We start from the raw sequence: 61,052 nt of genomic DNA on the forward strand, positions 1-61,052 counted from the left end.
AGGGATGAGGGTTTGCTGTTCTTGGGCACAGGGATGATGGTGGATCTTTTGAAGCATGTGGGGATCACAGACTTCGCCAGGGACTTGTTGAAGATGTAAGTGAACACACCTGCTAGCTGGTCAGCACAGCAGACGGCCGGTGATGCCTTCTGGCCCCGCCGCTTTCCTTGTGTTCACTCTCCTCAGTGCCGCTCGGACGTCATGCTCCGCGATGCTGGTCACCGGTCTCTCGCTGATGACGTCACTGTCCTCGGTAGTCAGGCGGTAGATAGCATTAGCCGCCTGGCTAACCTCGAAACGGGCGTAGAACTGATTCAGCTCGTTGGTGAATGCAGAGTCGGCGTTGATCGACGCAGTGTCCCTGACTTTGTAGTCCGTAATGGTGCGTAGTCCGTGCCACATACTTCGTGTGTTGCCCTGGTGGAAGCGGGACTCCACACGTTCCCGGTACCGGCGTTTGGCATCTCTCACCGCGCACCACACGCCGTATAAGACCGCTTTGTAGGCGCTTATATCGCCAGTGGCAAGACCCGCGTTGTAGGAGGCGGTCCTGGCGTTTACTGCAGTGCGGATCGATCTGTCCATCCACAGTTTCTGGTTTGGGAATGTGGTGACTCTCGCAGTGGGGATAATCTCCTCCACTAGCATATTGACGAGGCATACTGCTACTTCCGTAAACTCGTTGATGTCGACTGTGCATGCTCTGAACATGTCCCGGTCGACGTCGTTGAGTGCGTCCTGTAGCTTAGCTTCTGATTGGGCAGTCCACCGTTTTACCTCCCTCGTGGTCACGTCCTCCCTCCGTATGCTTTGTTTATACTGGGGGATGAGAAAGATGGCGTTGTGGTCAGACTTCCCAAAAGCCGGGTGTGAGACAGCTTTGTAGCCCTGCTTGTATGGCGTGTAGCAGTGATCCAAAATTCGATCCCCTCTCGTTTGTACACGAGACATGCTGGTAAAAGTTTGGCATGACTTGTCTGAGGTTCGCTTTATTAAAGTCTCCTGCTACAATGAGGGCTGCGCCCGGGTCCTTGTTTTGAAGCGAGCTCAGCACATCATGTAATTCGGACAAAGCCATACCTGTGTCCCCTTGGGGTGGGATGTAGACCACCGTGGCGATGACCGAAGTGAACTCACGGGGCAGATAGAAGGGGTGGCACTTAATGCTCAGGAACTCCAGATGTGGCGAGCAGCCGCTGGAAAGAGTAGAAATGCTCCTGGCATCACACCACTTTCTGTTTACCATGAAACACACTCCTCCACCTTTGGTTTTGTTCGACTCTGCCGTTCTGTCCGCGCGGATGAGCGGCCTGTCTTTTGTTGTTCTCCGCACCGCGTAGAATCTCTGGTGGCCAGGAAGGGTCGGGTTTAAAAGTGTCCAAGATTAGATGTGCAACCTTGGCACCGATGTTTACAAGTGATCCGCTGTCGTAAACTATAAGACTAGAGGATTTCGGGATGTAAACCAGAGCAAAAAATAAGTAAAAAACAAGAAAAGTGGATATACAAATCATTCAATTATAAATATCAAAAATTAACAATAAATATAAAGTGTTTACAGTGTATTAGATGGAGGAGTTGTACAGGGAGATGGCCACAAGCGGGAATGATTTCCTGTGTCGTTCAGTGGTGCTTTTTGGTAATCTCAGTCTCTCACTGAACGTGCTCCTGTGAGTAGCTAGCACGTCCTGGAGTGGGTGGGAGATATTATCCAGCATTGTCTTTATCTTGGACAACATCCACCTTTCAGACACCACCCTAAGGGAGTCCAGTTCCATCCCCACAACATTACTGGCCTTGCGGATCAGTTTATTTAATCTGTTGGCAACCTGCTGCCCCAGCATACAACAGCATAGAGGATAGCACTGGTCACAACCAACTCGTAAAAAATTCTGAGCATTGTCCGACAGATTTTAAATAGTGATGGGATTTCCGACTCTTTTTAGAGAACCGGCTCTTTCGGCTCAGCTCACTAAAAGGAGTCGGCTCTTTCGGCTCCCAACAGGCTCTTCAGGTTGTTTTGTTGCTTTAATTAATTTATTATTAACAACAATATGGAATTATGCACAAAAGGAATTACTAATGTAAAAACAATGTGGTTTTATTTATATATGTTGATATATATATATATATATATATATATATATATATCAACATATATATATATATATATATATATATATATATATATATATATATATATATATATATATATATATATATAAACACCCAGCACGCCCCTGCGGGCGGTTTATCCTTCAAGCTCGGGTCCTCTACCAGAGGCCTGGGAGCTTGAGGGTCCTGCGCAGTATCTTAGCTGTTCCCAGGACTGCGCTCTTCTGGACAGAGATCTCCGATGTTTTTCCCGGGATCTGCTGGAGCCACTCGCCTAGCTTGGGAGTCACCGCACCTAGTGCTCCGATTACCACGGGGACCACCGTTACCTTCACCCTCCACATCCTCTCGAGCTCTTCTCTGAGCCCTTGGTATTTCTCCAGCTTCTCGTGTTCCTTCTTCCTGATATTGCTGTCATTCGGAACCGCTACATCGATCACTACGGCCGTCTTCTTCTGTTTGTCTACCACCACTATGTCCGGTTGGTTAGCCACCACCATTTTGTCCGTCTGTATCTGGAAGTCCCACAGGATCTTAGCTCGGTCATTCTCCACCACCCTTGGGGGCATCTCCCATTTTGACCTCGGGACTTCTAGGTTATACTCGGCACAGATGTTCCTGTACACTATGCCGGCCACTTGGTTATGGCGTTCCATGTATGCCTTGCCTGCTAGCATCTTGCACCCTGCTGTTATGTGCTGGATAGTCTCTGGGGCATCTTTACACAGCCTGCACCTGGGGTCTTGCCTGGTGTGATAGACCCCAGCCTCTATGGATCTTGTACTCAGAGCTTGTTCTATATATATATATATATATATATATATATATCAACATATATATATATTATGGAATGCCCTTTAGGAAAATATTATATATATATTCCAACCAAAGTCTGAATATATAGAATGATCTTTTGAATATATAGAATGAAGCTTGAATATATAGAATGAAACTTGAATATATAGAATGATCTTTTGAATATATAGAATGAAACTTGAATATATAGAATGATCTTTTGAATATATAGAATGAAACTTGAATATATAGAATGATCTTTTGAATATATAGAATGAAGCTTGAATATATAGAATGATCTTTTGAATATATAGAATGAAACTTGAATATATAGAATGATCTTTTGAAAATATAGAATGAAACTTGAATATATAGAATGAAACTTGAATATATAGAATGAAGCTTGAATATATAGAATGATCTTTTGAATATATAGAATGAAACTTGAATATATAGAATGATCTTTTGAAAATATAGAATGAAGCTTGAATATATAGAATGAAGCTTGAATATATAGAATGATCTTTTGAAAATATAGAATGAAGCTTGAATATATAGAATGAAACTTGAATATATAGAATGAAGCTTGAATATATAGAATGAAACTTGAATATATAGAATGATCTTCTGAATATATAGAATGAAGCTTGAATATATAGAATGATCTTTTGAATATATAGAATGAAGCTTGAATATATAGAATGATCTTTTGAATATATAGAATGAAGCTTGAATATATAGAATGATCTTTTGAATATATAGAATGAAGCTTGAATATATAGAATGAAACTTGAATATATAGAATGATCTTCTGAATATATAGAATGAAACTTGAATATATAGAATGAAACTTGAATATATAGAATGATCTTTTGAATATATAGAATGAAGCTTGAATATATATAGAATGATCTTTTGAATATATAGAATGAAACTTGAATATATAGAATGAAACTTGAATATATAGAATGATCTTCTGAATATATAGAATGAAACTTGAATATATAGAATGAAACTTGAATATATAGAATGAAACTTGAATATATAGAATGATCTTTTGAATATATAGAATGAAGCTTGAATATATAGAATGAAACTTGAATATATAGAATGTATGAACCTCTTTTTTAGAGATGATGTGTTTCTGAATTCTCTGCCTTTACAAAATGGCATCAGCTGAACTATTTCAGTACTTTTTAGAGCTTGACAACTGTTTTGCGACAGCTGTTCAAACTGCAAATGGTAGAAATAATTTGAATTTATACTACGTCACCTTGAAGAACACGTTTTCATTATTGCAACATTTCTAGTGCTCATGAATAATGTTCAACAAAATGTTTCTGGGAGAAGATTATGCACACTTCTTGAGGGAATTTATCAATCACTGATGGAGATGTCAACTGAGCTAACACTTCGAGCAGAAGCTGAAGCACATGTTATGGGCTCATTATATCATTCTACATCTCAAAGAGGAAGGTCAAGGTAAGTGATAAAAATGGAAACAAATTCATTCATAATGTGTATGGCACTTGAAAGAGTCAAGAGATGGCAAACAAGATAATGAATGCAAGAAATAAGAAAGAAGTTAACATATTTCTTCTTTTGTTTCTAACTCTTTTAGGTACAACATACCAGCTACTCAGCTGACTGACATGCGAGACTTGGGGTTTAGTTGGATGGCCATATCTCAAATGTTGTCAGTAAATGTTGGAACACTGTACAACCACAGGATACAACTAGTGGACTATGGAAATTTGCAATTTGAACAGCTGTCGCAAAACAGTTGTCAAGCTCTAAAAAGTACTGAAATAGTTCAGCTGATGCCATTTTGTAAAGGCAGAGAATTCAGAAACACATCATCTCTAAAAAAGAGGTTCATACATTCTATATATTCAAGTTTCATTCTATATATTCAAGTTTCATTCTATATATTCAAGTTTCATTCTATATATTCAAGCTTCATTCTATATATTCAAAAGATCATTCTATATATTCAAGCTTCATTCTATATATTCAGAAGATCATTCTATATATTCAAGTTTCATTCTATATATTCAAGTTTCATTCTATATATTCAAGTTTCATTCTATATATTCAAAAGATCATTCTATATATTCAAGTTTCATTCTATATATTCAAGTTTCATTCTATATATTCAAGTTTCATTCTATATATTCAAAAGATCATTCTATATATTCAAGTTTCATTCTATATATTCAAGTTTCATTCTATATATTCAAGTTTCATTCTATATATTCAAAAGATCATTCTATATATTCAAGTTTCATTCTATATATTCAAGTTTCATTCTATATTTTCAAAAGATCATTCTATATATTCAAGTTTCATTCTATATTTTCAAAAGATCATTCTATATATTCAAGTTTCATTCTATATATTCAAGTTTCATTCTATATATTCAAAAGATCATTCTATATATTCAAGTTTCATTCTATATATTCAAGTTTCATTCTATATATTCAAGTTTCATTCTATATATTCAAGTTTGATTCTATATATTCAGAAGATCATTCTATATATTCAAGTTTCATTCTATATATTCAAAAGATCATTCTATATATTCAAGTTTCATTCTATATATTCAGAAGATCATTCTATATATTCAAGTTTCATTCTGTATATTCAAGTTTCATTCTATATATTCAAAAGATCATTCTATATATTCAAGTTTCATTCTATATATTCAAGTTTCATTCTATATATTCAAGTTTCATTCTATATATTCAAGCTTCATTCTATATATTCAAAAGATCATTCTATATATTCAAGTTTCATTCTATATATTCAAGTTTCATTCGATATATTCAGAAGATCATTCTATATATTCAAGTTTCATTCTATATATTCAAGTTTCATTCTATATATTCAAAAGATCATTCTATATATTCAAGCTTCATTCTATATATTCAAAAGATCATTCTATATATTCAAGTTTCATTCTATATATTCAAGTTTCATTCTATATATTCAGAAGATCATTCTATATATTCAAGTTTCATTCTATATATTCAAGTTTCATTCTATATATTCAAAAGATCATTCTATATATTCAAGTTTCATTCTATATATTCAAAAGATCATTCTATATATTCAAGTTTCATTCTATATATTCAAAAGATCATTCTATATATTCAAGCTTCATTCTATATATTCAGAAGATCATTCTATATATTCAGACTTTGGTTGGAATATATATATATATAATATTTTCCTAAAGGGCATTCCATAATATATATATATATATATATATATATATATATATATATATAGAAAGGCTGCAACCACCAAGTACCTGCAGAGGGTCAGGCAAGTCCTGAGGAGTCAGCTGAATGGTAAGAACAAGATCCGGGCCATCAACACGTACGCCCTGCCCGTGATCAGGTACCCTGCTGGGGTAATAGGCTGGCCAAAGGAGGAGATAGAAGCCACTGACATAAAGACAAGAAAGCTCCTTACCATGCATGGAGGGTTTCACCCCAAGTCCAGCACCCTGAGGCTGTACGCTAAGCGGAAGGAAGGGGGCCGGGGACTGGTGAGTGTCAGCACCACAGTCCAGGATGAGACAACGAACATCCAAGAATACATTGGGAAGATGGCCCCAACTGACCGAGTGCTCAGTGAATACCTCAGGCAGCAGAAACCCAAGAAAGAGGAGGGAGACGAGGAACCATCATGGAAGGACAGGCCCCTGCACGGTATGTACCACCGGCAGATAGAGGAGGTGGCTGATATCCAGAAATCCTACCAGTGGCTGGACAAAGCTGGACTGAAAGACAGCACAGAGGCACTAATCATGGCAGCACAAGAACAAGCTCTGAGCACAAGATCCATAGAGGCTGGGGTCTATCACACCAGGCAAGACCCCAGGTGCAGGCTGTGTAAAGATGCCCCAGAGACAATCCAGCACATAACAGCAGGGTGCAAGATGCTAGCAGGCAAGGCATACATGGAACGCCATAACCAAGTGGCCGGCATAGTGTACAGGAACATCTGTGCCGAGTATAACCTGGAAGTCCCGAGGTCAAAATGGGAGATGCCCCCAAGGGTGGTGGAGAATGACCGAGCTAAGATCCTGTGGGACTTCCAGATACAGACGGACAAAATGGTGGTGGCTAACCAACCGGACATAGTGGTGGTAGACAAACAGAAGAAGACGGCCGTAGTGATCGATGTAGCGGTTCCGAATGACAGCAATATCAGGAAGAAGGAACACGAGAAGCTGGAGAAATACCAAGGGCTCAGAGAAGAGCTCGAGAGGATGTGGAGGGTGAAGGTAACGGTGGTCCCCGTGGTAATCGGAGCACTAGGTGCGGTGACTCCCAAGCTAGGCGAGTGGCTCCAGCAGATCCCGGGAACAACATCGGAGATCTCTGTCCAGAAGAGCGCAGTCCTGGGAACAGCTAAGATACTGCGCAGGACCCTCAAGCTCCCAGGCCTCTGGTAGAGGACCCGAGCTTGAAGGATAAACCGCCCACAGGGGCGTGCTGGGTGTTTTTTTTTTTTTTTTTATATATATATATATATATCAACATATATATATATATATATATATCAACATATATTTTAAAAAAGGGCGAGAGAGAGGGCGAGAGAAAGAAAAAAAAAAACTCACGGCTCGCGTCGTTCACTTCAAAGATCCGGCTCTAAGAGCCGTTTCGTTCGACACATCACTAATGTTGAAGGACCTCAGCCTCCTCAGAAAATAGAGACGATACTGACCTTTCCCATATGGAAAAGATATAAATCTTATAAAGTTTGTATCTGTCTTGTGTGAAACTTGTATGAAAAGCATACAAGAGTGAAAACAGATATAAGATCCCTTGAAAAATTATATAATGAAATGTGTATGTTTTGGATACTTACTAAAACTATATGTGAAAGTAATGAGAAAGTGGCCACTTTCATGAGTAAATCATATAAGTTTTTACTATTTCTTTTCCATATGGGTTCCTTTAAAGTGGAGTGGTGTTTTTAACCCATCCAGTTTGTCTGTGTATACTCCAAGATATTTATAGTCCTCCACAATTCCCTTGGTTTAGCTTTGCTTCTTTTCTTTTTTCTTTTTTTTTTCCTGTCCCGTTTGGCTCTTTTGCCATCAGAATTATTGTCTAAAGGCGAAGAAAGATGCCCAACGGATTTACTTTACCAAATTGACCATCCCAGCCTTGCCGAAATGGTCTATTTGATTCGCCTTTTATTGTTTATTTTATTTTTTATTTCACTTGCTAGATACGGGACAGACTTGAATGAGGAAAAGAAAAGGGAGAAAGGAAGAGTGGGAAAAAACAACGGAGAAGAGGGACGGGGATAACGGGCAAAAAAACAAAAACCAACTAAATAAGCAGACAAAAAAATACATATATCAATCACCTGGATCAACTGTTGAGAAAGAAAAAAGAAAACAAGCAGAAGAAAACGAGAGTAACATAATAAACAATATCACGATGATCTATGGGAATATAACAGTAAATACTAAATATTAAACATTATTGTGCAGCACGTAAGATCGACAGCCCACAGTGTGCTTTGAGGTAGGAGCCAAAAAGGGTGTAGTTTGTGTGTGTGAGCACCCGTGTGTACACCTGTGAGCATGAGCGCGCTTGTTTTTAAAAGGTTCCTTCATGTAATGATCTGCTAGAAGGTGTGGGGAGCCACAGCTCCGTCCTCCAGGGCATGAAGCAGGTATGGAGGAGATCAAAACTCCAGACATTCAGAGGCCCCCAGAACACAAGAGACCAAGGAAGACCAACAGAGGGGCAGCTGCCTTTTCCCTGCGGTGGGGAGAAGCAGACCGCCCCAACTCCGCAGCAGCAGGGAGGCCCCACATTCCAGACCCCATTCGGACGGTCAACAGTTTACAAACTTGCATTTCTGAGTGTGACATTCCTGACACCATTATTAGTCATCAGTCACTGGTGGAATACTACTCTTTATGTATGATTTTTATGTTGTTTTATTCTGATATTGAAATTTTAGAGATTTTTTTTAAAGCTGTATAGACCTGTTTATCCCGGAGGTTTTGTTTAACTCATGCAATCTGGTAACAAATATTGATGGCTTTCTCCTTTCACTGTGATTAAAAATGTATGAAAGGGGGATATTTTAATAACACTGTACAAAAATAAGTCTAAATTTAATAGTAATTTCATATTAATGTTTCTCTTATAATGTTTTCTCCACCCCTCACTCACACATGCACATCAGGCAACTCTCAAGAACCATAAGACAACTCTTTAGGGAAACAATACAATAACAAATGTTAATTTCCTCTCCCAGGGTTTGTCTTGTCTGGTGTTTATTCCCTTGTTTTTTTGTGCTCAGTGTTCCTGATGTAAGTAACTAATATCTATGGAGAAAAAGATTGTAGATAATGAACATTTTTAAAATGTCAATGTTTAAATTCACAGAGTACTGTTTCACATATATTGTTGGTCTAAATGTTATATATTTCTAAAAAATAAAAAATGGTTTTCACAGTAATGGTGTTTTAGATCATGAAACAATAAAACAAATAAATCAATCAATCATCATTTTGGGACATATGAAACCAAAGGGTCCTTCAATTGGCACACTGGCTCAAACAATACAAAAAAAACACAACACAAACTGTTACATATATTGATGCATGCTCAATCATCCAGGTAAGGAAATCCCAAAAAGTTGATTCTGTTCATCTGGACGTAACGTTTTCAGTGGGACAAACATTTCATCCACGAAGTCACTTGGATGAGTGACAAAATGTTGCTCCCACTGAGACATTCTGTCCAGATGAACAGAGTCAACTTTTTGAGATAACTGTCACATACTTCAAAAAACAGACTTAACCAAGAAGGATGTCAGTGGCAGTGTAAAGAAACATGTCAGCTCTAACTGAATATTTAATAAAATGAATGATACTGCAGATTTTGTATGCCTAACACAATGCTATTAATTAATTGAACAGAGAGGATAGGGATTAATCAGTTTCTGTATGACTATCGTCATTCTTTAAATCTTTCACATCATTGTGGAGGAATTTTGGCTCACTGTTCTTAACAGTGTTGCTTCAGTTCATTGAAGTTTGCAGGCATTTGTTTGCCTCGTCCAGGAGCCAGTCCTGGGGAGGGAGGGTGCCCAAAGAAGGGGCATGGGCCCACCCTTCTGTAGGTCCTACACCCACAGGAAGGGGTCCAGTGTAATGTCTGCTGGGCAGCAACCAAGGGTGGAGACCCTGGCAGACTGATACCCAGCTACCAAGGCTGAAGACTGGGACATGAAATGTCACCTTGCTGGTGGGGAAGGACCCTGAGCTGGTGTATAAGGTTGATAAGTAACATCTAGTTATAGTCAGCCTCACCTCAACGTACTGCTTGGGATTCAGAACCAGTTTACTGGAGAAGGGTTTGACTTTGTCAAAGTTGACGACTCATCCATCACTGGAGGTGAGGTCACTGAGGAAGTAAAACCACTCCTTAGTAGCAGAGCCCTTGGGGTGAATGAGGTTCACCCTGAGTTCCTGAAGGCTCTGGATGTTGGAGGACTGTCCTGGTTGGTACTCTTCTAAAGTGCTGCATGGAGATCTGGGGTGGTACGTCTGGAATGGCAGGCTGGGATAGTGGATCTTTAAGAAGGGGGACCAGAGGGTGTACTCAAACTACAGGGGGATCACACTTCTCAGCCTCTCTGAAATGTCTATGCCAGGGTGCTGCACAGGAGAGTGTGTTAGTTGAACCTCGGATACACGAGGAACAATGCTGTTTTCATCATGGTTGTGGAACACTGGACCAGCCCTTTATCCTCTTGAGGATATTTGAGGATGTGTGGAAGTTTGCCCAACCAGTCTACATGAGTTTTCTGGACTTGAATGAGGCATTCGGCCATGTTCTTCAGAGTATTTTGTGGGAGGAACTTCAGGAGTATGGGCTGTTTGGCCCGTTGCTAAGAGCCATTCGGTCTTTATACAGCCATTGCAAGTCGAAGTTGTCGCTGGTGGATGTTAGACTCCACCGGGGTTGTTTTTTGTCACAATTCTGTTCATAAATTTTATGGACAGAATTTCTAACCAAGCGGCGGAAGGCTTCCACTTGGGTGGTCTCAGAAACTTGTCTCTGCACTTTGCAGATGATGAGGTTCTGTTGGCTTCATCAGGTGGTGGCCTCCAGCTCACACTGGAGTACTTAGCAGCCAAGTGTGAAGCGTCAGGAAAGGGAATCAGCACCTCCAAGTTTAAGCCCATTGTCCACAGCTGAGAAGGGATGGAGTCGCCACCCCAGATAAGTGGAAGAAAATGGATGGATAGATATTTTGGGTATGCATCCCCCCTTTGGTCTCATCTCTACAAAGGACATTGTTTCAGAATTCTTGTGGTTTGTTTAGATGTAACCTCACAAACCTTTCTAAATGGCTTTCTAAATAAGCCATACCTCAGTCTTTTTGTAATTGTACTGTCATTACATTCAGCAGGTTTTTGCTTATATTTGCTTAGGTATTTTTTTTCTAATAACCTTTTTCATATATATAATAATTTTTTACATAGAACCTATATGTTCATACTTGTTCATGATCAATTAATGAGGTGCATTTAAATATTAGCACCTTGTTACTTAATTACTATAGAAGCAACCAGTGTGTACTTAGTTTTTCACACTACTTGCAGTCTTGTGATAAGATTTTTTTTACAGTGAGGACATGTATGCATTTTTACTATAATACTACAAAGGACAAAAAGTATTTTTTTAGATGAATCGAAAAATTCTTACAAAATAAATACAATTTTACAAATAGTCACAATAAACTGTTTGTAATCAGGAAACAAGAAATTCCTTAAATGTTTTAATAGTCCAAAAACAGTGGGGGTAGTACTGAGAAAACAGTTCAACACAGGACTGTACTGGAGAGTTAGGGATGAAGTCCATAGAGGGTGAAGCAGGTTTATGAACAGAGTCCAAGTAGAAGTCAAAACATTCACTTTCTTAAGTCCACTCATATGCCGATCAGGATAAGGTAGGTGTTCACTTTCTGTTTTCTCTCACTTGTTGTCATATCTCTTTTTATTTATTAAAATTTTGGTTCATCATTTTAATGGAGCTGGCATTAAATGTGTCATACATAACTCTTGATGGGTTTTTCCAAGTGAACAAATACAGATATCTTTATTTTATGATCATGTTTACTTTATACATTCTGATATTCTGCTGTAATTTCGCCATTGTATTCCTCATTGTGGTTGAGAAAAGTCTCCATGAGCCGATGTACATTTTTATTGCAGCTTTGCTATTGAACTCTGTTATGTTAAGCACTGTTATTTATCCAAAGCTTTTGACTGACTTTTTATCTAAAAGACAGATCATATCTTATTCTATCTGTCTCTTTCAGTTTTTTATGTTTTACTCTTTGGGTGGTTCAGAATTTTTACTCTTGTTTGCCATGGCCTATGACAGATATGTGTCTATATGCAAACCTCTGCAATATCCAATGATCATGACAAAAAATACTATCAGCATTTTTTTAACCTTAGCTTGGATTGTGCCCTCTTCTCAGGTTGCAGTGGTAGCTGTATTAATGGCCAATAAAAAGATCTGTAACTTTACTTTCACTGGAATTTTTTGCAACAATACAATTTACAAGCTTCTATGTGTGTATTCAAAAGCACAAACTGTATATGATATGGTTGTACTATCTAATGTTGCAATTCTCCCTGCGGTTTTCATATTCTTCACTTACACCAGGATCCTTGTGATATCCTATCAAAGCTGTAAAGAAGTCAGGAGAAAAGCTGCACAGACCTGTTTGCCCCACTTGATAGTTTTGATCAGCTATTTGTGTTTGTGTGCATTTGATGTCATTGTTTCTGGTCTGGAGTCTAATTTTCCAAAGATTGTTCAAGTTCAAGTTCAAGTTCAAGTTCAACTTTATTGTCACTTCAACCATATACAGTTTAAAAATACACAGTGAGGCGAAACAACGTTCCTCCAGGAACCAAGGTGCTACAAGACAAGTTAGTGCAAAAAAAAATAATAATATATAATATATCTAGTAATAATATTGTGCAAAAGAGCATTTACAGGTTGGTGTGTGCGATGGTTTGGTGGTGTAGGTCAGTGTGTTTGCGCTTGTGTTGGTTAGTCAGTCCAGTCTCAATGTTTTGAGGTATTTGAGTTAAGCTGAGTGATAATGTTAGTGTATGTGTGTGTGTGCGTGTTTATCAGTCAGTCCCTTTTTGCTGAGGAGACGGATGGCTTGTGGAAAAAAGCTGTTGCACAGTCTGGATGTGCGTGCCCGAATGCTTCGGTACCTTTTTCCAGATGGCAGGAGTGTAAAGAGTGTGTGAGAGGGGTGTGTCCGATCAGCCACAATGCTGGTGGCTTTGCGAATGCAGCGTGTGGTGTAGATGTCCTCAATAGAGGGTAGAGAGACCCCGATGATCTTCTCTGCTGTTCCCACTATCCGCTGTAGGGTCTTGCGGTCTGATATGGCACAGCTCCCAAACCAGACAGTGATGCAGCCGCTCAGGATGCTCTCAATAGTTCCTCTATAGAAGGTGGTCAGGATCGGTGGTGGAAGCCGGGCCTTTCTCAGTCTTCTCAGAAAGAAGAGACGTTGTTGGGCTTTCTTGTGCAGGGAGCTGGTGTTGAGGGACCAGCCGAGGTCCTTCTCCAGGTGTACGCCCAGGAATTTGGTGCTGTCAACGATCTCCACAGAGGAGCCGTTGATGCTCAGCGGTGAGTGGTCGCCTCGTGTCCTCCTAAAGTCAACAATTGTACACTCCATATTGACTTTGCAAATTGTAATGTATCCTCCCCTTTTCAATCCAATTATATATGGACTAAAAATGAAGGAGATTTCTAAACACCTCAAAAGGTTGTTCTGCGCTGTCAAAAAAAACTAATGTATCAAGACTGATATTATTACAAGACATATTTTATTCAGTCAGAAATCAAATATATATAACATTACTTTATAGAGTTACGTGTCATTTGTGCGCAAAACTGTGTGTATGAGACAGAGAACTGTCTTTGTAGCCTTCATTTTTAAATATTGCTATGAGTAGATTTGGTGTCCAACTTAGTGGTATTTTGGACTGCCATAAAGTTACAGTTTACAGGTGTTACAACTTGTTACAACTCATGTAATATTAGTAAAACTTTGCCTTGTTTAAATGCATGATTTATCATTGATAGGTAACCAGAGAAATATCACCAGTGAAATTAACATTCCATATATCCTCTGGTATGTCATGTGCTTTCATATATCACACCTAAATCAGGATTCCAAGCCATGGAAATAGGGCAGTCATGGCAGTATTCATCACAGCCTGAAAAGACTGGGCCAGCATTGGCTCCCTCTTCCTACTATCCTCCTCGCTAACATCCACTCCATATGCAGCAAATTATAATAGCGCTTGCCTTCTTGCCTTCACTGAAACAGTCTTATCTTCCCTGTGTGTTTCCAGTACTTTTCTTTGTGCTCATGTTTGTGCTGCCATTTGCTGCACCTTAACAAAGGTTTGTCATTTATTTCTTGAAATTGTCTCGGTAAGGTCCATCCTCAGTCACACATTAAGTGAATACTTTTAACATATTAACCCATAAAAATCATTGACTACAGGTGTTCCATTCATTTACATGGCCACAGGTGCCTAACATCAAGCACCTATACAGACTAGTGAAATTTGCACCAATTTTGGGTCAATCACTCCAGACCTCCAAACCTAAGATAACCTTTATTAGTCCCACACGTGGGAAATTTGTTATGTCACAGCAGAAAGTGGACAGTGCACAAAAGAAAATTGGTTCCTACTTTACCTCTAGCGGGCAGCAAAACTATTAAAATAAGTTTCTGCTGCTGTTATTCTGGTGATGTCTTATGATTGACTTATTTAACTTGTTCCTTTTGAATTTTTCTTATACAGCATGATGTTCACTTGATTTCTGCTTCAGTATAATGAAGAACAATCACAAGCATTTCATGAGATTAAAGAGTTTAATTGGGAAAGAAATCAAATTTATGCAGTGTGTACAGTGATGATTCTTCTTCATAACTTCTGAAATTCTCTGTGGCCAAATGATGATTGATGGCCATCTATTCCTGCCTTATCAGAGCTCCAAGGTGATCACAGTTTGTGGCTCTTTGTTTGTTCACTTGCATTATTAGGATTGACTGTCTCAACTGGATTAAGATTTGGGGGATTTCCTGACTGTAAAATGCTATTTTGTGATCATCTGCAAAACCAATCTAAGGAGCTTGGAAAACTGGACTTCTTTAAGTTCCTTGAAGACATTTTACTTCTTCAGTTCAGTGGAGAGTCCCAGATTTTGCTTAAAATCTTAAACTGGCTGTAGATGTGGAAGTTACTGTTTCTATCCAGGCTACTTCCAAAAACCAACAACAAAACAAAACAAAACTGAAACAAAAAGGAATGGCATTTTTTTAGAGTAGATTAAATAGTAGGTGAAAGAACATGAAGTTTTTTTCCTCATTAAATTGTTTATTTATGGATCACTGGGATGAACAGGCAACTCTCTTCCCCTGCTTTCCTGTCTCTCTTCACTGCACTAATTAAGCCAGTAAAATGCCAAAAATTGAAAAATCTTTTATTTATTACTTCAATACTTTGGGGTAATATGAATGCCTTGCCCCCTTTCACATTTTCTAAAATCATCCAGTAGGCCGGAATGGCGTCTTTGCCAGACCGATTCTGGGCCCCCAGCCTCATGTGTGATACCAATGTTGCATACGCTTGGATACATGCACACAACAAAAACTTAAACCTAAAAATGAAAACTGAAAAAAGACGTGAATATAGTGATAACTAGAGATTGGCAGTAACATGTTAAAGGTAACGCATTACTGTGATCTGATAAATTTTTTCAAGTAACAAGTTAAGTAAGGGATTACTTTTGCAATAAAAGGAATTAGATTACTGTTACTTGCGTTACTGCGTTACTAAACAGGGATTTTGTTTGTGAAAGTGTCTCATGACAATAACGTATGAGCCTGCGATGTCTGTGGCAGCAACAGACATGTGTAGATCAACAATGGATAATATGGAGTGGGGGAGAGAGTATGACCATGCAGTGTTTAAAACTTGGAATTACTGACATTACTTTGAGTATGATTCCCTAAAAAGTGACAAATACATTTGCGTCACGGGAATGTGAAATTCACAGAGAAACCACCGGATCCCCCATTGACATGACTGCTGCAGCACTGGGCAAACATCCATCCTGCTAAACAGGTGAAAATAGTTTTAAGAATGACAGGACTTAGTGCCACTGAATCTTAGATTTTTCTTATTTTTTGCTGTATTTTACTTTCAGGGGTGGATCAGGATTTTTGCACAATCCAGAAGATTTTGAGATTGACTACAGCAGAAATGCGGCATTTCTTATGATCATATAGAATCTTTTTTCTATATGAAGGAAGTTCTATTCAACGGTCTTGGTAAAATGTATGTGGAGGGGGGGGGAAACCCAGATCACTGTGCCAGCAGTATTGTATCAAAAACCCTTTTGCTGAAAAGTATACATACAATGACCTCTCATATGCCAGTGTGTATCAAATGCACCTGGGCAATAACTCTATAAGACCTGACTTCTTTATTGTAAAGTGTTTTTGCTATTGAGCCTTCGGAGTTTACAGATAAGCCTGACCTTTATGTTTTGCCTGAAGATACCTGTGCCTATAGATTTCTTCCCTGGCACTCCATTGCCCACCAGTTGGCTATATAGTCTTTTAAAACCTGATAGGAAGGCAAAGGAGTGCTACATCACTGACTCACTAGCTGCAGAGATCATTCAGCCATCCACATTCACTCGTGTGAAGGGTGAAGAACAAGTACCACGCTGTTGTCCTCCGCTTTTGAGTTATTGCAGGGGGGCACTGTTTTCCCTAACCTGGACCTGTGTAACCACCACCTAGTCAGGATATGCAAAGGAGACCACTTTGTGTATCTGAGGTATCAGACGAGTATCTCGCCTTGTCGTTCACAAATTCACTGATTCACCAATGCTCCTGCCGTATTCCAAGGACTGGAAAATGAAATTCTGAGAGATTTCATTATCCACTTTGTCTTCCTCTCTCTGGATGATATTCTTAATTTTCCTAAGAATCTCTCTGACCACATGAAGCATGTCGGTCTCATTAGTGATGTGTTGGTCACGAACGAAACGGCTCTTAGAGCCGGATCTTTGACGTGAAAGACGCGAGCCGGCTCCTTATTGGGAGCCGTGGTTTTTTCCTTCTTTCTCTCACCCTCTCTCTTGCACTTTTTTTTCCCGCTTCACTCCGCATGCGAGCCTTGTGCTTTGCGCCTGGAAAAGAGGGGAGGGGCGGTAGTTACACTTGCAGTAGCACAGGAACAGAGCGGGAGGGAGAGAGAGAGAAAGAGATCGAGGGACAACAACGTCACATTAGAAAGGTATAGTAATCATCCACAACTGTTTTCAGTTGCAGATGATAAAGGCCCATATGACAGAGAATATGCATCTTCTTTTTGTTTTCATATTTTCATTTATATTTAATTGTGTTGTGGTTTGCAGTGTTTTGTGTTGTTTCACTTTAAATTTGTTTAAAAGGAAAAAGCTGAAAATTTAAATAGTTAAAAGTTGAAATGTAAATAGTTGTTTTTCTATTATATGATTTATTTATTACATTTTATGTCGAGTGAAGTATATTTACGGTGGCCCCTAGAGACAAAACATGTACAAACTCCAAAACACCTACAAAACACAACAGAAGTGCTCCAGGATGCTGGGCGCAGTGTTGAGCCTTTGTTATCTTGTGGCTACACAAGCCAGGAAGTACTAACGACCGGATTTGGTGTGTGGTAGTAACAGGTAAATGAACATTTTTTTTAATTATCTGAATATATATGAGTGCTTGTGTATAAATACACAAACAATACACATATGCTTTCAATTTTGTAATTTAAGTGATCTAGGTAGCTGTTTTGGAAGTTCAGTTAACGCTAGAAATTTGTTTTGGAGTTTGTACGTGCTTTGTCTCTAGGGGCCCCCATATATATTTATATATAAACATATATAAATAAAACCATGAGTTTTTTTTACATTAGTAATTCCTTTTGTGCATAATTTTATATTGTTGTTAATAATAAATTAATTAAAGCAACAAAACAACCTGAAGAGCCGGTTGGGAGCCGAAAGAGCCGGTTCTCTAAAACGAGCCGGAAATCCCATCACTAGGTCTCATCCTGCAAAATCTCCTGGACAACCATTTCTTCGTCAAAGGTGAGAAATGCGAGTTTCACATACAAGTGTCATTTCTTGGAATCATAGTGGAGCAGGGGCAACTCTGGCCCAGAAAAAGGCTGTGGTGGAATGGCCCAAGCCCCAGACTCAGAAGGAGCTGCAACGGTTCCTAAGATTGGCCAATTTTTTATAGACGGTTTATTGGAGACTTCAATAAGGTTATAGCCCCTATGACTCAAATCAAGTTAAAACAAGAAATAAGAAATTCATAAGTTGAACTATCTCATATGGAAGAAAATGTTGAGGAATGAATGATGAATTTAAGCTATTTGACTTTGTAGAGCTGTTTTTCAAATATGAAGTTTGTATGACTTGGGCGTGGCTGGTGCATAGCTTGCATGATTTATATTAATAAAGAGCAGGGACTTTATACTTGGTTGAATTTAGAACTGTTAAAAATAATTAAATATAAGCAATTAACATTTAAAATTCTCACAAGAGCATTTTCAGCATCGTATCAAAGAAAAACAACACCTCGAGAACAAGCTAAAAGAAAAGCAAGACATTTATAAAGATTGTTTTTGTTTTGCCCATACTCATCGTTGATGATTTCAAATAGAACATATGAACCCTTCCATGGTCTTAGCGTTTCTCTGCTGCACGCAGAAGTCGTTCTGACCCACTGCCAGCCTGTGTTGTCTTGTGTGTGTGTGATTGTGTGTGTTTTCCACTCTTTCCATGTCAAACAGAACGGATTCAGGCGCAGACTCAGGCTCTTGAGGATAAGAGTGCACTTTTTGGTATTTTGTGCTTCTGGCGCACTGTAATTATGTTCTTATGTAATGGGGGAGTCAGATAAGCCAGGATAAGACAGTTTTTTGACAGTCTTGCCGTAATTAAAATTTTCATTAAACATATTTTTTGAAAGAAAAGTACCTGGTCTTGCTCGTGTTTACCTGTTGCTGGACTGACTCCTAAAGGTGGTACAGAAGAGTAAAACAGAGCCAGAATGCTGCCAATACAAAAGTAAAAAAAACTAGCTTCACTGGTGACGGGAAAGGTAAGTGACTCATGCTGCAGGTGACATCAGACGCAGGAGATGAGGCAGAAAGAAGAGCAAATGGTAGCTTAGAATTTAACAAAAGGTTTTTTTTCAAGGTCCCATTGTTCCAAATGTACCAATCAACTGTCATATAATTAACCATATCTTATCATAATTAACCTAATTAACCATAATTAACTCCCTGGAGGACAGATAATGATGAGATGAGATGAGATGAATTGCCCACAACTGAGACGGCAGACCTTGCTGACCATACATAAAATACACAAACATCACATTGGGGAGACAGGCCAGGTTAGGTAGCAAAGGAAAAAACAGTGAAATGTGTAACACAAAGGGATAATCCAGGAATGCACAGATATCATCACACCATAACACAATAAAACACCCAATAAGGACACATCTAAAACCTGCAGGACACCGGCCCTCAAGGCCTGGAGTACAACACCCTTGGTCTATCATGTCGACCATCCTTGTGGAAATTTGAACAGCTGTAGCCGGTTCTTGTTCTTCGATAAGCCAGGTCCAAGCCAGCTCCAATCATCCAGAACTCTGTTATCATGTTTCTGAATTGGTAGATGTCATTCAATGTCCTCAATTGAGAGTGTCGCCAGACACAGGACGCAACCAACCATCGAGTATTGGACAGTAAACGTCTCAGCAGGACAATCTGACTCTCCCAGGCCCAGGAGGGTTTCAATTTTGTTACGGGGCCAGTTGATCAAATCCACAACTTTTTCCGGTTTTACAGAACAAGACTGAGACTCTTTGAGGGTTAGAGTTAGAGGAGACTAGACACAGACATAGAAGCAGCAGCAGGGAAGACATGCACCCACCTCCTCCGAGAGCCAAAGAAGAGTGGGGAGAGTTTAAACGCTCTCCAAGATTACATCGACCAGTGCTCCGAGCGTGGGTGTAGTTATGAAGAAGGTCAAGAGCGCATCTTCCCCGGCAAAAAATGAGACCCCGTTATCAAAAAGGAGTCGCCCGGCAGACTCCCCCGGCACAACATTGCCTGCCGGCAACACATTACTGACTTCCTGGAGTCAATTGGAATACGACTGTCCAGCTTCGATACGAGAAAATTAATTCCCGGAATGCGCCATAGTTTTGGAATGTTGGGAATTCCGGAATGCGCCATGGTTCCGGAATGTTCGGAATTCCGGAATGCGCCATAGTTCCGGAATGTTCGGAATTCCGGAATGCGCCAAAGTTCCGGAATGTTCGGAATTCCGGAATGCGCCAAAGTTCCGGAATGTTCGGAATTCCGGAATGCGCAAAAGTTCCGGAATGTTCGGAATTCCGGAATGCGCCAAAGTTCCGGAATGTTCGGAATTCCGGAATGCGCCAAAGTTCCGGAATGTTCGGAATTCCGGAATGCGCCAAAGTTCCGGAATGTTCGGAATTCCGGAATGCGCCAAAGTTCCGGAATGTTCGGAATTCCGGAATGTTCGGAATTCCGGAATGCGCCAAAGTTCCGGAATGTTCGGAATTCCGGAATGCGCCACAGTTCCGGAATTTTCGGAATTCCGGAATGTTCGGAATTCCGGAATGCGCCAAAGTTCCAGAATGTTTGGAATTCCGGAATGCACCAAAGTTCCGGAGTCGCCCGCCCAGACTCCCCCGGCACAACATTGCCTGCCGGCAACACATTACTGACTTCCTGGAGTCAATTGGAATACGACTGTCCAGCTTCGATACGAAAAAATTAATTCCCGGAATGCGCCATAGTTTTGGAATGTTGGGAATTCCGGAATGCGCCATGGTTCCGGAATGTTCGGAATTCCGGAATGCGCCATAGTTCCGGAATGTTCGGAATTCCGGAATGTTCGGAATTCCGGAATGCGCCATAGTTCCGGAATGTTCGGAATTCCGGAATGTTCGGAATTCCGGAATGCGCCAAAGTTCCGGAATGTTCGGAATTCCGGAATGCGCCATGGTTCCGGAATGTTCGGAGTTCCGGAATGCGCCAAAGTTCCGGAATGTTCGGAATTCCGGAATGCGCCAAAGTTCCGGAATGTTCGGAATTCCGGAATGTTCGGAATTCCGGAATGCGCCAAAGTTCCGGAATGTTTGGAATTCCGGAATGCACCAAAGTTCCGGAATGTTCGGAATTCCGGAATGTTCGGAATTCCGGAATGCGCCAAAGTTCCGGAATGTTCGGAATTCCGGAATGCGCCAAAGTTCCGGAATGTTCGGAATTCCGGAATGCGCCAAAGTTCCGGAATGTTCGGAATTCCGGAATGCGCCAAAGTTCCGGAATGTTCGGAATTCCGGAATGCGCCAAAGTTCCGGAATGTTCGGAATTCCGGAATGTTCGGAATTCCGGAATGCGCCAAAGTTCCGGAATGTTCGGAATTCCGGAATGCGCTAAAGTTCCGGAATGTTCGGAATTCCGGAATGTTCGGAATTCCGGAATGTTCGGAATTCCGGAATGCGCCAAAGTTCCGGAATGTTCGGAATTCCGGAATGCGCAAAAGTTCCGGAATGTTCGGAATTCCGGAATGCGCCAAAGTTCCGGAATGTTCGGAATTCCGGAATGCGCCAAAGTTCCGGAATGTTCGGAATTCCGGAATGCGCCAAAGTTCCGGAATGTTTGGAATTCCGGAATGCACCAAAGTTCCGGAATGTTCGGAATTCCGGAATGCGCAAAAGTTCCGGAATGTTCGGAATTCCGGAATGCGCCAAAGTTCCGGAATGTTCGGAATTCCGGAATGTTCGGAATTCCGGAATGCGCCAAAGTTCCGGAATGTTCGGAATTCCGGAATGCGCCAAAGTTCCGGAATGTTCGGAATTCCGGAATGCGCCAAAGTTCCGGAATGTTCGGAATTCCGGAATGCGCAAAAGTTCCGGAATGTTCGGAATTCCGGAATGCGCCAAAGTTCCGGAATGTTCGGAATTCCGGAATGTTCGGAATTCCGGAATGCACCAAAGTTCCGGAATGCGTCAAAGTTCCGGAATGTTTGGAATTCCGGAATGCACCAAAGTTCCGGAATGTTCGGAATTCCGGAATGTTCAGCATTCCGGAATGCGCCAAAGTTCCTGAATGTTTGGAATTCCGGAATGCGCCAAAGTTCCGGAATGTTCGGAATTCCGGAATGTTCGGAATTCCGGAATGCGCCAAAGTTCCGGAATGTTCGGAATTCCGGAATGCGCCAAAGTTCCGGAATGTTTGGAATTCCGGAATGCGCCAAAGTTCCGGAATGCACCAAGTGTCCTCGGAATGCGAGGACAAAGAGAATTTAATAGCAGCCTCTGATACCAAGGCCAATCCGAGTGCTGACAAAAATGTGCAAAATAATCATGCAAGTTGATGGTCTAGTCTGGAAACGGGATCAAATAACAAAGGAGACTGAAGAGCTGCACTCACAGGTCAGTGACACTGTGTATAGCTGTCTTTGTTTAAAAAAAATATCAGTAAAAGTTGATCTGTCTGCCTCCCTGTACTACTGCTTGAAGGGTAAGGTGTGAGACAGAGGTCTGGGGGAGTCCAAAATTCCAACTTCTCTCCACCTGCAACTAAGTAAGGCATCATGGCTAATTAATTGGACAAACGATTCTCTGTGCTTCTGAATCCCCTGACTCTCCTCTCCTTTTGTTACAGTGCCCATGACCTGCCACAGTTTCCCCCATCAAGTTCCCGCACTCTGCCTTCATACACAGCAAATTCAAAAGTGTTAAATGTTTTGGTGTTAATAGTCTTCTTGCAAAAGTAGAGTTAATTTTACTCTAAGCAGAGTCACATTCTTTTAATGTAACTCTGAGGTGTAAAATGATAGTAGTTAAAATCGAGTGTTAAAAATGAGTGTTTCTCTGTCAAATCTGGAGGTGTTACAATGGAAACATTAACTCTTGACCTCTTAACTCTGAACTCCTAGAGGGGCTATGACACCAATAGAGTGAATTCACAGACTCCGCCCCCAGCACGGCTCCAATCGAAGCTGAAGTGAAGCCGTTTCAGAACATTTTGCTCTACATATTTGAGTTGTTTGCCATGCTTGGTAAGTCATTTTTTCAAAGATTGTTTCAATTATTATTATGAGCTTTTACTTCTGTGGCTCTTTGGAGTTGAGACAAAGCTGTGTGAAAGGCATTAGCTATGTTGCTCGGTGATAGCATAATATTCTGTTTTAGCTAGCTGAAAGGTATTGTTTGCGGGCAAATAGCACAGCCTTGAAAAAAAGCTTGCATGTGAATTTTCAATCAAACGTTTGGTCAAATACACCTAAAACAATGTCTAGAATGTGAAATGTTGGTATAATGGTGCTACTTGAAGCCTGAAAACGATCGCCCATAAAAAAAAAACGAGCAAACAGCAGTAGCTGACGTCCTGACTGGGTTCTACGTTAGCATAGATCCCTCCAGAGTTTTGTGCACACGGTTTAGGTAAAAATTAAAAAGGTTGAGGTTTTACATTTAGTTCAGTATTACCTGTTGCCTGTGTCTTTGTCTTTTGGGAAAATACTTTACACAAGTAATGGCTCAAAGAGGATTCCTTTTTTTTTTACTGTGCTGCAATTGTTTACTGGATTATTTGTGCCATTAATTAGTGTCAACTAATTTTTATTCGAACTCCGCACAGGATATGCTTGTGAAGATGGAATATGGGGGAGAGCAGAAGTGCGTTGAAGTTCCACAAAGGGATGAATGAAGGACATGCATATTGTATTGAAGAAATAAGTGATGAGAACGCTGTTATTTGCATTTACCATGTCAGACCTTTTGATAAACAAAATTCTAATGAAAGTGAGAACATGTATACTGTTACATCTTTCAGAAAATGTTTTGAAATTGTGGTGCACAGTTCAGAATAAATGTTTTTCAAAAACCATTGCATCTTTTTAGTAAATGTTTATTTCCAAAAGAAATTTCTAGAAGTTCAGAACAGTAAAATTCCCGCTTTTTAGAATGAATTAGAAGATAACTCACGTAGTTAAACTAAAATACTCTTTGAGGGTTAATATATAAACTCTTAACACCAAGTGTTAAATGATCAACTCCAGACAGATTTGGTGTTTAACACTAAATCAGAGTTAACGTACCAACTCTCCAAAAAGAGTTAAATTAACACTCTCTGGTGTGGACCCATATAGACACTTTAATAGTGTTGAAATCAAATCCGACAGTGTTAATTTGGACATGCTGGATTTGCTGTGTAGTGTCCCCTCACAGTTCATGTTATTTGCCACTTCCCTCTTAGCTCTGAATCCCCTAGTTCATAGTTCCTGCTCTGTTTTCAGCCTCTCATAGTTCATGCTCTTAGCTCCTGCTCAGCTTTTATTGATATGGTAAAAATGGTAAATGGCCTGTATTTATATAGCGCTTTACTAGTCCCTAAGGACCCCAAAGCGCTTTACATATCCAGTCATCCACCCATTCACACACACATTCACACACTGGTGATGGCAAGCTACATTGTAGCCACAGCCACCCTGGGGCGCACTGACAGAGGCGAGGCTGCCGGACACTGGCGCCACCGGGCCCTCTGACCACCACCAGTAGGCAACGGGTGAAGTGTCTTGCCCAAGGACACAACGACCAAGACTGTCCAAGCCGGGGCTCGAACCGGCAACCTTCCGATTACAAGGCGAACGCCCAACTCTTGAGCCACGATATGGACTCTCCTACAGTCCCTCTTCCCCTCCTTCTCATTTGGTACCACCACCTGGACCTTTTGGAGGAGGACAAGTGAATCTTCAATTCAGAAGCATCCAGAGGAGGAAGCAGGGGCAGTCATTTCTGGCACATGTATCACTCTTTAGAGAAAAAAAGCTATCCATAACGCAAAATTTAGAGTAATTTTTTTTGCTCACAGGTGTACACACGGGTGATCACACCCACAAACTACACCCTTTTTGGCTCCTACCTCAAAGCACACTGTGTTCTGTTGATCTTATGTGCTGCACAATAATGTTTAATATTTAGTATTTACTGTCATATTCCCATATATCATTGTGATGTTGTTTATTCTATTACTCTTGTTCTCTTCTGCTTGTTTTCTTTTTTCTTTCTCAGCAGGTGATCCAGGTGATTGATATATGCCTTTTTTTTCTTTTTTTTCTGCTCATTCTGTTGGTTTTTGTTTTTTGCCCTTCTCCCCTGTCCCTCTTCTCAGCTGTTTCTCTTTCCCTCTTTCTTTCTCCCCTTCTTTCCCCCAGTCAAGTCTGTCCCGTATTCAGTAAGTGAAAATAAAATAAACAATAAAAGGTGAATCAAATGGACCATTACGGCAAGGCTGGGATGGTCAATTTGGTAAAGTAAATCCGTTGGGCATCTTTGTTTGCCTTTAGACAACAATTCTGATGGCAAAAGAGCCAAACGGGACAGGCAAAAAAAAAAAAAAAAAAAAAAAAGAGTAATTTTTTTTTCGAGTTAGCTCTGCCAATCAGGAACCCATCTGAATGATTTAATTTCCTTGTTACCTGGAAGGAGATGGTGCCAATGCATGCGCACTCAAAATCGGACCGTGAGGTAGCAAACGTGAACAAATTTGCGCCAGGTTATTCAGTTTTCAATGCCTTCTAGCAAATGATGAATGCATAAAAGGCATTAACTGTGGTTATGTCGGGTTTCTAGAGACGACCTGTGACACACACATGTAATGGAGCTGTCAATAAATTATGACAGCTATCCTGACTTCAGGTCTTAGAGGAACAGTGAGTTGGAATCCAATGTGTGGGTCATGGACATTACCGAATGCTGTGATTCACAGACAGTGGCTCAGGAGCCACACGTGTCTCACAACACATTATATCTGAGTCAAAGGTTTCAGGTGTTTAAAAACTGGGTCCCAAGGAAAAGATATTGGTGAAATATGACTTTAATCCAATTTGGGGTACTTTTTTGTCTTCGTGTGTTTTCTTATTTACAACTAATATTAATATTAGGGGGCAAGGAGTGACAAAATTAAATACATAAATGAATTAAATACACCATTAAATAATTAAATGTGTCAGTTATTTAAAATTGGAATTAGTGAACTAAATAAAGATTTAAATATTTCTGTTCAAACATTTAATAAATTACTTATTTTAAATTTTATTTGATTAATGACATCAAACCCAGGGGGTTAACACTGTTCCAGTCAAAACCATTGCTTTGGCCTAGTGTACACCAATTTCATTTACCGAGGTTATATCTATTGTGTCTTTATTTCCTGATGTCCGTATGTGTCATACTTGTTTCAGTCACCAATTCTTTTTTTGCCTGTTCCATTTAGTTCTTTAGCTGTCAGAATTACTTTGCCATATGGATCATCACTGCCTTGCCGTATTGGTCCATTTGATCGTCCTTTGTTGTTATTGTTTATTTTATTTTATTTTCAGTTGTTACAGACGGGACAGACATGACTGAGGGATAGGAAAGGGAGAAAGAAAGATGAAGGAAAAGAAAAACAGAAGGGAAGAGGGACAGTGAGAAAGGGTCAGTCACCAATTCTGAATCATAACTAACATTAAAAACATGTTTAAGAAGGAAAGAGAGCAAATAAATCTGATTAACATCTGATCTTTGTGTTTTTTGTTCAATATCAGCATGACCTGTGTATACATACACAAACTTTATTAAAAGAGATAACATGACGTGTTTCCATCATGTAGTAATTGTTAGGTTTAAATGTACCAGAACAGTTAGACACTATGAAACACATACAGACTTCAAAATGTTTGATTAATATTTTTATTGTGAATATTAATCAAGATTAAAGTTACAGTGTGCAAAATCTCAACACTAGATGTCAGTACATAGCAGACTGCATTCAACCTATTTCTGTTTTCGTACCCCTCCCAGTTCAAATACACAATCCCAACTAAGGTGGTTTCCATTTATCTGTAGTGAGTGTGTGCTGTCAGTCCGCTGTTTAGCTCAGCAGTAGCAATATGTATCGACATCTATGGAGGAAAACGCAAAACTTTGTGGTTGAGTCCAATATGAGTCGATGAGTCACTGAAGCTCATTTCTGTCTGAAAATTATACTGCAGTGTTGTTCAAGATATCCTGAACTTCTCTGTCAATAAGTGCTGCCCTTGTTAGTGACACTTTGAAGTGGAGCTAACTTTGTTAAATTCAGACTCTTAGCGAATAAACTCTCATACAATGTGAGAGTGTAATCAAATTGTTTATTGGAGGGAAAATGTGATTTTTAGGACACTTGAGTCTAACATTAGGTAATAAAGCATTAGCTTATTGCTGCTGTGTTTTAGCCAGCTCAGTGTCAGCTGTCTGTAGGTAGTAGGGTCGCATGTTTAATCTGCTAACAATAAGTAATTGTGATGAAAACAGGAAAAAATGAACATGTTTTACACATTTCATGTGTTAGAGCTCTGACTTCAGTTCAGTAGATTAAGCTGAGGAGAAAGAGGATGACATTTTATCCAGTTATCGCCTTCCCTCGCATTTTTGCTTCTTTAGTGAAGTAAACCAGATGATAAAACATGGGTATTGTTAAGGGTTCAAATATTAAGGAGGGATACAGGAGGTAATCCAATAACAACAATGATCTGGCCGGGTGGAGTCAAACGATGATTTTAATGAACACACGCAGCGTGGTGAGATGTACACTGCAAAACATCAGCTGTAGATCTCCACCCAAAAGACACTTCAGATTGCTTTTGATTCATCAGGGTTAACGCCCCCTCATGCGTCATCAGATACAATACATGCTTACATCAAATGAAAACCACAATGACTTTTAACACAGTTTGAAAAGAACATCGCCTCGTCTCCCTGCCAGTTGTCTTTCTGTCGCTGCCGGACGCACGCTTATCGTCTGAAACATAAGGCCCACATCCTGCAAGAACCTCTACTAAAAGCTTAATCAAAGAATATAAAAGTATAAAAGACAATTTGAATAACCTGGTTATTCAAATAGCATCATTCAATCAGCTCCTCAAAGTAACTTTCACTTTCACAAGCACGCTCTGCAAAAGCCTGCGCTTCCTGTCTACTTTGGCACAGAGTGTACTCAGAGTTAGGCCTTTCTTTTATCAGAATCAGCACATACACATTTAAGATTATAACAAGCATTCAAAAGCATTTAAGATTATTGATTTAACTCAACAGTTTAAAGTGGTTATAACTGCACCTGTAATAAAGGCTAATTGGGTACCAATATGTTTAAACATCTGAATACAATATCAATACTGTAAACTGTATTATTAATGCAATGGTAATGATGATGATTATTAACAATAGCAGCAAAATAATTCCCCTGATCTCCACAGTATGAACCTTCCTGTCTTAAGTCTGTAAGTGCAGACACAAATTAAAATTTCTCTAGGCTAAATTATTACTATTTTATTATTTAAAATTTCGCTAACTTTCAGGGATTTCTCAGTTGAACAAACATGTTTTATAACTCATAAGATATTTCCCCCCCCCCAAATCTAATTTGCAGGGAATTATTTCTATGTTTTTGGAAACGGCATAGGAATACTGGACTGATACCGTTTTTAACCAAACACGTACATTTGGACAGTTGTGGGTCCAATGTACCAAGCAAACTACCCACTAGCCAGTAAGCATTCACCTAGCGGCTCTAATCTGTCTCTCTTAATTCCAACCTGAGCCAACAGAATTATTTAGAGAATGAATTGGTGGGTTTAAATACTTGGATAACACGCGGACCAAATAGACCTTTTTCTTTTTATTCTTGTACTGAAAATCTTGAGAGATGGTTTTTAAATGGCATTTAACTTTAGTAAGAGACGTACAGTATAATATTACTCAGTGATATAAGATTTAAGACAGAACACACATAATACCTTAAAGGAGTGAGGCTCTAAGCGGTGAGGCCATTCAATTTCTCTTGGTGAATGACTGTAGAAATCTGTACAGCATATTTTACGTTGATATTTCTCTTCCTGGATTGTAAAGCATGGTAATTTTTGTGTTCAATAAACTTTCAGTCCAATGACCGGCTACGTGGGTTTTATTAATAAACTGAATGACAGATAGCAGTTGGGTTCATCAGAGTTCAAATCTGTCACATTTTACAGTAGAATATCCAGGCGATAGATGGGTCATTCCATGAAAACCAACCAACTGCACCAGTTTAATGTTTCTGATGGAGAGGAACAGAAACAACCATTAGTTTGATCTGTTATCTGATTATTCTGTGGGGGAAAAAAAAAAACTTTTGAGTCCAACTTTTAAAGGATTTCATCACCATGTGAGATAAGCCAGAACAAGTTATACCAAATAGGAAATTTGTTAGTTTTTTTTAAACCTAGTGTTTGATATTCCCACTATAGCCTTAATTCCTTCTCTGTCAAAAATAATTTTCCAGTAATCTACAATCCTGTTTAATTCTGTGGCTGTTAGGTGGAGACACTGGTTGGTTTTACATATCAGTTTCAGTTCCAAACTTTTAGGAGCATTAAACTTTCTGTTGTTTGGTTTAATATAATGAATAAATGTAATTTTATTAAGCATGACAGACACCGACATCTTCAGGGATACAGACAGTTTTTATTCTGAGACAAAAGTCTTGATTTGTCTTACAAAGCAGCCCTTTTCCTAAAAAATAAAATAAATATAACAAAGATCATTTTAGTAACACAAAGTGTCTCACTGAAAAGATCGGCTGTTTTCTCAACAGCCTCATTTCTGCATAAAATTAACTGGAAACAGAAGCATCACATTTCTGCGTGTTTCACCAACACTGACGTGGGATCTGATTTTTTTCTTCCCCCCTCAACTTAGTGCAAGTTCAGTCATCACATTGAACAGTAATTTCAAACAAGTAAAAGTAAATCACAAACTCTTACAGTTCAGTCAGTTTTAGCTGAAATTCACTTTTAACATGATCAAAGTAAACTGAGGTCAGGTCTGCACAGGACTAACACCAACGACACAAACTCTACAGCGCATGACTCGAAACACTTACATCATATAAATCATGTTCCCGGACACATTACTGACAGTGTTATCAATTAAAACATTCTTACACAACACAGACACACATGCATGACCGACCTGGTGGCAAACGTCATTTGTGGGCTTCAGATAATAATAAAACCTCTCCTGGCATCAGCTTTCAAACAGAGACATCCCCGCACATTAAGGCCAGTTCTTTTAGTGCAAACACAGAAATGCAAAGTCAGTCTTAAATGAATGTAATGAGCTCCATTAGTCGAGGAAATGAGCCAGATTATTAACATCAATCACTAAACCAAGTTGTTTAATGTTAGATTATATTTTCTTTGAGTGCTGAATTATTTTCTTTTCATTACGGTCCGAAAATTATTTTGTACCCACGCTACTAACTTAAATTTATGTGCAAGTCACACAGTTTCTTTGCAATTTTAATTTGCATCTCATTTCAAAACATTTTCAGGGCTTTCATGGTCACGTTTCCACTATTGGAGACATTTAGCATGCTCATGTGCTTATTTTGCATCTGTGTGGTGATTTTATAGGTTTTTGTTTTCTATGGAAGGTCATTTTTGTGTCTTTATTGTTCTTCTCTCCTCACTGAACTGGTAGAATTGTGTCTCAACGTACTTTTTAAGGTAATCAAAAATTTGTTAATAATAAGTTTGTTAATAATTTTGTGTCATTTTGAGTTTGTTTTGTGTCTTTGTTTGTTTTTGCATAAATAAGAGCAAAACATTGCAGATTCATTGGAAAAAAGGAGCGAATCATTATTTCAGACATTCATTCTCCACACCACTCTCCACCACAAAAAACAAACAAACAGAAATTTGCACTTTTATCCTAAAGCATTGCCATTGTGGCTTCAGAGGCTGTTCTCAATTGGCTCATGCAAAAGAGTTTAATGAACCACAAATGTAGGAGCCCTTCTCACTCTGGGCCATAAACTGAAAACAATCGCTAATCCAACAAATGTATGAACTGCTGAGAGAAAGAGTGCCCGTCATTACAGAAACAAAGAGCCAAACATAATCTGTATTTAAACAGTAAAAGTGTTTCCATAGCAGGTTTATGATTTTAAGCACCACTGGATTCCTGCCAAATCTTAGTTTAGCTCATTGCATCACCACCTAAGCTAACTGTAAACAGGCCATTTGGTTTGTAATTTTTGGCCAATAATTAACAGAAATAAGCAGTCACGTAATTTTAAGACCAATGGAACGAGGACAAATCCAGTCTTGGTTTTGAACTCAGGAGGAAATTTGAGAGCTTTGTGCTTTTGAAATGTCAGTGGACTCATTTGCGGAAACGTTGCTGGGTTTTGGCCCTGCTGAGGACACAATGAAATGAAACCTATGGGAAACATTTTTTAGATATTACTCCTCAGTAAAGACCTTCCACCAAGCCGCCAGCAGCAGCAGGCTTGGCAATCTGAGTTGTTAAGGTGTTAATCTGTGTTGACTGATTATCCAAAAAAAAAAAAAAAAAAAACAAAAAAAAAAACCACAACAGAAAATTCATTTGCTTTTTACAACAAATAAATTCCTATATATTTGTGAGGTTGGAAAATAATTATAGTAAAGTGAATGTACAGCATCGTCATCAGCAAAACTTCTACTTGCAAAAAGCAAAGGCCTTGAATGCAAACGCTTGAGCTCATCATGTAGAGAGAAACGATCATCAACATTATCAATCTGTACTCCAAAGAAGATCCATACCTACATCTGAACAGCTACATATCTTAAATAAGGATAAAATGACTCTTAGAAGAAAATGAGGTAATGAATTTAAGCTCAAGTGACCTGTCAGGAGGTGGCAGGGGAAGTCCTTCCACCATATTCCTGTCCGGTCTCATATTTATATTTACAGAAAGAGTTTTCAGCATAAAAGATCCTGTAAGCTTAAAAAACTTTGAACAGTTACCTTCTGCTGCCACCAGAGTTCAGCAAACTGCACAGAGCCTCGTGTTGTTTCAGTTAAGAGGAAGAAGTTTGCAGGTAGTTTGCACCATTGTGGTATTGTCGATCGACAGTCAGTTTGTCACAATCTTGAAATTAGTTTGAAGAGATCAGCTAAAAAATACAGACATCCCGCTTCCATCACTACACTGTAAGAAAAAGGAATCTGACGAAGTACGATGATCCCAAAGCTGAAGTAAAGTTGTGAAATTTAGGCAGAAACCAATGTGAATCTATCAGGTTTCCACAGCTCACAGTAAAAAAAAAAAAAAAAAAGAACAAAAAAATTGAAAATAAACAAGTGTCCAGAACTAAAATGTGTTTTTTTAGGGAATAATGATGCTGCAGACACTCTACATGCTGAATTGAATTAACCATTTTCATGCACTTAAGTAACCAAATCACCGCAAGCAACCTGGTTCCAGCAGAAATCAGAAACATATTAAACATATATACAGTAACCTGGTTAAACATTCAATGACGTCCTTAAAAATATCTGTGAATACAATTTCAAGTGTACACAAAACAATATTACACTATTACAACTTTGGATATGTTAGCTGACCATCTGAAAAGCAAGCTGTAGTAACAACTGGTCAATTATTATAAAAGGGCTGACAAATTTCATTTCAAATTACATAAATGATTCATTATAAAATCACTTTAAAATTCTTAATCCTAAAATAACCTTAAATTACTGTTCATTAATCGATTAGCATATGAAACATACTGATCAATGTCTCGTTTTACACTAAACCCTGTGTGTGAAAACATGAGAAATAAGCAGATCTTTGAATACAAGATGCTAAAATTTGCAAATATTTGGCTTTTTGTTCATTATTTTTACATACAAAAACTTATTTCTATCATGCTAGACTTTTGTTTTGAAGAGGTTGTTGTTGTTGATAATAATAATAATAATAATAATAATAACAATATTAACAACAACAATAATAGGTGTATTGTAAGTACATATATGTATCATGGTCTTGATAATAAAAAAGTGGTGTTAGTGCATTCTGAGTATATATAATGTGAGTAATCCCTGCCTCACTGAAAAGGACAAATTACACTGCTTATTTTTCATGTTCCATTGCTCTGCCATAAAAATGGTCCCTGTCGATCCAACTTGCTCTTTTTGCCAATAATTCGCCCACAAATAACAGTATTAGCTGCCATTTAGCTGCTTTCCATGTTGATAACTGACAGAGTTTTGGCTGTGTGTGTCAGTCAGATAAATCCTGTTCAAATGAAAGCTGGCTATAACCTGATTACTTAAGTGCATGTAAATCTGGTGAGGGACAACTGAATGGACCTTCAGCAAAAGGATACCTGACTGTGCTGAGAGATGCATGAGGATGCAGTCACAGAACAAAAGGAGAAAACAGGCTGAGAATGGCAAAGAAAGGAACGCAAGTGCGGAAGGGAAGGAAGGAGGAGGTAATGAGTAAAACAAAGAGGAAAAACATCTGCAGTCCAAGTCCTCAAGTGACTATGGTATAGAGGACTGTTCAGCTACCTTGGTGTGTTTGGTGTGCGTGTGTTTTATCAGCTGCAGTGGCAGAGCAGCAGTCCAGCCACTAGAGGAAACAGGTTGAGCAGCAGGAGCCACAGAGTGGTGGCCAAACCTGGAGAACTGGAGCATGGATCTAAAAGAAAGACAGAAAATAACATCTATCAAATCATGTTTGTTTTACATAACAGAATTATATTCTACACACATTGAGTATTTAATTATACATACATCTTAAGTTTTATCTTTCCCTTTCAGTGCTTTCCTCACAGATTTCTTTACTTTGTTCTCATTTATATCTTTTCCCATTTCTTCACTCATTAAACAACTTCATTCAACCATCAGTTGAAATCTAAAAGGCAGACAGCTTCACCATGGGACAGGAAGAGAAGCATTTAAATCAGCTGGTCCACTGACTGACCAATTGGGTTGCTCCTGGAGGTGTTGATGGGTGGGAGATGGTAGGGTAGGGGGCAGTCATCACAGAAGTCGGTGCAGGCGGGGCAGATGAGGACACCGTTGTAAACCCACTCGTTAACGCGTACGCTGATGCTCAGCAGCTGACCTTTACGGACACAGAGGAAGGAACGATCCTGAACGAACACCATGAGGCCCTGAGCTGAGCACGACACCTGCAGCACAGAGAGGGTGTGACACAGACCCAAAACACACAGCGACATGCACTTTCCTCTCATTTCTCTAAGTTTATTAGGGATTTTTTTTCCCTTTGTATAAAAACCTTTTGAGAGCCCACTAAAGCAGTTAGGGACAACAAAAAGGGATTTAATTTATTTAACCTGAACTATTAATCTGTTTGTCATACATAAATAAAATTAAAATCTACAGATGGGGCAGTGCGATATGACAAAAATCTCATATCCCGATATGAGACATTTATCGTCCTGACAAGGATATAAATCACAAAAATGTAATATTTTCTGTAAATTCTGTGAATCTCTGGCAACTCGACTTGCATGAAGTTTTTCCAGCTGGGCGTCATGTAGCTGGATTCGAGTGTTTTAACCGATGCATGACATAAGACATAAGTTGTAACGGCCACCATTTTCTTTCAAAGTTTGAGTCTAAGGTTTATTTTTTAGCACCTGACGGCTCTTTTTTTTTTTTTTTTTCTCCTTCTCATCCGTAAACTCTCTGCATACTTTTTCCTGTGATTCAGTTTATTTTGAAAAGTCTCAACAGGATCTTGAGCTTTATTGTGAAAGGTGTACATGGAAAACAAACACGCAGAGCCACGGGATGGTTTTACCGTCGTTGTAAATAACAGCACGTAAAAACAGCCCCTTGTCTGTCTGTAGTGTGGTTACATTAAATATAAGAGAAAGAAATTAAGAAATAATTTAAGAATTTAATATAGCCACTACCGTGACCATCAAAACGATGAAAAAAAATATTGCTGTAAACTGTTTATTTAAGACACCACGAAACAAACGATAGTGTAAAATGAAACTATAGATGTTTTTATATCATCATCCGATATATATCGTTATATTGAACAGCCCTATCTACAGATTTCTAGAAGGTAAAAGTCTCAACCTACAGCTGTCACCTTCTCCACTGAGCTGTAAAGGGGATCTTAAAAATTCACAGAAACATAAATAAGTATATGTACATGTCAGCACCTTGTAGCATCCGGAGCCCCAGTCAGGGTACGTCATCTTCCGAGTGCACTGCTCCATCACAAAGGCTGATTTCTGGTACAGACACACAGAGTCTGGTCCATACTGCTCTGCTCCATAATTTCTCCACCAGTCTGAACAAACACAGAAAACCACAGATAGAAAGCTCACATATGTCATAGAAACAGCATCAACAACAGCAGATCAAAACAGATTTTATACAAGGATTCCTCCAAATGTCTTTACTCAGTGGTCCCCAACCCCCGGGCCATGGACCGGTACTGGTCTGTGAGTCGTTTGGTACCGGACCACGAGAGTTGAGGCTCGGGTGTGAAATTTATGGTTTTCGGGGTTTTTATCGTTAATTCTGTTTCCCTGGGTCATTTTCCGTATTATAGTTGTGCATCTTATTTTGAAAGAAATATTTACGCATTACCATAGCGACCAGAGAGCATTAAGTGGCAGAGAGGAGGATGTTACTCTCCATGTTGTTGGCACATTTCAGGAAGACGCTGCTAATAAAGTAACACAATTACACAGTGAGTTGGCGTTTATTATTATATTTACAAAATACCACAGTTTTTGTCTTGGTCGTATCATTTTATTTTGTTGTATTCATCCGTGACACCTTAAAGGCTGTCCATGAAAATATTGTCTGACATTAAACCGGTCCATGGAGCAAAAAAGGGTGGGGACCACCGTCTTTACTGATGAGCTCTCAGTCACACCTATGACAGAATAGGTTTCACGTTCCTGACAGTGAAACTGGGCAGACATGTGTTCTTATGGATTTATGCTAAATGGTGGTGAGCTACTTCTCTGTCAAGCTCTTTTTGATTTTAACAAATTATTTAAAAATTATTGAAAATTATAATAAAAATAAAATTACTTAAAAATGAACACCATGCATCTGTCTGATCTGGCCACTGAAAACAGTGGTCAAAGTTCAAAGTTGAACTTGACTGTGAGTACTCCTTGCTGCACGTGCCGTGTCCTATGTGAAAGGGCCTTAAGGTGTCCAAACCAGGATTAGTTCTAGTCCTAAGGAGCTTTAGGATCATCTTATGCATCTTTATATGAAGTCGCTTTTTGAAATTCAATACTTGAAAGAGTAAAGGTAATTGCTGTAATTAGTCTAGTGAGTGGTTTCTTTGCATATTTTTATTTATTTATTTATTTATTTTTTTTAAATAATCGGGTGTGTGTGTGTGACCTGCGTTTAAGGCACAGAAGAATAAGAAATATATTAGGAAACTATTCTAACCTCCCTCCCTGTACTACAGCTGTTCACAGAGTTTGATTTAAAACAGCACTAGACTAAAGGCAGCAGTAGAAACAGCAGTATAAGCAGTACCTGGCTGGTTCTCAGACACTCTGCAGTAGGAGTTTCTCTGGTATTCTCCACTGAGGTGCCAGCTGAACTCCTGACTAAATGGACAGTAGTCCGCGATCTCCACAGCACCCCCAAAGAACGACAGCTGATCAGCAGCCACGTCAGGGATCCGCTCGAAATACTGACACAGCACATATAGTTACCCACAGCACACTCACTGAACACAGCAGAGCTTACTGTAACATGCACATACAGCACTGTGTGGTAGCTATAAATAACCTTGTCAGGCATTTTATATAAGAAAAAAAAAATAACACATCCACTAGTTTCAGCAGAACAATCACAAACATATCAATATTGGTAGTGGTGGGGGGCTTGCATACCTGGTACTTAAGTGGCAGTTCTTGTGGGTATTTTTGCAAGTTGCACACAGCCACAGCCAGCTGATCCTGTCTGCAGGTGAGCTGCAGAGGAGAGGCTCGCACTGTGTCACAGTACGGAGTTACAGCGTGTCTTCTGCAACAACAAGTACATGATAAATGCTGCTAGTTAGATATGCCATTACTGTGGGTACCTGGTACAGTACAGAATTTATCTGTAACATATACATATGCCCCTTTTTCAGTGTGTTAAACTTGGTCATTTTTTCAACCATTGGTGCCAGCTTCAAACTAAAACCATGAGCTTTGTGATCATGAGGGAAAAAAATAGCAAAAAAAAAAAACTTCAACTCTGTTTGACACAGAGTTTGTGTTTCTGTGACCTCTGTCTCTGCTTGTCCATCCAGAATTTGCAGCTCTTCATGACAAAGTCGCAGCCGAGACCACGGCCCCAGTCCAGCCTCTGAGCCAGGCTGTAGTTGGCGCGGTACCATCCGCTGTCCTCCATGATAGCCAGCGTCAGCCGAGAAAATACTCGGTTCTGAGTGTGGGAGCCCGTCATTGCCTCATTCTGGGATGAATGAGAAAAAAAAAAAAATGGATGAACACAACGGAGAAGCCCAAACTACTGGCTACCAAAAAGCCACGAGAAAACATGTGCTGACCTCTAAGAGTCTCTTTTCCCAATGGTTTAGTTCGGTTCCTGTCCCTCCTTGGTTCTCCAGCTCCATCCCCTCCAGGATGGGGCAATTAAAATGTTTCCTCGCCTCCTCCTGGAAACAGAAAGGAAGACACATACTACTTAGTTATTACTTGACATCAACTATAACACCTAAACTGGCCTCCAATAACAATCTCATAGGTTCAAGTTTGTCCACTCTTTCTAATCAGACCTATATATTACATTCCTTCAACAACTCCTGGTGTGTATAAATCTTTGTAAAACAATTGTTTTTATAAGCACAGTCAAAACTACAGCTAAGAGGTGCAAAATGACAGTACATGATCTTTTTCTAGACTCACATAAACAGAAGAAGAGTTACGAAACTAACCAGTTTTCTTAATATTGAAGCTTCTTACCACAACACGAGGAGTGACAAGGACATGCACTTGGTGTCGGACCATCACGCCTCCTCTGATGTCCCACAGTCTGGTAACTCTTCTGATAACGGCATCGCTCCACTGGTACAGACCCAGACTGATGCACAGGTATAGGATTAGAAGTTAGAGCTTGAACACTAGAAATCATAGATGACCATTACATATAGTGTAATCACCTCTCGTTGAAGGCGGGCAGGCCGCTTGCAAAACGAGGAGTCAGAGGTTTGCCCTCATCATCGTGGTAGAAAGCAAACAGACCGGCTGAAAACCCCTAGAGGACGTAAGGAGAAACTCCAGTCAGTGACAGATTTCACACATGCACAAATTACTCAACAAGAGTCTATTTAGCACCAAATTACAAGAATATTTATAGCAGCACATCTTCTGGGCAAAATCTTGCATTTTTTATTAATATGCTCACGAGGTAAAAATAAACCCACATCAATTTTTAGCTTTTAAGTTCAGCTTTGGCAAACTGTTGTTGGTCAACAGTAAAGCATCTCCAAATGTATTCAAATGTTAAAAATCTGCCTACGAAAATATGGTTCAAAAATGTCTTTTGAGCAATCTGTGTGAACCTAATTCACCCACGGGAAGCTCAACAGCAGTGACAAGTGGTACTGACCAGAGCGTGGATGATTTCATGTTTGACTGTGGACAGCATCCCTTCAAACTCCTGAGGTTGAGAGGAGATCATAGCAGGGCACAGGTTGGCGTAGCCTGCTATAGGTCTAAAAGGAAAAACACCCTGACAAACATTAGTTTATACTGTGATATTCTGACAGTTTGATTTATTTCTGTTACCAAGATGACAGTTCATTGCTTATTAAGCAAAAAAATGAGACTTTATTTAAAGACTGGATTGTATTTTTAGTTTATTTTTTAAATTAACACTAAGTAAGGTTTTTATCCTCCCACCTATCCAGCTCCGCCTCCAGCTGGCAGTAAGCAGCATAGGCCACTATGTTCTCCTGCCCACAGCGTTCTGTGGTGACACCGCTGACGTACAGCACAAAATCGGACCCTTCGACTCCAGGCCCATCTGGGGGCCCTGTAGGGCCACATGACTTCCCAGACTCACTGCACACCTTGCATTGCTAGAAGAGAAACACGACATTGGAGTGAGCAGAGAGCACACTGAACCAGTGAGGATGGACAACAGTGTTCACATCTTAGCATAAAAACACTGTCGGTTAAAAGTTGGTCAGAATTTTTTTTAAATCATGGGGAAAATGGTCAACAGCACTGTCTGGTTATGTGTTATCTGTAGAATTCAACTACAGCAGTAACATTATATACATTTTGGTCAATGCATGCTTGGTCAATATTTTAATGTTAATTAGCAATGAATTAACACTTCATATGTTCCAAATAAAAACAGAAAACAGCTGCTAACAAGGCTAGAGTCCTTGTCGTGTGTGATCAGTAATCTATCTATGCACGCTCTGACCTGCAGGTGGTGCTGTGGTACAATGACGGGCCCACATCGCGTAAGGTTTGCACAGGCGTCCTGGCAGTAGCGATGAGGGTCATCTCTCTTCCTCATGTACTGGTTGGTTGCACATTGTCTGAGATAACAGAAACAGTTAATTAAATATAACCACAGATGTGGTTCCCAGAAATCCAAGAGAAACAAACATTTAAACAACTTTCTGGCAATTAAATAGTATAACATAAACACACAGCACTTGATTAAATTACTCATCTGGATTTTATTAAGGGGGTGCTTTGATTTATAGGAGTGCTTACACTGGAGCTAATTGACACCTGCTAGGCCTCAGTCAACTGGTCTTGGTGTGTTTGGTGACTCTTCTTCAAATCATCACACAAATAACACGACTTAATCCATGAAACAGCCCAATTAAAGAGGTTTGTGCTACAGTTTTTGGTGAGTGACACTGTAGTATTTATTAATCTGTCACTTACCACCAGTTGTCAGCTATCTGTGTTTGCCCATTGCACCCGCACAACTTGTGGATGCAGGTTTCTGACCAAGTGTTTGTTAGCTGACTGCTTAGCACTTTGCACTCTGATCCAAATTTGATCACAGAGCCAAAGAATCTACATGGCAAGCAACAAAATGCTAACGTTGTGTCTTCAAAAGGCAGAATCCCAAAACCACTGGGTGATGTCATTGTAGTTTCATTCTTTCTTTAAAAAATAAAATAAAATACATATGCACACACTTTGATATTAATGCTTTTACTTAAATAAAATACCTTTAAACCTCTTATGACAGTATGTGGAACATATTTAAAAATCTAAATTACTCTAGACTATTGTTTTATACTTTCTTTTAGATTACTGAACTGAAAATTTGTGCACATGTGTAGCTAAAATAGTGACGGCAGGGACTACATACCTGCTGAGCAGTACAGGCCCCACTCTGCGCCTGACACTGAAAGCCCTCTGCAGGTAAGCGATGGCCTGAGGAAAGAGCTTATCCTAGAGAGGGACACATGGAGTAACACATTTTCAATCTGTTACACCTCTGATCACAGCCAACAATGCTGCAAAGCCCAATCCGACATCACTTCAACTACTGCTAATGTTTTTCACGAGTGCTGCACTTCACAAATCACAAATCACTTTTTATTGTCACATCACATGTGCAGGCACACTGGCACAGCACATGCGAGTGAAATTCTTGTGTGCGAGCCCCACAAGCAACAGAGATGTGCAAACACAACAACACAAACGAGCAAAATACAAGAATGGCCAACCTGAAACTAATAAATATATGTACAATATATAATAGTGTATGCATTTCTGGATGTGTATACTAAATATTTTCCTACGTGTGTGTGTGTGTGTGTGTGTGTACACATTTTTACAAATTAAATAGTAAAAAAATAAAATAAAATAATAATAATAATAATAAAATATATAAAATATACAGAGTTGAATATGTGCAAAACAAGTGGCATTTATATACAGTGTGGAGTGCATAATGTTGAACTTGAACCTCACAGCTGAGAACCAAAACAAACAGCAGAAGGCACGGCTGAATGTTAAAACCACTGATGATGTCCTCATGTTGCAGTTCTTGTGGATACTGGACTTTGAATGTAAGATTTAACAGAAAACCCTATTTACTGCTTAAAAATCAAAATCGGGAAAACCACAACAAGTTGACTCTTAATTTCCACTTTTATTTATACCAATTTCTCTGTGGTTGAGATGTGTTATTTTACAAGGTTATAGTTAGACTTTAACTATTACAAAACATTTATTGTATAAAGTGCTCAGGTGTGTCCTCACCTTCACAAGTCTCCTTTTGTCTGCAGTAAGTCTGTGGATGGAGAGCATACTTGTTACACACACAAACCTGGCATATGGATGCTAGAAAAATGGTGACAGTTGCTCTGTTTGGCTTTTTGTTTTGTTTTTTAATCCTTTGAGTTGCTGTAGCACTTACTGGTCAACACTGCTGTCATAGATGATCTTTATTTTCAGCTGAAGGTCTTCTGGAGAGCTTCTCTTAGTCAAACGCTCAGGCTTCAAGTAAACATGGTGGACAATCTGAAACAGGATAGCAGAAAATGAGAATTGCAATTTATAAGAGGAGAACTAAATCAACCAATACTACTAACAATAGATGTGTTTAGTGTTTTACAAAACTATTATTGGTATAGTATTGGAACATATGCCAACTATCAAGAGTAGAAATTGCAGTACAAAAATGTGTTTATGATAACTGAGAAACTGAAATGCTCAAAACACAGTTCAACTTCCTCTCAATCAGAAGCAAGTATTATATTTGATGCTGGTGATCAGAGCCTTTAAGGATTCTGGAAATACCTTCAGAATAGGTAAAGCGCTCCACCTTACAAACGACGTCCAATAAGCTTTTCTGTTTATTTTTTTAATGGCTAAAAACTGAGAGTCACAAACTCGCCTTTTAGTTAGTTATTAAAAACCTAATCTGTCCATTTCACTGTGAATGGGTTTTGTGTACATTTAGTTAAAAATACCTGTCTTCTGTGAATACAATGTTTGGGGTACAGAGTGCAGCTGTATTTTGAATTAATAAATTAAGAAATAATTAATCTAGCCAGATGTCATTTTGGCTGTTTAAAGGGGAAAAGGCTGAAGCTGAACAGCTGAAACTGATTTATAGACAGTGGCATGTGATCTGAAAGCTGCTTTCATAGTCTAAATGTGCATGACAGAAGCTGTACAGTGAACACAGTACAAGCTTTGTATACCACAGTGGCATCACTGTTAGCCTGTAAGCTTGCTATCAAACTGCACATCAAGTCTTAGTGAGGAACCAACTGAACAACACGCTTTCGTTGTATTTATCACAAAAACACGTCCTTCACATCGTGCTGGGGATTGTCAACTATTCATTTTCCACGTACCGAGGCGATAAAGTCTTATTACACTGTATAATATTTAATACCATCTTAAATAGCCGACGCAGCTAACGTGCTAGCTTAGCCTCTGCTGTTACAGATCTAGCTTAGCTAAGCTGTGGCAGAGACAGCCGAGGCTCACCTCGTTGGGAGAAGGGACTCGGTGTTTGCAGGAACCGTGACAGCTCACTAGCACGGCCAGAAGGGAGAAGAAAAGGGCTGGGCTGAGGAGGAGCCAGGACACGGACGGCTTGCCATCCCGGCTTAACCTCAGCTCCATCCTCCAACCTGCCCGACAAAAGGGGCTTGGCAGCCCGAAGTCAACAGAATCTTCGCCGGTGTCGGTCCGGTCCCTTCTACTTTCGTTTCGTTCATCGCTTGCGCGGTGAATCAAAACATGTTAACATCCCGCAAAAAATAAATGAATAAATGAAAAACAAGCGAACAAATTCAAATAAGTTATACCCGAAGTGAAAAGAGCAGTAAAAGCAGTAACGCCGGCCGGTGAGGGGATAAATATACGCCTGACAGCTGCGGCGGTCCTGGTTTGTAGCTTATGTCAGCTGAGGGTGCACTCCGAAGATCGTCTGTTGTCAAGATGATTCACTCCCCCAAATGAAGGAAGACAGCGCTCCAAAGATCATATTTTAGTAGGATGAGGTATATTCAACAGATATGGTACATCTTTTTCCTCTCTCAAAGGGGCAAAGGAAATAAATAACAACGTTTTATCTTTTTTTTAGTGCGGAGTTTAGAAAGGCATTTGCTTTAAAAGCTTGTATAATATTTTTTTATTATATACAATATTTTTCATAAGTTTAATTATTTATAGCAGCGATACAGATTCACAAATCCATAAAAAGTTAGAATCCGTCTAAAAAATGTACTTGAGACATAATTTTACGGAGCCCCGCAAGGGACATGGGAGAAAAAAAAATTAAGAAAAACTTTTGGGTATTATTCTTGTGAATTGTGAAGACATCATGCTTAACCAAAAATTTGAAGAAAATGGGTTAGGTTCATTATGGTTCCCTTCACTTCAAAGTTAATGCCTGCCTCTTTTCTTAAGGCAGGTCTGTAAAGCTTTTCACTTTTTCCACCATGTGATGCTGTGTTCCCACGCTCTGTGGCACCAAAACATCAAACACATGAGGTAAATGTGATTACATCTGAATGCCCATCATGGCTTACACTTAGACCATCTCTGATCGCTGTAGCTAATGAGAATCCACCCTGTGTCTGTTTGATTGTATTAGCTCTTGTTTCACTCTGTTAGGAAGGTGGAAAACTCCAGTGTTACATGGTAATGACTTAAAATTTTCATTTTAACGGAACATTTTAAGTCAAATTGTAGCACCAAAAACATGCATATTTGGTGCGTTTTTTTATGTTAAGTGATCATTTCTTTCATTGTAATAGGTATTTATTTCTCATGTGTTATGGTTATTGTATTTTTCAGGCTTTAATGAAAAATTCTGTTTTGCTTAGCCGGCTCCAAAACCATCTCAGTGCCCAGCCCAACCCATAAAATGCTGCTGTAAAGTTTTTGTGGTTTTCAGCTTCCCTTTCATTTGTTTCTTCTGTGATGTTGGAGATTTGCATTTTCATTATGGTTAAAAAAGAAAAAATAAGAAAACATAAATCTACAGAAGCACCGGCTTCAAAAGGATTGCTTGGTAAGGATATGATGATATACACACTGTATATTTTCAATATTTTCTGACATTTTATATTTTATACGTTTGTTGATCAATGTCTGTGTTAGTTTATCCCTAACAATCCTGCGACACTTACTCTCCCTTTCCTTTGTGAAAGCAATCTAACCTATTCGATCTTTGTCTCTTGTCTCCCACAACAAACAGAATCAACAGATTTTTATTCTTTTATAAACAAACTAGGATGAAATAGCGTATGAAGTGTTCATTCCTAAATTTGAACAAACATTTATCTATTTTTAAAAAAAGGTTCAGAAATGATCAGAAAGTGGAAGAACTTACTTCTGAATCATCACATTAAATTTTTGTTTTTTAGCCAGTAGTAAAATGGATTTCATCTTTACATTCACAGGTACACAACAACTTCTGCTGGCTAATGGGCATATTTTTTTTCAGTGTAAACAAATGTAGGCTAAAACAGAACATAGATAATTCAAACAAATAATCATTTTTATTATATATGGTGCATTATCTTTAGGTGGAATATCTTTTGTCAGATAGAAACAAGCTAGAAACATTGTTACTTAGCTTTGTATCCACCATAAAAATGGTTTTAAAAGTTTTAAAACTTTATTTTTTATAATGAACAATACTATATTGTTTTTCAACATATAGGTTTTTAGACACTAGATTGTCATTCAGGAGCTCAGCTGCCATCCATCCCTCCTGAGGAGCCAGTGCACAGCTGGCTACTAAAGAGCAGCTCAGTCAGTGTGTGGACCCCTCTTAGTGAGCATTAGTGGTGTATTCAGCTTGTCTTAATGAAACTTTGTTTTCTTTGAGCTTCTAATGAGTAGCTGGTATCCACTGGTAGCAGAAGTGAACCTTTAATTTGGTTAACCATCTCCTTTATCTTTCCTTGGTGTGTTTTAGTTTGTGGATGTCGTTTGTTTAGTTGAAATAGCGGTGTTGCCGACTTTTTGAGTTGACTCCTTTATTAATTTAAACTTAGTTTTTCACAATTTGTTCTGCTTGGCTTTTTCTTTTCCCTGTTATACCATTGTTATTCCACGTCCCGTAGCCTTACTCTCGGGTATATAACATGCTCATTAAGGCAAATGTCTGATCTAATCTAAATCTAATCAGCCAATCACACGGCAGGAACTCAATGCCTTCAAGTATACAGACAAGCATCAGAATGTGATTTTAGGTGACTTTGAATGTGGCATGCTTGGTGGTGCCAGACAGGCTGGTCTGAGTAATTCATAAACTGGTGATCTACTGGGATATTCCCACAGAGCCTCTCCAGGGCTCACAGAGAATGGTCTGAAAAATAAAAAATATCCAGTGTGAGGCAGTTCTTTAAGCCAAAAAGCCCGAGGTCAGAGGAGAAAGGCAAACCACTTCAAACTGATAGAAAGTTAACAGTAACTCAAGCAACCGCTTGTTACATCCAAGGTATGCAGAAGAGCATCTCTGAAAGCACAAGCAGATGGGTTCTAACAGCAAAAGACCACACCAGGTGCCACTCCTGTCAGCAAAGGACAGAAAACTGGGACTGCAATTTGCACAGGCTCACCAAAGTCAAGCACCAGATTGGAAAGAAGTTCCCTGGTCTGAGTCTCAATTTCTGCTGTGAAATTTGGTGTAATTAATGCAAATGCATGGCTCCATCCTCCCTTGTATCAACGGTTTAGGCTTCTGCTGGTGGTGTAATGGTGTGTAGGTTATTTTTAAGCTGTCATGTCAACATGGACCAAAATCTCAGAGAAATGTTTCCAGCACCTCGGAGAATCTTATTTTAAATCCATATGAGGCCACTCAAACAGCAAAAAAGGGGTTCAAACCAGTGATAGCAAGATGTATAGAATTGAGTGGCAGATAAGTTTATATTATTAGCATTTATAGTAATGTCTTTCAGAGAAGTAATTGAAAAGAAGAAAATACACCAAGGGATGAAACTGTGTAGATGAAAAAAGTCAAATTTATTCTTTAAGATTTTTTTTATCAAACAAACATAAAACCAGGAAAAAGATTTTTCTCTCCTGTTTATTCATAAATGTAGGTTATAGTCACATGACCTACAGTAGTAGGTTATAGTATAGCAATGATAAGTCACATGTCACAGCCAGTATAAAAGAATAATACCGTGACAAAATGGAGACCAGCTCCAACAAATCAAATCTTTTTCAAACTGTTCAGCGATCAGCAACTGCCAGCAGATCTATGACTGATTCGGGTGTCACATCCTCAGCAAACGTTTGCGAAGAAGTAGGTCTGTCGTTTAAGGCACAGTCAGTCTTTGGTTCATTTCTGTCTCCTCTGGTCTTTTGCTGGAAACATCCAGGAAGCAACAAAGAGAAAACACACAAATTCGTAATAAACAAAATCCCTCTGTTGGGTGACAACGGCTGTGTTCGCACTGCCAGATCACTACACGACAAAGCAAAGGGGTAAAAATGGCACCAAGAGTGGGTGTGCTTGAAATATCTCAGAAAATGTACAGTCTAAAAAACATGAAATTTGGGGCCATTCTTTTCTTTATGATTGTCTCTCTAGAAGTCAATATAAAATGGCAACAGTGCAGTCATGGGGTTGCTGGTATAGATTTTTTGCTTTACACAAGTTCAACCAAATTGCACAACAATGAATTATTCTTTGGTTCATATAAAGGTTTGTCATACTATATGTTGGACCATTTTGTTCTATTTATTTATATATTCTTGTGGGAAAACTTATTTTCTTCACATTTTATTTGAGAAAGATAACACTACCTAAAGATTCTCCAGACTATACGACTGTGAGTTTAAAAGTTTGTGTAAAATCCCTCTCCATGTTGAGATGTTCCAGTCTGCACCAGTGGTCCATTCCCATCTGTTGAGACTGAGCTAAACTTCCATCTGAGCAAACTGGGGCAATGTCTATGAAGTGGTCCACTCTTGCTAATATTGACTTTTTGAATATCCTTATTGTGGCAAATTAGATAATCCTAACTATCAGTCAAAAACTGCTTTAACTGTAACTGTGGTTTAGATTCTTGTCAGTTTTAGTGACTTAACAATTCATTCTCTATCAGTGTCTCATTGAAGATTAGCAGAAAAAAACACGTGTTTCTCCGACAATGCAAACACAGCGAACCATGAAGACTCGTTAGGGGGAAAACCAGTGTGAAGCAGTGAACCTCAGGCATGTCCTCCCTTTCAATCTGGAAGAAAAGAGATCTCCTCTCCTCGAGGAGACGGAGCATGAGGCGTCTCCAAGTCTATTTTTCTCTCTGCTTCATTCTCTTGCCAGAGTTTCACCTCGTCTTCTTACTCCTGACTTACTTCTTCCTCGTCTTCTTCGTCTCCCACCCTGTCGTCATCTTCCGCCTGCTCCAGGGCGCTGAAGCGCTCGACCACGCAGTGAGCCGTGAGCCTAGCCTCGGGGTCGTGATCCCAGCACTCAGTGATGGTGGAACAGAAGATGTTCATCCCCTAAAGAAGATCAGCGTTAGATCCAAAGGCTTCATTTGAAGACAGTGATGACTATAAGCTTGTAACAAGCAACTCTTACAATCTGATTTGGTCACGATTAGGCACATTTTGAATATCTTTGTAATTGATTTGTGAGTTTTTACACCCTGAAATAAACCATGTAAAAAATGAATTTCCTGGTATATGATTGGCTGAATTGTGAGTGGGCAGTTGACAGTGGCCATAAGCCTAAACTTTCAGTTTGTCTGTGTCTCTACATGATTTTTACTGCACTTTTACTTTTTTACTGACCTGGTGCTGCGTCCATGCTAGTGGGATGTCCGGACGTCCTCGGTCTCTCAACACCAGATCTCTCATGCTATCCACACAGGGCTGCTCACAAACCTTGGAGCCAAATGCTGGCTCATAGCTCTTTACCTCTGCAGTAATACACACACACACGCATGCACGTACACACACGCACACACACACACACATTTATCATAAACTTTTTTTTCTGCAATGGGAGTTGTCTGACCTGTAACTGAACTTGCAGCTGTTGTCACAGGGACTACCTTTAGTTCAGCTGCACCACTCCCCCCACACTTTGGAGCAAACTTCCAAGATCGAAATTTCAGTCTTCAACCGGAGGTCATGCTTAAATCAAGTTCCGGGGACAGTAGCCATCATTTCACTTTTATGCACACGTCAACACGCCGTTTTTGTGCTAAGCTCTAAAGAACAGTGAAGAGTGCAAAGAGGTTTTGGACACATGCAAAAAACTAAGAACATCTGTCCCACGTCACCTCTTTTTTTCTTTTTTTCCCTTTTTTTTTGATAAGACAGAGATCTAGTCTTTCCCCGTTTGAAAAAAACAGTGGAAAGCAAAGCAGAATTAAGCACTTTTACCCTACAGATTTAGAAAGATTACATGTCATTATATTTGTGTATCAAATTACATATGCTAACTATATCAACCACACAAGCTGTAGGCAAGGAAAGCACTTTGGGCCACGCAAGATCAGTTTTAAACAAAGAAAGTGCAGGAAGCAGGCTGAGCATTACAGCCAGGGGGTGCTATGCCGTGAAGCAACTGGAGAAAGTCAGAGACTTTGGTTTTGGTTCACTTCCAGTCAAAGCAAACATACAAACGGGCTCCAAAAAACTAAACTAACTCCACCTCTTCATTCATAAAGGAAGTCTCCATGGGTTGGATATCAGTAAGTCAAAGGTTGCATACTGAATCTGTTTTGTTTTCTTTTACTTTTTTCCCTCCTTGTGGTAAGCACAGCAGAACACATTTAGTTTACTTCTGTGGTCATAGCCTCCTTTTGGACTCTGATTGATCACCTCCTTCTTTTTTTAACATAGGACTGCACAATGACTGGCATCACATCTTTGTATGGTCTTGGGCCTTAACCTAAACTGTGAAAAACATGGGGTGGCAGGTCCTCTCTATGAAGGATTTGTTCTCTTGATCTACAGAAACACAGAAAAGAACACATACCTCCAATTGCATTGCATCGAGAGGCCATCTCCCACAACACTAGAGCCATGGAATAAACATCCATCTGTTTAAAGGCCTCGAGATCCTCCAGGTTCACCCTGGACTCAAGGACCTCAGGAGCCATGTAGCGAGCTGTCCCCACCTAGACAGAATGATAAACTCTTTTTTTGGTGCCATGCAAACAGCACATCAGACAGGTAGGCATAATAGTTTGGGTCATGGGTGTATTTAATAAAAATATTCAAACACAAACTGCACAGATATGCACAGATTACCTGTCCACTGTTGGCATAGTCATCAACTGTAAGGGACAGGTCCAGTCTTAAAGCCAGACCAAAGTCACACAGTGCGCACTCTTTCCTGCTCTTTACCAGGATGTTACTGCTCTTGAGGTCCCGATGGGCCACTGGTACCTACAAAAACAAGCAATGCTCAAAACAACAACTTCAGCAAGGAGCCAAAAACTGTGCCCAAAATCAATCCTAGAGATTCATATATATTCATATCAGATAGAGATAAATCTGTTTTGTGAAAATATTGCTGCTGTGGTATCTGTATCATGGTCCACATCCATACAATGAATCATGAGGCTTTGAGGTTTCAAACAATGCATGATTTCATTCACAATAGGCAGCATTGATTTAAAATATGCTGGTAGAGTTTTCTTGGCTAGCATTTGTCAATTTAAATGGCTTTGTCCAAATCTATGTGAACCTGGAGGAAACAGTAATTAAATTGCATTATATGCTTAGGCCTTGGTCTGACAAGGGCACCTTATCATCCTCTATGAGTTCAGTGAATTATGTGTTGTTAATTTACTGACATAGATACAGCAGTCTACTACCTGGCAATGCAAGAATATACACTTGTGTCCTTAAGTTTGGATATTAGGAAGAAGCTGTAGAGCAAAGATTGAAAAAAAGAGAAGAAGAAGCTAAAGAGCATAGGCCTTGTGTTTGGCTAACCAAGACGAAGTATACTTTTTACCGTTGTTTATCTGAGTTGTAAACAAATGATTTTAGCCACACTTCCCTTTGGCATAATAACCACTATAATCACCCTGAGTCATATATGTATCCAGTGTGGGTTAAGTGTACTGTGCGGTGGTCAGGACTAAGTTAGAAATCTGATCTGGCATTTCATGAATGACTGTAGGTGTGCGTATAGAGCCAAAGCTTCACTTAAGCAAGTCTAGTTTTAACCAGCTTCTTTGTAAATGCAATCTCTCAGCCAGCATTTGTTCCATTAAATCTGCTTTAGAAGTTAGTAAATGGCATTGAAACCTTTGTAATGTAAAAAGGGGGTAATTCATAAACATACAAAGCATACAAACATTTCATTGCTGGCGTTCAAATCCTTGAATAACTGCAACTTATTTAATCAAAGCCATGCAACTCAAAATTCATCCATGCAATGTACTAAAATCAAAGTTAATACTTGATGACTAATAATTAATTTGATTATTTTCAGGAGTTATATTTCTTTCTAGAACAATCATGCTCAATAATATCTTAAAGACCTTATAGCAACATATTATCACAGACTGTGGGCTTACTTGTGGTTCCTATGGGAGATAGGGTCTTCAGCTTCGGTGTTTGATACCACTATTGTAGTTTAATTGTTAGTAAGTCGTTTAAAATTCTGGCTCATTCCCTTTCCCTTTGAAGCATCTTGAGACTACTGTTGTTATTATTTGGTGCTATACAAATGGAATTGAACTGAATCTAAACTTCATGGTGGATTCCCTTCAGCTCTTTGTTGGGACCATCAATAATAATAAATCTTAGAAGATGATAGGTTAAATTTACCTTTGGTAGCCCACTGGGTGTTGTGTCACTATGAAGGTGAGCTAATCCTTTAGCAATGCTGCCTGCCATGGCAACAAGTTCTTCCCAGCTCAATATGTTAGCTGTGAGGAAGTCCTGCAGATTTCCTAGGCTGTGATAGGCTAAAACCAGCCAGTAGGTGTGTGGGGTGTGGCCCGACAGGCCCCTTTCCTCAGCTGCTAGGAACTGAATCACATTATCGTGCTGTAGCTTGGGGTCAGCAAAGATGGAGCATTCATTTCTCCATGAGGCGTACTCCACATCCGGAAACACCTTCACCGCCACAGTTTCATAGCTATTAACTCCACCTTTCTCGCCCTGGAGCAGCCATCCCCTCCACACTTCGGCAAAGCGCCCCTTCCCCACCAGCACATCCAGTTTGATAGGTAGCAGTTCAGCTGGCTGGCCCTGCCAACTGGTCATACCGCTGATAGTGTCACTGTTAAGAGGTTGAACCTTGGTGTTCGACTCATCCTGTTCAGCATCAGTCACACCTCCTCCTCCACCTTCTCCCTGAGCACCCAGGCCCCCACATGGTAGATCCAAGGCCTGGTAAAGCTCAGGGGTGCGTTTAGTGGGCCAGTCAGGGCATACTGACGGAGCTGGTTTGTCAGGACGACGTATGCGGTAGAAATAGAAGGCAGCAATGGCAACTATGGCCACCAGAATAGGGGGCACCAAACTAACCACTACCACAGGGATCACATCCTTACTTTGGAGCGGTAAGAATCCTGCAGGAACAGAGGATTTTATCAGTTAACCACTGATTTAGCTACCTGTTCATTGTTTTATCTATTCATCCACCTAGCTGGATTTCATTATATTCACATATTTATCTTTTCATGCATTTATTCTTTCCCACACTCCCTCGTTCCTCCTTCTCTTCACCATTTGCTCCCTTGTCGAAGACAAGTTTGTCGTTACATTCATGTTCACCCTGACATCCACAGACCATCATGGAGTCATTTGCAGCCTGTGGGACCATACGACACTCCCTGGAAGTGAAGGTCTGCAGCAGGTCAGGACTGATACCATCCAGTGGCAGATTTGGGTGGTGACACATTGTGTACACTGTCATTGTGTTGTTTGCCTTCCTCCTGGAAGAGCAGACAAAAAACTTAGAAACATTAGAAAGTAATGCATGTGACTGGCTTTACTTAAAGAGGAGTTTACATCCTGCTGATGTGAGAGAGATGAGACATCATCTTTCCAGCCTGACGCTCAGCAGATTTAGACTTCATGCCCACTTGGCTTGTGAACAGCCACGGATTGCATCACAAAGCTGAAGGTCAACACTGCTCTGTGCTCTGCCATTTATTACATTCATACATTTATCTTTGAAGCCATTTATACAGTCATCAAGACAGCACTGACTGAGGACAGTCACGAGACTAGCAAGGAGACTTGCAGACCAGCAACCTGTTGAGGATGTACCCAGTCCCTCTCACTATGGACTGGACAAGCAGAAGAAAGTGGATGGAAGTTCAGCCCTTCTATTACCCCTGCTGTTAAATATGTTAATGTGTAACTGTCCAAAAAGAAAATGCACCCCATCTTCCTCCACTTATCCAGTTCAGCCAGGGCTGGGGCGTTTTCCAGCTGGCAAAAGGTATAGTACACCCAGGATGAGTTGAGAGTTTGCTGCTGGGCTAATTCAGAGAGACAGACAATATTCAAACTAACATCGATGTACAACTTACAATCACCAGTTAACCTAATATACATGTCTTTGGACTGTGAAAGGAAGCTAGGAAACTACATGAGCACAGGGAGAACATACAGACTAACTCCTGGAATGTTAATTTGCATCTAAGCTAATTTTATTAAAGCTATTATACTATAACATTTTTTTCTTTTGAAAAACAATCATTTCAGAGAATCACTGATTTGTTTATTACACCCGATTTGGGCTTGTACAAGACCACAGCTACATGGTGATGTTCTCATGTCTTGTAGTTTTCTATAAACTAACGCTTGAAGAGGCCTGAGTCCGGGGTCTTTTTTACAATACAAGAGAATAATAGAATACTGGCTACTGGCTACTGCATTATTAATAATGTTAATAAAAGCAATCTCTAAGCTCATCCCAAAGTCTGCTCACAAGCCAGCTGTTCAACAATCTGTAGGGTTGTTTGTTTGTTGTTGCTTTTGACCATTTTTGGTAGTATTTTTTCATCTTCATCCAATAAACACATCAAAGAGTAAAGCAGAAAATAAAAGTACCTCAAACCTTCACTGAGCTACAGTACGTGAGTAAACAGAGTTTTGAATCTTTGCACCACTGATGCAAAGATGACACCAGTGAAGTGGAGTTCACACAAACACCGTGTTCCTGACAGAGAGTCTACAGACTGTGTATATTTGCCCTGAATAAACCAATTTTCTTCTCCTCTTTTCTTCTGTCAGTTCTCTATTGCTGGTTTCCTTCAGAGAGCTGGGAGGGTCAGGCTGGCTCACGTGCACAGGAAATGAGAGGGGGGGGGGGGTGTAGTGAGGGGATCACAGTGTAGGACTGCTATCCAAACAAAACTACCAATCAGCAAAAACTTTCCAGTCATGAAGAAAGCAGCAGCAGAAAGCTGGCGTGAAGTTTTGAAGCTACAGAGATTCTCTCTAATAGAAAAATTAACCAACAACTATGAAAAAGGCCAAACTGTGGTTACATGTTTTGTTTGCGTTCGTGCGTGTGAGACTGTGTGTGTTTTCATTTAAGTCCAACAGTAGCACGCTGAGAGAAATCACTTCAGGATGTTTCATAATACTGATCGACACCATATTGAACCAGCTCGGCTGTACTGTTCTCTTATCTGCAGACTCATGGGACAGTGCTGAAGAATAACAATGTGGGCATGGTCATTTTATAGCATTTCTATGGATGTTAGAGGCTTCAGGATGTGCTGTATTAAACAAATAACAAAACAGTCAGCTAGAAAACATCAAACTGAGAAAGGTAAAAACTACCATGTGTCTATTTTCTCATGTAGTTACCTATATACAGGTTAGGTCATAGGCTCTGTAAGTTTCCCCACAGAAGACAGACAAAACAAATTATAGGAATATAAGTTACTCAAAAAGGGTCTCACCATATGGCCATGCAGATCTCTTCAGTGGTGTTGCAGAAAGAGCTCAAGTTGCAGTTGCTGGAGCATATGTTGCCTTCGCACACCGGCGTGGATACCTCACACCACCTGCATAAATTGAAGCTCAGGTGGCTTAAAGACTGGACATCAACTGGAAGACCTTCAGGGTAAGAAAAGGATGAATCAGAAATCAGCAGGAAAAATAATAACATGAGTCATTTCAGCCAACCCCAAAGCTCATCTGTAGCAGCCGTGGGAATTATGCTGCAGGACCAGAGGTTTATGGTTTAGTATAAACACATATAGTATGAAGTTGGTGTCGACAAACACAACGCTTTAACAAGATCCCTGTTTATTTCCTGTTTCCACTCCCATTCTGTTGTATAAAACACCGGCCCCAATCTTTCTTGCGCCACGGACCAGTTTAACGTCAAACAATATTTTCACGGACCGGCCTTTAAGGTGTCACGGATGAATACAACAAAATAAAATGATACGACCAAGACAAAAACTGTGGTATTTTGTAAATATAATAATAAACGCAAATTCACTGTGTAATTGTGTTACTTTATTAGCAGCGTCCTCCTGAAATGCGCCAACAACACTGAGAGTGACGTCGTCCTCTCTGTCCCTTAATGCTCTCTGGTCGCTATGGCAACGCGTAAACATTTATTTCAAAATAAGACACAACTACAACACGGGAAAAGACCCAGGGAGACCGAGTTAATGAGGAAAAATCTGAAAACCACAAATTTCACACCTGACCCTCAACTCTCGCGGCCCGGTACCAAACGACTCACGGACCGTTACCGGGGATTGAGGACCGCTGGTATAAAACGTTTTAGGCAGTGGAGTTAGTGATCTCATCCGGGTTTCACAATTTGAAAAAGGCACAAAAATGCTACTTATTCACTAAAGTATATCTTAGGATAAAAATTAAAACAGGCAGACCATTTTCAAACTGTTTATATGCTGGTGCTCCATGGATCACAAGGTGAATGGTGTCACTCATCTCTGGCCCGATGGATGTGACATTCAAATCAGTCCATGGGCCACAAATGTCATTTATATGCAATGCATGGCAGAGCTTTAACTTACATTTGTGCGCACACGTTTTGTTTTCACAAGTGTTCCTGAGCGTGTGTCTGATTTTAATGCCGTGCTGAAGCCTTTCAGTACTGGTTTCCAGCCTCATACCCTTCTCACAAGGGGATTTCATTGGATTATCCTTTAACGAGCTTTCCTTTAATTCTTCTAGATTTTATATATCATACATACAACTATTTGGCTGCACAGTTCCTCACACATTGCTTAACCTCCTCCCACCCTTACTTCTGAAACACTCTTTGATGCTAGTGTTACTCACCTGTTGGCAACAATTCCAATTATTTCTGGGATGTACCATCTGTTTTCAAATCAAATCAAATCAACATTTCTGCATTTAACATGTTCAGTTAACAATCTGCATCAAATGACTAAGAGATCATTGCACTGTGCTTTTAATTCCTTTTTACACAGTGTTATGACTTTTATGGAAATGGATCAGTGTGGCACAGAGTAAAAAAGGTTTTACATGAAACATAAAAGACATATGTGACTTCTGTGTCAACCCCTGCCTGACTGGTAACCCAAAAATCCTACTTCATTAATAACATTGCGTACATATAGCATGACATTGCTTAGGTCACAGAGGAGATTAGCTTTGAGGCTTGTGATATGTGATAATATAATGACAGCTGAAAGTGTTGAGGGCAACAGACAGCTGTGTTCTCGGTTTTAGCTGGAGGTTCCAACATAGTAAAGTTCAAAACATCCTACTGCATCAGCTCTGCCACGTACAGAATTACATAAAGTGAATGTGACTTAGAGCAGGATATGGGTGTGTCCCTTTGGAGCTGAAAACTGTTAGCAAGCAGTCTCTCAAAGAAATAAGCAGACTTTATTTCTTTGTGTGCGGTTTTAGGCTTTGGTATTTGTACTATGTGGTTGTTGTGTATTTGTCTGTAGAGTAAGTGAATATCTTTACACTATGCTTGAGCTTGCATATGCGTGTGTTGCTCTGCCAGATTGCCATCCCACCCAGATGACACAGATATAATGGCCCAAGCAACAAACATGCTGTACTTATGATATCATGCATTCCCAGAAGAGTCAAAGTTTTAATGATGCTGCTGTGTAAAAACGTTCTGCTGAAGGTAAAAGTCATGTAAATGCAAAGTAGCCATTCTGCAGCGCAGTTTAATTCATATATATTGAGGTTCTGTCTTTATACCATCTACAAAGTAACTAAAGTAACAGAAGCAGTAAAAAATTATTAAGTAAAAAGTAGAGTGGAGTACAGGGTATGATATTTATAATTCAAGTGTGTAGTAACAACATAAAGTGGCATAAAATGGAAAGCTAAAATGGGTCCTCTCAACGACACAGGCATACACAAATAGAAATCCCAGTGTTGCATGGATATCTATGTAAACATGTACTCAATTACACACACAAACCCAACCACAATGCATTATAATTAGAAATGCTCTACACACACATACAGAGTAGTACACATAAACACACAGCAGTTCATTAACTCTGTAACACACAAATGCACATACAAATACACATACAAATACACGCACACACACACACACACACACACACACACACACACACACACACACACAAAGGCGAAGCAGTTCCAGATGTTTCTTCCAAACTGGGCTGAAGACAAAGGAAGAAAGAGTTGGGATGTAAAAAGCTTGAATCAGCATCACAGGCTCTGCGTGTACTCAAATGTTTATCTTTGTAAGGGTCAGTACGAGTTTTAGAGACTGGGTATGTGGACATTTGTGGAAAGTTAGTAACTTTCAACTGGTCCCAATTTAGGGACCCGTCTTCAAAGGCTGTCTGCAGTTAATTTACTTTTTCAGATACAAAGTCTAACATCATACAAAAACTAAACCTATTACATGATGTTAACTTTAATAACATGTTAATAATACTATCATTGTAATATAAAATAAAAAACAAACTAATGTTATTAAGTAGGCTAGAGTATAGTTTGCTTTCAGGTCGAGTGCTACTACCACTTACTTGCACCATCATTCATTTATACTCATGCAGCTGTGACAGCATGGATACCTAAAAAGGCCATTTAAAATATCAGTAACCCTACAAAAACAAAGTAGAATAAGCACAACAAATATCACACAATATTAAACACACTCCCAAATATTTGAGAGGTAAATATCATGTTATTTAATGGTTAATTATAGTTTGGAGTAAAAATACATCAACATGTAAATGATGATGTATTATCATGTCATAATGTTACCCAGCAGTATCCAGCAGTTACAGGCAGCATCTGTTATAGCCGCAATACATAAATATATTAATGCATTTATAGCCATAATGCAAATAACTAATCATGCATGGTAAGTGCTTTTATTTTTTGGTATTTAATTATGTAAAGCTTCGCATGCGTGATTTCACTGGTAACAGGACATTTACATGATTGAATTACTAAAGCAAAAGTTCTAAATACTTGTCCCACCCTCTGCAGCTATAATATGGTTGAGGTTAGGGTAGGTGGCCTGGACTGCATTAAGACCCTCAAGAGTTAGAAGTACACACATGTGAGTATATGTGTGTGTGTGTGTGTGTGTGTGTGTGTGTGTGTGTGTGTGTGTGTGTGTGTGTGTGTGTGTGTGTGTGTGCCTCCAGGAATAAATTGAAGCCAGAAGTGAGCTGCATCGAGAGCCAAGTTAGCATCCAACACTCCTCCCTCAAAGGCTCATGGGAAATGTGAGCGCTCCATGCTACTCGGCGGAGGAGGAGGCCCTCCCTATCACAACTCCAACTTTACTTAAGACACACACACAGATAGACACACACACACAAACAGGAGATTTAAGCTTATACACATATGCATGTTGCACTCATGTGCAACACGCGCAAAACAAACTGATTTTTATTTACATTATGTTGACAGAAAGGTCTGACATTTTGTAAAATACCTTCATTTGCATCCATGGTTAAATGTTCCAATTACTGATGCATTCAGCCGGCAGCTTGCTGGCTTATCTTAGTCCTAAGACTATAAACATAGAGACTTCAAGTTTGGCTCTGAGAAACTAGCCAGATAACAGACTGTTTCGTTGTTGCATTATTATGAAATTTAAAACTATCATTGTTTACAGATTTGCAAAGTATTTATGCTACATAATTTACCATCTAATTTTTCTCTTAATTAATGTGAGTAAACACACAAGCAGGAGTCCCACAGGATTGTGTTGAAGCCAGTAGCCATTAATGTTTGTTTTGAATTTAATGATGAATTTGAGTGAGGCGACATAAATACTTAGTAGAATATTAGTAGACGAGTAGTTTCCAGAGTTGGGAGTTTCTGGTGTTCTCATCTTCAAAACATTATTTAAGAGAAAAATTACAATGAACGACTACAACAGAGACTCATATAAACGAATTAAATCATGCACATCAGCTTGTAAGTCAGTATTGTTTTATGCTTGCTTCCAACTGAATTAAAGATCTACTTTAAGTTGCTCCAACCTGCCTCATATGCCTGGATTTTTTTTTTTTATCGCTATTGTTTGGTCATAATCTTTACCTTTTCCTTTTTGTTATTAATCCCTTCCATGATTGGGGACTAGTACTGCTCATGTTCTTTATTCCCATCATTGAATTAAAATTTAAAGAAACATACCAACGGGTTCAATACTACATTTCAGCATTTTGCACTTTTCACACAGGCAGTAAATCTGGATGCAAACAAAAGCTCCTCAAATGTGAGTAAAATCATAAAACAATTTTTTTTTAAAAACAACCTCATGCTGTATGAGAGACTGGAACAATGAAAAGTTGATATTTATGCATGGATGGTGCTCTGAGACATCTTTGAGATGCTGTATTTGTCACTATGTGCAGTAAATCAGACTGAAGTGACAGGATATTTGTATTTGACACAACAGCCTTTTTTGTTTTTTACTCTGATGACTTAGACAGCTTTTTGTGGAGCATGTTGTCAGATGCAGTTTAACATTCTGTCTGTATGTGATTTGAATTATTTTGTGCACAAAAGAAACAAAAGTCTGTAAATCCCCACATAAGTGGATTCTTTTCAGCACTCCCTTTGTACTGTTGTTCGTTTGGGAATTTATCTTTTTGAAATATGTATTCTGTTCAATTTCTTCTGTAAGTACAAGAAAAGTGTCCAAAAGCATTAACACACTCTTTCTTTTAGTGCCAGTCTGTGTCTTCTCCAATGTCTTAAACAGCGCCAAGATGTGACTGTGTGTGTAGCCATTCATGAGGACTTTCAGATACACTCACTCTTTGTTAGATATGAGATAATAAGCTGCCCTTTAACAGGAACTGCATGCATAATGACCATGGTGGAAAGCACATTTACTCAAGAAGAGAATCCATTTCTGCATTTTGAAGGCAGTTACTGTCTGTTTTACTGCATGTTTTGCTATAGATTGAACCATGTCTAACAAGAAATATAATATATACAAGACTAAAGCTGAAATGGAATTTGATTGTTGATAGAAAAGATATCTTTTTCGATAACTGCCAAAACAAAAATGCTGACCATTTCATGCTTTTATTTTGAAATATTTTAACAACTTATTTCGCCTTTTTTGAAGTTTGAATTATTGATATTATGACTTAGAAAACCAGGAAGTCAAGCGAACTGATTTGTTGAGAAACGTATTTGAATATGAAATGGTGCAGACATTATTTAGAATCCCACATGAAATAAATCAAATCCACTCCAACCAGCAAGAGTAAAATAGTGTAAAACACAATGTTCAGGAGTACATAACATCTGTAATATTCACATGGGTCATATCTTTGTACTGAGTACATTTAAATGAATATGTTTAAATTAAGACTATGTTTTAGACTACGTTTTACTTAGGTAACATTTTTCATTCAGGACTTTTAGAGTATCAGAGAGAGATTAAAAGAGAATAAACAGGAAAATGCTGCTGAGACTTTAATGGCTCAGGATCCATGGTTTGAATCAGAAGACAGTCACATTTAGCATCTTATCTGCTGATGGAGCTGATAATATTTGTGGACTGCTGACAATACACAAAGCTGATAAACTAAATTACATGAATGATATTTGTGTACTTCTCTGTTGACACTGCAACTAAGCTACATGAATCTGATACCTTCGTTGCAACTTTTATTGCTACATGAATCTTCCACTCTCACTTGATAACACATGAGTATTTCTTCATGTGCTGTATAGTCATTCAACCAAGATAACGGATCTGAGTAGCTTTTCCAAAACAAAACGTCCCTCCTCTCTGTCATGCCCTCCTCTCGGCCCTCCAGCTCCGAGGAAAAGAGAGAAACAGCCCAGAAATCAGGCAGCACTCACAGGCAGTCAGGAGGACGAGGATCCCGGTCCAAATCGTCCAGCACTGAGCCATCATCTTCCGGCAAAGTAAGTCGATGAAACTCAGGGGACCCCGGTCAGTCGGTGTGTTGGTGCTTCGGTCTTCAGCCCCCGGTGTCAGCGGAGAGCCTCTCATGTACGCAGAGAAAGAGAGAGGGAGCCCAGATGTTTTTCATCCAGATGTGGGCTGGCCCCGCCCCCTTCTACTGCCTCTGTTTCTGTGTCTCATTTCTCCACATGTGACACACAGCGGTGGAAACAGTATTCACTCAGTGTAAAAGTACTCCATTACAGCAAAGTCCTGCTTTCAAAAAAATCCGCAAACAAAAATCATCGTAAATACTTTTTGAAAACGTATTTTAAAAACAAACAATTAAAGCAGATGCCCTTTTTATGACTTTACATCACTTTTTCATTAAGAATTTCTTTCCTTGTAATTTCTTTAAAAAATTACAAAAAAAAACATAGTGTCATCGTGTGTTTATTATTTGTACTCATTTGCAGTTAGGTCCATGAGCATTTAAACAATGGTAAATTTTTGGGTAATTATTTTCAACAGTTTAATTTTGAAAACAGGAAATGTTGTTTTTATTGCTCTTTTATGTTATTATTATTACTGTTTTGTTATTACTGCATTCATTATAATTAATTATAATTTAATTTAATATTTCGCATTTATCTTATTGTTACAGAAGGAAAATAAATGGGCATCAAAGAAAATGATTTGATATTGTTCATGATATAATTTTACACTTTACATATTTAAAAGCAGGAAAA

At 39.3% G+C, this 61,052-nt stretch overlaps 3 protein-coding genes across 6 annotated transcripts; 1 reads left to right on the top strand and 2 right to left on the bottom strand.

Annotated features, from left to right (window-relative positions):
* Window positions 1-11,991: 11,991 nt before the first annotated feature.
* On the top strand, window positions 11,992-13,798 carry LOC146556317 (olfactory receptor 6N2-like). Of its 2 annotated transcripts, none has more exons than XM_085248858.1 (2): window positions 11,992-12,801; window positions 13,661-13,798. In XM_085248858.1, the coding sequence occupies exons 1-2, from the start codon at window positions 11,992-11,994 to the stop codon at window positions 13,796-13,798; spliced, it is 948 nt and encodes a 315-aa protein (XP_085104984.1). The 2 variants fall into 2 exon arrangements, with proteins under 2 accessions (XP_085104984.1, XP_085104985.1); XM_085248859.1 differs by having other exon boundaries at window positions 11,992-12,789.
* A 15,831-nt stretch (window positions 13,799-29,629) lies between these two features.
* lmln (leishmanolysin-like (metallopeptidase M8 family)) lies at window positions 29,630-42,902 on the bottom strand. The gene is made up of 16 exons (XM_085249544.1): window positions 42,477-42,902; window positions 41,395-41,498; window positions 41,238-41,268; window positions 40,339-40,421; window positions 39,427-39,544; window positions 38,895-39,073; window positions 38,602-38,707; window positions 38,153-38,247; window positions 37,956-38,073; window positions 37,541-37,648; window positions 37,259-37,446; window positions 36,879-37,011; window positions 36,517-36,676; window positions 35,166-35,296; window positions 33,947-34,157; window positions 29,630-33,661 (listed from the first exon to the last, which is right to left on the bottom strand). The coding sequence occupies exons 1-16, from the start codon at window positions 42,612-42,614 to the stop codon at window positions 33,561-33,563; spliced, it is 2,004 nt and encodes a 667-aa protein (XP_085105670.1). The 5' UTR covers window positions 42,615-42,902; the 3' UTR covers window positions 29,630-33,560.
* A 3,053-nt stretch (window positions 42,903-45,955) lies between these two features.
* On the bottom strand, window positions 45,956-60,436 carry tgfbr2l (transforming growth factor beta receptor-like). 3 transcript variants are annotated; one of them, XM_085249640.1, is made up of 9 exons: window positions 60,258-60,436; window positions 53,861-54,017; window positions 51,666-51,874; window positions 50,760-51,508; window positions 49,227-49,364; window positions 48,952-49,093; window positions 47,757-47,884; window positions 47,316-47,465; window positions 45,956-46,322 (listed from the first exon to the last, which is right to left on the bottom strand). In XM_085249640.1, the coding sequence occupies exons 1-9, from the start codon at window positions 60,409-60,411 to the stop codon at window positions 46,188-46,190; spliced, it is 1,962 nt and encodes a 653-aa protein (XP_085105766.1). In that variant the 5' UTR covers window positions 60,412-60,436; the 3' UTR covers window positions 45,956-46,187. The 3 variants fall into 3 exon arrangements, 2 of the variants coding, with proteins under 2 accessions (XP_085105766.1, XP_085105767.1); XR_014888975.1 differs by lacking the exons at window positions 45,956-46,322; window positions 47,316-47,465 and adding an exon at window positions 48,020-48,178 and having other exon boundaries at window positions 47,756-47,884; XM_085249641.1 differs by lacking the exons at window positions 45,956-46,322; window positions 47,316-47,465 and having other exon boundaries at window positions 47,762-48,178.
* Between the last annotated feature and the right edge of the window lie 616 nt (window positions 60,437-61,052).

Source organism: Mchenga conophoros, linkage group LG16, assembly GCF_057382185.1.
Source record: "Mchenga conophoros isolate Kocher_MC1m ecotype Shallow Benthic linkage group LG16, M_conophoros_male_GT1.1, whole genome shotgun sequence".
In the NCBI taxonomy this organism is placed as follows: Eukaryota; Metazoa; Chordata; class Actinopteri; order Cichliformes; family Cichlidae; genus Mchenga; species Mchenga conophoros.

Bases quoted from the DNA above. Each gene is read 5' to 3' on its own strand.
- LOC146556317 (XM_085248858.1), top strand. From the start codon at position 11,992: ATGGAGCTGGCATTAAATGTGTCATACATAACTCTTGATGGGTTTTTC. The intron at 12,802-13,660 runs GTTCAAGTTCAA...GTCCTCCTAAAG, and splicing joins CAAAGATTGTTCAAGTTCAA to TCAACAATTGTACACTCCAT.
- lmln (XM_085249544.1), bottom strand. From the start codon at position 42,614: ATGGAGCTGAGGTTAAGCCGGGATGGCAAGCCGTCCGTGTCCTGGCTC. The intron at 39,074-39,426 runs GTCAGAGCGTGC...TTTCTCTTCTAG, and splicing joins TACCACAGCACCACCTGCAG to CAATGCAAGGTGTGCAGTGA. The intron at 37,649-37,955 runs GTAAGAAGCTTC...TTCTGTTTCCAG, and splicing joins TTGTCACTCCTCGTGTTGTG to GAGGAGGCGAGGAAACATTT.
- tgfbr2l (XM_085249640.1), bottom strand. From the start codon at position 60,411: ATGAGAGGCTCTCCGCTGACACCGGGGGCTGAAGACCGAAGCACCAAC. The intron at 51,875-53,860 runs GTGAGACCCTTT...CTGCTCTTCCAG, and splicing joins GAGATCTGCATGGCCATATG to GAGGAAGGCAAACAACACAA. The intron at 47,885-48,951 runs GTATGTGTTCTT...GTATTACTGCAG, and splicing joins TCGATGCAATGCAATTGGAG to AGGTAAAGAGCTATGAGCCA.